A 72,089-nucleotide genomic window follows, 5' to 3' on the forward strand; every position below is an offset into this window, starting at 1 on the left:
AGAAAAACTTCAGAGAACTCCAGGCCCAACAGCAACTTCTGGTTTGGGCTGGAACAAGAAAGGATAGACCACAAGCCACGAGGGAGACTGGATGGCCGATCACCAGGAGTTCTGGAGCCTCTCTAGAAGAGAATCTGTGGTCTCTGTGGAGGGGCCAGGAGAACTTGGAAGGTCAAAGGGAAGTTTAGGAAGCAGCCGCCAAGTTTCCCCCACTTCCTGACAAGCTCTGTGTCTCCTACGCATGAGGGGAGAGGGTCAAGCCAGGCTAGCGTTATCTGGGCCACTTCTTGGCCAGAACCACAAAAGACCAATTTCCTCAGTGAGAGCTTTTATTTTCAGAAGAGGCTGCTTCTCATCCAGGGAGAAGCCATTGTCTCTGCAGAGGATTTTTAGATCAGCTGCTGGCATTTGGCGCCCTTCTCCTCTGAGTTCCCTCGTTCTTTTTGTGCTGTCCTGCTTTCCTGGACATAAACAACAAATGGTCCTATTCACCCTGGAGATAAGATTGTGCTTCTTCCAAAGTCACCGCTGTCCTCTCGCTGCTTCTGGAACTGTTTGAATAATGAGGCTCCTAGAGAATTTGTGTTGTTTTATCCTTTTCTTCTTGGAGACTGGAGATTCCCTAGGCAGGCATGGTTGGTGAGCAGTGCCTACTGGGGGTCACCTGGGAAAGGGGGAGAAGGGGGTTCACACAGGACAGCAGCCCAAGAGAGCTTTGTACTTGCTGCATTTGTCCAACCTCCATGGGGCTTTTTGAAAATGTTTATATATACTGTTTTTTTTTTCCTTTTACTTTTTTAAATTAGTTTTTTTTCTTGCCAAGGCAAACAATGGCTCTTATGCAAAGAATTCCCCTCCCTCCAGAAATGGTGGAAACCTTCGGCCTGTGATTTCTTTCCACCTCCTAGAAGCTGCTATGGCTCCAGCAGACTTGTGATGGGAACGGAAAGGATTTCTGCCAGGGTTAGCAGCCAACTTATTATTTCAAAGCACTTCTTCTTTTGGGATCCTGTCCTCACTGCCAATCCCTCTGGATTTAGAACTAGAAGAGCTACTTACTAAGACTGTGACATTAGGTGAGACGCTTTAATCCTCAAACTTCATTTTTCTCATCCCCTATAGTTGGTGGATGATTCTACCAACTTCATTTATTTACGATAAGACTCAAGTAACAATAATGGAGGTGAAAGTGCTTGGCGAACTGAAAAGTGAGATACAGATGTAAAGATGTTATGATCATTTTATTACCATAATCATCATAATCATTATAATTATTAGCATTATTACAATTATCTGTGGGTAGTCTGTAATGGTAAACAACCAGGTTTGTTTCTACACCTAGCTTTAAATTCTGGCCCTGCCATTTATTAGCTTTGTGACCTAGAGCAAATCATGAAATTTCTCTATGCCTTAATTTTCTCATTCGTGAAACATAGGGATAGCAGTAACACCTAATTCATAGGACTGTTGGGAAGTTTAAAAGAGATATATGTAAAGTGCTTGGTAATAGCAGGTTCTTAACAAAGCCGAAATTAAATATTAATTAGTTTCTTTAGGCATTCGCTCAATGTTTGTTAAATGCCTATTATATGCTAGACCTTGTGCCAAGTGCTAGGGATGGAAGAGATAAAGACTTGAGAAATGCACCATGTAGCTAGGGTGACAAAGGAGGAAACTGTCACAATTCACTGGGCAAATGATTTGTACAATGAACTTGGAGACTGTAGATTAATTCTGTCTGGGAACTCAGGTTGGCATTTGAACCAGGCCTTGAACATGTGCACAGGCTTTTGCCAGGCAGAGAAGGCAGGTGAGGGCATTGCAAGCAGAAGGAATTTGAACAGAAGGAATTTGCCACAGACGTCTTGGCAGGGGGTGAGAGGCAGCAGGGGCCAGATTAAGAGGAACCTCGCAAACTACTCAAAGGCATGGAACTTTATCCTAGAGGGTCAGAGAAACGCTCAAATGTAAGCAGAAAAGTGAGGTGAGTAGATTGATATTTTAGGAAGTCTGCCTTTAAGTGTGAAGAATGAAGGATGAAGGATGAATGAGTGGGAAGTCAAGAGCAGAATGCAAACAGAAGCAAGAAAACCAGTCAAGAAGGATGGAAATCACTCAGAAGACAGATGAAGCCCAAATCAGGGAATTGGTGGTGGAGAAGAAGAAGAGATCTTGGACCTGGTGGAAATGTTGTGGCAGGATGTAGAGGAGTAAGGGTTGGCTTAGCTGTGTGGGTCAGGAAAGGGGAGGCTAATAATACCATTACCTGCATAGGGAATCCCCAAGGAGAAGAAGTAAACTGGGCACAAAGGATGCCCAACTGTGCCTTCTTCAGAACATGCGGAAGAAGGGAACAGGCTTGGAACTGGCGCCAACAAGGGCTGCCCCTCTGGACAGGGATGAGACAACCCCCCCTGAGAGCTGATAGGATAAAGGCCCTTCATCCATTTCCAATTTATTTGTGTGTTTTGGAGTACCCTCAATAGGGGCCAGTGTAATTGTTTTGGACTTTATAAACTATATTATTCCATAACTATGACTGCTATATTACATGAAGAGGAATTATAAATGTTCTAGTGATTTTAACATTAATGAACCCATAGGTGAGTTTTATTTTGATCTTCTATCATAAACACATGTTATTTTATAATGATAAAAATAAACAGTTTTGAATAATCACTCTGTAGAGGAGGACATCCAAATATACAGTAAACATATGAAAAGGTGCCGAGCATCATTAGACATCAGGAAAATGTTATTTTTAATCATAAATCCATGCCCCATTCTACATGCAGCCAAATGGCAAAATGAAAAGAACAGAAAATGCCATACATTGACGTGCATGTGGATCCAATGGAACTCTCACACACTGCTAGTGGTAGAAGTTCACATAATCACTTTGCAAAACTTTTTGGCAGTATACGTTAATTGTATTGTTGTTGAACATATGCATACCCAGTGACCTAGCAATTACACTCCTAGGTCTATACTGAAGAGAAATTCATATGTACAAGGGTGTTCATAGTAGAACTGTACATAATTACACTGATCTGGAAATTACTCCAATGCCCATCAATAGTAGAATAGATAAATTATAGTATATTCACACAATGCAATGTCTAAGCTATGAGAAGGAGCACTCTGTAGTTCTATATGAACTAGATGTAACAATAGGAAAAACTCCCAAAAACATAATTTTGAGTGAAAGAAGACAAGCAAGCATTTATATAAAGGCAAAACCAATCTATGCTGTTTCACGTCTGGATGGTGGTTACCCCAGTGGGAGGCGTAATTATCAAGGAGCTTGAGGAGGGCCTCTGAGTGCTAGTGATGTTTTATTCCTTAATATAAATGCTGGCTATACAGGTGGGCTCACTTCCTAAGAATTCATTGAACTACACTTAGGACATGTATGCTTTTGTGTATGCATATTACACTTCAATAAAAAGGTAAAATAAATAACTACTACTCTAAAAGCAAACTAAAATAGAATTGCAGAAGTAAGAGATTCATACTATGAAAAGAGACTCCTTCTGTGTTTCCTAGCCTGGAATTGGTGTCTGCAAGTGATACTAGGGGGCCAGAAATAGGTGCTAGGAACAGTAACCCAGAGGTGGAAGGTATTTGCACCACTATTTCCATAGCCATTAAGTCTGAGGACCTGAAAAAAAATGCACCTCTTTTGATTAACAAAATGCTCCAGAGAAAATATTTTCATTGAAAGGAAAGACTAAGAGCTATGAGATTTATTTGTTTATTTATTTTAATTTTCTTTTTATTTATTTACTATTTTTGTATGGGCAGGCACCGGGAAATGAACCCGGGTCTCCGGTATAGCAGGTGAGAACTCTGCCACTGCACCACCATCACCCACCCGAGATTTATTTTTTTAGATGCTACTCCAAGATTAACTCTGGAGACTACTTAAACTCTTCCACTCCAGGAAACTATGAAAGCTTATTATTCAAGGGACTAGGAGAGGCTATGGGTGGTTAGTGAATAATTTTTTAAAAACTGAACTATTTTTTGCTTTTAAGATAAATGCCTAAAACATAAGGATACAGAAATGTTGACAGTAAAAGATGGGAAAACGATATAGCAGGCAGACAGAGGTGAAAAAATACATAAGTATCACGAAAAGTTGACTTTAAAACAAAAAAATTAGAGATAAAGAGGGACATGTCTTAATAAGATAAAGTTCAGTTCAACAAGAAGATTTAACAATTTCAAAATTCTAAGAACCTAATAATATTACCTCAGACTATATAAAGAAAAATGGATAGCAACACAACAACAACAACAAAAAAAACCCCAACAGATCCATAATCATAGTGGGAGATTTCAACAGTGATTAATAACACAGACAATATATTAGAATTGATATAGAACACTTAAACAACGTTAACAATTTGGCCAAATTGACATATACACAATACTGCAACCCAAAACTATACCTTCTTACAAAGCACATAGCGCATGTTTACAAAAAATGGCTTTATATTGAATTACAATGAAGGTCCCCATAAATTACAGGGGATTGAAATCCTACGAAGTATGTTCTCTAACCACAGTGCAATTGAGCTAGGAATAGATTTAAAAAAAAAAAAGATTTAACTAGAAAAACCCATACATTGGAAATTAAGAAGCTCATTTCTAAAAATTCCATGAGTCAATAAAGTAAAAACAATGAAAATTAGAAAATATTTATTGAATGATAAGAAAGATACTACAGATCAAAATTTGGACAGGGAATTCACAGCCTTGAATAAATAAATGTAAATATAAATATATATGACTGAAAAGAAATAAGGTAAAAATAAGTTTCGAAAGTTAGAAAACCAGCAAATTATATTCAAAGGAAGAGAAGAAATCATGTAATACAGATAAAAGCAATGAAATAGAAAACAAATGCACAACAGATCAGCAGAGTTGAAGTTGGCCTTTCAAATAGAGAAAATCATAGAGAAAAAGAGAAATTGAGATTGAAGAGACAACAAGTACCTAATATCAGGAATTGAGAAGTGTTATCAGTACAGATCCCACAGAACTAAAAAAAAGAATATGAGGCTATTATAAACAACTTTTTATCAATACATTTGAAATGATAGGTGAAATGGACATATTCCCAGAAAAATACAACTTACCAAAACTGTCACAAAGGGAAAAAAAATTTAATAATCCTACTTTTAATGGAGAAGTAATTTGTATGTTGAAAATGTTCACACACACACACAGAAATACACAAATACTTCCAGCCTAGATAGCTTCTGTAGGGAAATCTACCACATTTAAGGAAGAAATGACAATTTTACAAAAACTTTTTCCAGAGACTTCAAAAAGAGTGAACATACCCCAACTCATTTGAGGGGTTAGCAAACCTTGATACCAAAATCTGAATGGAATATTAACAAGAAGGGAAAAGTAGAAATCAATCTCACTCACAAACCTATATACAAAATTCCTAAACATGACATTAACATATTAACAAGCAGGAATATATAAAAAAGGAAACCGTAGAGATCAAGAAAAGTGTATTACAAATATGCAGGGGTGGTTTAATATTTGAAAACCAATGTAATTCACAATATTAAGAGATGAAGGAAACATATATGATCCTCTTAATAGAAGCAGGATAAACAGTAATAGTCAACAACTATTCATGACAAAAACTCTAAGCAAAATAGAAATATAAAGGGATTATTTAACAAGAAAAGCTAACACTATGAAAACAGCAAACATCATGGGAAATATTGAAAGTGTAAAGATGCACTTCTATTAAAAACTGTATTAGAGGTTCTAGCCAATGCAATAAGAAATAAAAAGGTGATTGTAAAGGGACACATAAAACTTTCAATATTTGCATATGATATCATTTTGTATGTAGAAGACCCAAAAGGATATACAGATAAATAATCAAAATTTTGAAATTATTTAGCAAGGTTTTTGGATACAAGGTCAATATACAAAAATCAAGGATATATCTATATAATAGCAACACAAAGTTAGAATATGAATTATTCTTCAGATTATTATAACCCATTTATAATAGCTTTAGAAAATACAAAACACCTGGTAAAAATTCTAATGAAAGATACACATACACATTAAAAAAAAGAAGCCTATGAAATAGTATTGGGAAAAAATAAAAGACCTAATGGTATTTGGATATATACCATTTTCAAATCTTAAAAATTAGCTATTTAAAGGTATCGATTATCTCCAAACTTATCTACAGATTCAATTCAATCTCAATCAAAATGTCAGCAAATTTATTTCTTCCTTGTTATCTTTATGAAATTGAAAAACTTATAAAACTTTTATGGATCTGCAAAGGGTCAAGAAGCCAAGACGTTGTTGAAGGAAAAAAAAAAAGGTAGATGGACACATATTGAGCCACAATAATTAACACAGTGTGATATTAGCACAATGATAGTGAAAGAGACCAATGGAAAAGAAGAGAGCCCAGAAAAGACCCATGCATAGATGGGCATTGATTTTTGACATTGCAGAATAGCAAGGCTAAGACAATCTTTTCAAAAAATGGCATTGAAACTCTCAGCAGTTCAAATGAAAAAATAAATACATAAAGCTTTACCTTTACACCGCAGAATGTACAAAAATCACCTAAAAATGAAAGGCAACATCCTAAAGCTTCTATATAATAAATAACATAAGACACAATCTCTATGACCCTGGGAGAAGAAAATGATCCTATAAAAGAACAAAATAGTTCTGGTTGTTGTTAAAGGGAAAAAAAAAAAACTGCACCTGGCAATGTTAAAGAAGCAAATAAGACTTTATTCATGGGGCAGAGAGAGTAGAACTCAACTCGTGGAAATAAAGGACAGCAAGCTTCTCCAGGGCTGGGAGTGGAAGGGAAAGCCTTGGGAGGCATAAGGGGGGTTGCTCACTGAGGTGGGTGAGGGGTTTACTGAGGTTGCGTTAAGAACTTTTCGGTCCAGAATGCTTTCCTTTGTGGCAATTTGGCCGCCCAGAGCCAGTAAGAGCCCAGAGCCAGTAAGAGCCGGGAGAGAGGAGGAAGGAAATGAGGTACTGCCTTTTAGGGGTGAGAGGGAGAGGGGTGGAGGAGGTTGGCGATTAGACTGACATTTAAAATAGTGAGGTTCTGAAGTTGTCTTTTTTTTGAAATTCTTCATTCCCTGTTTTTGTTTGTTTGTTTGTTGTTGTTTCTGCGAAATTAGTTTCAAGGTAGTTCAGATGGAGGAGGAAGCAGGTAAGGGCGCAAGAGAAGTGAGGCTGGCAGCTTGGTCAAGAGGGAGAAAAACAGTGTGGGTCACCTTGAAAGAAGAGATTGATAAATTGGGCTACATTAAGATCAGAAACATCTACTCATCAAGAGACACCGTTCAGAGAGGAGAGACAGACACAGACAGAGTCACAAAAGTCATTTGCAATCCATATAATCTGATAAAGAACCATATCCACAAAACAGAAAAACCTTTTACAAGACAGACAATCCAGTGGAGAAATGGGACAGAGAAGGTCTTCATAAAAGTATATTTCAATAACCAGTGAACATATGAAAATGCTCTCAACCTTATATTAATCATGTGATGGAAACTAAAACCATAGTGAAATACTACTACACACCCATCAGAATAGCTAAAATTAACAAGATTGGCAATAACAAGTACTGGCCAGGATATGAAGCTGCTCAAACTCTCAAACATTACTGGTGGGACTATGCATTGGTTCAATCACTTGGAAAAGAGTTTTGTATTAGCTACTAAAAATAAACTTTTACACATATTCTATGGCCCAGCAGTTTCAATCCCGGGTCTTTATATCCAGGAGAAACATACATATATGCATCAACAACAAAAAAACATGTATAAGGATGTTCATGACAACTTTATTCATAATAACCCAAAACTGGGAGCAATTCAAATTCTGCCAAAAGTAGGACGGATAAATGAATGTGTTGCATTTGTACAATGGAACATCATGCAGCAATGAAAATAAACAACAGCAACACGCAATAATATGGATGAATCACATATACAATATTGATCAAAATAAGTCAAACACAAAATAATACATATTGTTTGATTCCATTTCAATGAAGTCCAAAAATAAGTGTGACTAATTGTAGTCGGTTGAATTTTATCCCCCATCCCCCACAAAACATTTTCTTGGTCTCAGGCTGTAAGCCCACAGTTACTGGGACCTTGTGAAGATGTTTTAATAAGGGTGAGTCTTCCAGGGTTCCTGGAGTCCTTCATAAGCAGAAGAAATTCAGGGTTAGGGAGAAAAAAGCCACGGGAGCAGACGGAAGTTTGAAGTCAACAGGAACCTGGAAAAGAAGGGAGAGGACATCATCCTGTGATTAGAAAGCAAAGGAAAAAGGACTCCTGGCCAGCCAGCACCAGAGTGTCCCCGCTTTCAGAGAGAAAGCAAGACTCCTAGCCTCTGAAACTGGGAGACAGTGAATTCCCATTGTTTAACCCACCTCATGGTGTGGTATGTGTCTTAGCAGCCGGGAAACTGAGGCGGGGGAGGGATGGAACAGCGGCTAGGAGGGGGGACAAGGAGGGGCTTCCAGGTTGCTAGAAGTGTTTCATTTCCCAGTCTGGGCAATGGTTTCACAGGTGTTTGCTTTATGATAATTTACAGAGCTACATATAGTTTTACGTTTTGTGCATATTTCTGTATGAGTGTTATACTTCATTAAAAAATGTTTTTAAATAAAAATGAGGGTAAATGTCCATTCTCAACTAGGAATAGTTTAAGCACTGGGCTACTAGGCAGTTTGGGAAGGAAAGGTCAGTAGGACTATGTGAGGATAGGATGAATTGTAAAAAATACTGGGTTACTTCAAATAGCAAATTCCCAGAAAATGAAACTCCTTTGTACAAAGTCAGCACTCAGCCTCCTTTTATTTATCTATTTTTTTTTCAGTCTTCATAAATCATGCAAAGCAGGCTGCCTGTCTTGGCAATTCCATACTAAAATTACTCCACGCGCAGACACGTGTCCTCCCCCACTTGGAGGTAAACACGTCTCTGCCAAGGCAGAACTGTACAGTTTGTAGGGCATGTCTCTTGTTGCCAGCTTCTTCGGATAGCGTTGGTGCTTGCAGTCAGGGTCCTGGAAGGAGGTGAATGCTAGGGACCTGTCGTTTAGCAGTCCCTGGCCCTGTGAATGGCTGTTTAACATCTCTGAGCCTCAGTTTCTTCTTATCAACAATGGGGAGAAAATAAATCTTGCCTCCCAGAGTCAGGAGTAAAGCAACACAGAATTCACACACACACACACACACACACACACACACACACACACTCCTCAAACCTCAATGTGTTGTATACCTGGAACCGATTACCCTCTCCTCCCAGACAACCCCCATGTCAGGTGTTAATATCATCCTGTCCTTTTAACCTCCCTCCTTCTATCATACTAGGAAAGCATCTGATATCAGTAATTCATATTCCAAGGATGGATTGATTATTCCCCGACTGGCGCTCAGCCAGGTGTTGGCGTTTTATGCCTTTTATCCCTAATTGTGGCATGAAAGACTGTTCCCTTGTTGAAAGAATTTGAGACACCAGCAAGAACGTGGAGAGTTCCGGGGGCAGGGAGAGGAGGCGCGCTTGAAATCACATTGGCAGATTCTGCTGTTCTGAAGGTGAATCCGATTTAGTCCTTTGAAAGTGCCTTTTATTTTGCTGGGGATACAGTGTAGTAGTTTTCAGAGGACTGCCCCCCAACCCCCAACCCCCATCCCCTCCCGAAGTGGCCCTTGCTTCCCTGGATTGGTTAGGGGGCCAGGCAAACTCCCTCTGAGGCGGTTGAAATCCCAAGCCATGCATTGTAGAAGATTCATCTCTCAGATAGCAGTTTGACAAAGAAAGGGGTCAGTCTGCAGCCCCATCCTCCCACCCGCCCCCTAGAGTTCAAGGTCAGGTCTGCTCCCTTCTCCAGTTCTCCTGACCTTGAGCTGATCCCTGCTGCCCCAGCCCGGTCCCCAGATGCCATGATGCCTTTCACCTCCACTTCCTTTCACTTCTAAAGACTGTTTGTGCCTGTACCCCCTCATCTGGCATCCCAGCGCTCATCCCTCAGCCTTATTTCTTATTTCTGAGTCAGGCTATAAAGCTTCAAAAAACTCAGAAATAAGTTTCTGTAATGTTTCTTCTTGGTTAACAAAGACATTGCTCATCCGAATATGCTTTTTAAAAATGTAAGTTGAGAAAAATACAAGAATATCCGAAGAGAACCAGCAGGACGAATGGATGCAAATTGTGAAAACCACAAAGATATCTGAGAGAAGCAAACAGTCTGACTCAAAAACCCAGCTAGGGTGGAGAGAGGGGGAACTCCTAAGATCTTATCTAGACCAACAAAAAGTGCCTGAAGACATGACTTTGATAAATAGGCCGTGGGCTGAAACTAAGGTAAAACAGAATCGCTAAAATGGGATTCAGGGTGGCTGTGTGTGTGAGGGGTGGGGCACCGTTTTGACTCAGGACTAAAATGACTGAGCTACCTAGGGAAGGAGCTGACGCACAAACGTGAGAGCCTGGTTTCTGAGATAAGGCCACGCCCCTGAATGTGGTCCACCTGGATGCAGCCGACCCGGAAAGAACCTCTCAGTACAGTAACTTCCTTCTGCACTGGGGGTTGGCAAGGAAGACGGGAGCCTGCAGCCTCAAGGGCTGGGGCCAACAGGGAGGGGAAGTCTCATGCTCCGGCAGTAGATGAAAACCACTGAGAAAATATACAGCGAGCTTTCCACTCTGTTGTTGGGGGAAGGTGATAGCTGAAATAATGCAAATCTGTGCCTAATCTCTTCACCCCAGTAAGCATCCCTGGAAATTAGCCTTTCCTAGGTCCTCCTCCCTCTCGCAGACCTTCTTCCCCACTGAAATTACACCTGACCCCTCAGGCCCCACCTTCAGGTTCAGACCTCCGTGCGTTCCCTCCCCTTGAGGATACAGGAATTAGAGGCTGCTCTCTCAATTCATCATGTCGGAAGGAAATGGCTCCTAGCTGCATTCACACTAAAATTTGAAAATGGGGAAGAAAAAGAGAGCAGAGAGGGAGAAAAAAAAAGGTAGCTAAATTAGCAATGTTCACTCAGCGTGATTTTGCTTTAATCCAGGCCTGTGAATTTGACAGGGCTCAGAATAAAGGAAAGCAGATGTGTCCATCACACCAGCAGATACATTACTACTAATCCCTGACAAAACGGGAAAAACACATCACGCCTGTGTCCTCACACTGTTTCCGTCTTAATCCGCCTCTAATTGCGTTGGGCATGCCGCTTGCACACACCTCTGTCCTCTGGGAGGCAGTGCCCCGCGCCCCTCGGGCCTCCCGATCCGCCCTGGAAACGGCCAGCGGCAAAGTGGCTCTTTTTTGCGCGAGCGCGTGCTTACAGCAGGGAGGGGATCTGCAGAAGCGCGCCTCGCCTCGGAGAGGAGGAAGATGCAGGGAGCTAGGTAGAAGGACTCCGCCATACATCAAAGGTGGGGTGATGGTGTGCTCTGACACTTACTAGCTGGGTAGGATTAAATGAGATAATTTATGTGCAAGAACCAAGAATCTAACTCGACGCATCATAAGCTTAGTAAACGCTACCTTCTCTCAACAGTAGCCATCATTTACAGCCTGCCTGCTCTGTGCCATGTACGTTTTGCAATTAGAAAGTATTTCTAATGATACTTACTAGATGTTTTTTTAAAAAGTCCAGCAGCACAGAAATTCATAATTGAAGAAGTAAGGGTTCCCTGTTTTTTGTACTACCCCCACGAATAGCACTCCTCGTTGACCATCATTGTTAAAAGCTGATATGTGTGTGTGTGTGTACATGTGTGTTCATGCAATTGAAATATTACACATACTATTCTGCAGCTTTTAGAAAATTTAATATGCTGTTAATTTCTTTCTAAGCCAGTACACATAAATCTACTTCTAATGCATAGTATCTCATTGGATCATGTATCATAATTTGTCATTTTTAATTATAGAATTGGACTGTAAAGGGTTTGAATTTTGCTGGCACGTACTGAAGTATGCAAAAAAATAGTGACTTCCTTAATTTTCATAACTCTAATTTTATTTCGGCTCCTCATTTTGTCTAATGACAGAAAGCGTCAGCTTGTCACTTTGGGGTTTGCTCTGTCATTTGACGTTAAAGCTCAGTCAACTGGGAATTTCTTCCTTGGGGACCCATTTGCTAAAGTAGCATTTACATTCTGGAGACTCCCGTGGCAAGAGGCATTATAAGGCCTTTAGTCTGCAGCAGACTTCTGAACTACGGGACCCTCCGAAATGAGCCTCATCTCCCTGGGTGTTGACTGTGGACCTTTCGCCCACCCCTGTCGCTGAGGTCTCCACAGGCCTGTCCCGCTTCCTGCTGGTCTGGCTGTCAGCCCCTGCTCTCCCCTGCTGGCTGGGGCCTCAGGAGACACAGCGGCTCTCAGGCCCTCTCCCAGGCCCGGCCCAGTCCTGCTGCCATCGCCAGTCTCCTTGCCTGAATGGAAGTCCTGCTTGGGGCAGGTTCTGTCTTCTCAGAGATGCCTCCCAAGCCCAGAGGAGGTTTCTGCTGTTTACTCACCCCTCCAGGCGTAGTCTCCGGTGGAGCAGAGCTGTGTGAAGCTCACAACACCAGCTCCCTCCTGCTCTCCACGCTGCTGTTTTTTGGGGCTGCAGGAAGACCCAGAGCCCATCATAGGCCCTCTCTGAACTTCCCACTGAAAACTGCCCAACCAGTTCCCCCTTCCCTAGTTACTACTATGCCTTTAAATAATAAACTCAAAAATATTTTGAAAAAAAAATATTTTGATTGATCACATTTAAACAGTATCTATTACTCACCTTCTAATACGAAAGATAAGAAATGCATCACGTTTAAACCACCCCCATCACCTTTCCGCCTGTTTTTTGGCTAGATAGTGTTTTTTTCTTTCTGGCTGCCTTTGTAACTAAATAATATTATAAATCTCTCCTTTTTTATTTATTAGACATATGAAAGATGAGGATAATTCACTTACTCTTCCTTCTACTTTTTCTTCTCCCTCCACTTCACAAACGTTGTTAATTATATTATTATTTTTACATCAAGGTAACAATTACTATTCTGTAGTAAAACTTCATTTTTTATGCGATTATTTTATTTATTCTTTTATTAAATAGGTTGATTATAAAATTGAAAATAAGTAAATCATACAATACAATGAATTTATAAACATTATTTTAATAGAACCAAGTAAGATGACTGGGCCTGCAAAATAGGAAATATAATCATTAATTGATAGAAGTTCTTTATATATTCAGAATAGGAGTCTTCTGCTGGATATATGTATTTCAAATAACCCTCTTTCAACCTATGGCTTGTCTTTTCACTCTTTCAATGTTGTCTTTTGGTGAAAAGTTCTTAATTTTAATGAAGTTGAATATATTAATTTTTTCTTTTGAAGATTTATGTTTTTCGTATTCTGTTAAAAAAAAAATCTTTGGCTCCGGGTCCTGATGGAGAAAACTTGACTTTGGGTCGTGAACATATTCTTTATCTTTCCCCAAAGCTTGATTGTTTTCACTTCTACATTTAGGTCTGTAAATCATCACAAATTAGGTTTTGTATACATTGTGAGGTAAGGGTCAAGATTTATTTTTCTTTCTATGTGGATACCCAATTGGCCCAGCACCAGTCATTAAAAAGACCATTTTCTTCCCCATCTGAATTGTGGTGGAGGCTTTGTTATATAAATCAGATTACCAAATATGTCATACATGTGGGAATGGTTCTCCATTCTGGATTCTATTCCATTGATCTATTTATCTATATCTAGATCTAGATATATATGTAAATGCCGCATTGACTACTACACATTTATAGTAAGTCTTGATATCTAATAGTGTAAGTTCTTCAGTTTTTTTTTCCAATGTTGCATTGGATACGTTAGGTCCATATAAATTTTAGTATCAGCTTGTTGATTCCTACTGAAAAAAAATTGAAAACCTAGGGTTGCCCTGCATCTGTAGGTCAATTTGGACAGAACTGATAGCGTAACAATATTGATTCTTCCAGTCAATGGACATGTTATATTCTTCCATCTATTTAGAGCTACTTAAATTTCTCTTGGTAGCATGTTGTACATTTCAGTTTAGAGGGCTTCTACATCTTTCATTGGCTTTATATCTAGGTATTTGTTGTTTTTATGATGTTATCACAAGTATTTTTTATGTTTTATTTTCCACTTATTTTGCTAATGCATAGAAATGCAATTGAGTTTTGGGTATATACCTTGCATCCAACGAACTTGTTTAATTCATTTATTATATCTAATACTTTCTTTACAGATTCTTTGGGATTTGCTACTCACACAAAAATGTCATCAGTGAATAATGACAGGCTTATTTCTTCTTTTCCAATACTAATAGCTTTCATGCCTTATGGAAATAGATAGGGCCTCCACTACGATGTTAAATAAAAGCAGTGATTTGAATATCATTGTCTTTTCCCTAAATCAAGGGAAATTGTTTAACATTTCATCATTAAGGATGATGATAACTGTAGGTGCTTTGTAAATAATCCTTATTAGATTAAATTCCTTTCTATTACTGTCCCTTGTTGAGAGGTGATTTTATGGTGTGTATATCATGAATGGTACTGAGTATTATCAAATATTTTTATCTGCTATTATCTAAATGACCATATGAATTTTTTCTCTTTTTCTGAAGTGAGGTAATTTACATAGATTAATTTTGAATTTTAAACCAACTTTGCAGTCCTGGAATAAATTCCACTCACTCGTAGTATGTTATCATTTTCATATATTAATGGGGTTTATTGCCTATTTCTTTTTGGGTATTTGCTTCTGTGTTCTTGGTGTATAACTTTCCTTTCATGCAATGTCCTTGTCTGATTTTTGTATAAAAGTTACTAAAAAAATTAGAAGGGAAGTTTTCTCTTTTTCCCTATTGTCTGGAAAAGTTATGTAGTATTGGTCTTATTTTTCATTAACTGTTGAATAGCATTCCCTAGTGAAGGCATCTAGGTCTGGAGATTTCTCTGTACAAAGGTTTTCAATTACTGATTCAATTTCTTTAATAATTAAAACAATATTTATATTCCCCATTTCTTCTTATGTCTGTTTTGATAAGTTGTGTTTTTCAAGGAATTTGTCCATTTCATCTTAATTCTGCATAGTACTGTCATAAAAATGTTCATGATACCCCCTCATTATCATTTAAATGTTTCTGGGAGTATAATGACATTCTTTTTTTTATTCCTGATAGTGGTAATTTGGGTTTACTCTTTTTTGCTTTGTTAATATTTGCTGCGGCTTTATCAATTTTTCAAAGACTCAACTTTTTGGCTTTGTTGACTTTCTCTTTTTATGTCATTTTGTGTTGTGTTTTTTAAATTTCATTGACTCCTGTTCTTAAATGTATTATTTCATTTATTTTCCTGGAGTTTACTGTTATGCTTTTTTCCTAATTATTAAATTGGAAGCTTAGATACTTGATTTTTAAGTTTTCTGATTTTATACAATGCATTTAGAGCTATGAATATTCTTTGAAGTTCTATATGATGGTTAGGTTTATGTGTCAACTTAGCCAGATAATGTCGCCAAGTTGTTCAGTCAAGCAAGCACTGGCCAGTTACTACCAAGGATATTTCATGGATTTAAATCATCAGTAAGCTGATCTTACCTATAATTGATTACATCTACAGTCCGCTAAGGAGAGTGTCTTCAGCAATGAGAGATGTTTTATCCAATCAGTTGAAGGTTTTAAAGGAGAAGTCAGAAGAGAGAATCTTTCTCCCTACATTTCAGCAGCCAGCCTCTCCTGGGGAATCCATCAAAGACTTTCATCGAAATTGCCAGCTTGCGGCATGCCTTGCGGAATTTGGACTTGTGCATTCCCACAGTTGCATGAATAACTTTTATAAAATCTCATATTAACAGGTACCTCTAGTTGGTTCTGTGTCCCTAGAGAACCCTGACTAATATTCACTACTTTAGCTACATCGCACAAATTTTGATATATCATATTTATTTTTATTCAGTTCAAAATATTTTCCAATTTCCATTGTGATTTTTTAAAAAGAAATTGCTTAATTTTCAAGCATTTAGAAGTTTTGTTGTTATATATTTGTTGTTGATTTCTATTTGAATTCTCCAGTAGTTAGAGAATATACACTTATGCTCTCAACCCTTTGATTTGTTAAGACTTGCATTTAATCCCAAGGATATGGTCTATTTTTATTAAATGTCTCCAGTTGCTGGATAGTATGTTCTGTACTGTCACTTAGGTCATGTTTGGCTAATTATGTTTATCAAATCTTCTATATAACTTTAGGATAATCCACCTTTTCTATGAGTTATTGAGAGAGTTGTGTTAAACCTCTCACTATGATTTTCATACATTTATCTGTCCTTCTATTCTATCAACTTTTGCTTAATTTTGAAACTGTTATTAAATTCATACAAATTAAGGAATATTTTATATTACTGTTAAATTGAACTCTTTATTATTAAAAAATGGGCTTCTTTATCTTTTATAATATTTCTTGCCCTGAAGCACTTTACTTGGTAATATAGCTACACCAACCTTCTTTGGGTTTGAGTTTATGTAGTACACCGTTTTCTACTTTTTTATTGAAAATTGCAATGGTTTTTAATAGAGGTTATCATTTGCAGCTTACAGTTGAGATTTATTTGTTTATCTGGTCTGACAAACTTTGTCCATTAATTATAATATTTAAATGATTTACATTTGCTTTTAATTCTTACCTTTTTCTTGCTCTTTTTAATTAATCACATACATGTACTATTTCAATTTTCTCCTCTTTTTGCTTTTTTTAATTGTACTTGCTTTTATTGTTCTTTACTGGCTAAACTGGAAATTACAGTACTTATCCTTGATTTACTGCAGTGTATTTAAATTAATTCTTATACCACTTCACAAACAATGAAGGAAACTTAACAATTTAACCCCAATGAGTCTCATTCATGCTCTTTGTGCTATTGAACTATAGTTTACTTTTATATATATTTTAAATCTGAGAAGATATTTTAATTGCTGTAGTTTTTTAAAAGTCAATAGTCATTTATATTTACCCACTTATTTATACTTTCTAGTGTTATTTCTACCTTATATTTTGGACTTTCATTTGGATTATTTTCCTTCAATCTTTTATTTTATTTTTTCAGTATTTATTATAGTACATATCTACTGGAAATTAATTCTTTCAGTGTTTTTTCATTAAAACATCTTTATTTTGCCTATATTTTTGAAGGAATTTTAAACAGAATATAGAGTTCTAAGTTGTTCAGACAAAGTAGATTTCAGAGCAAGGAATTTTATAATGATAGAAGAGTCAATTTACCAAAAGTCATTACAACCCTTAATGTGCATGCACTTAATAAAAGAGTTTCAAAACTTAGAAAGCAAAAATTGACAGAACTGAAAAGGAAAATAGACAAATTCACTATAATAGTTGGAGACTGTAACCCTCATACCTCCATAGTTGATAGCAAAATACCTAGAGAACATAAGCATATAGAAAACATAAAAAAACTGTATCAACCAATTTGACATCATTGATCTTTACAAACACCGTAAAGCAATATGCACATTTATTTGACTGCATGTGAAACATTTACCAGGCTATACCCTATGCCAGTCATAAAACCATTCTCAGTAAATACAAAAGGATCAAAAACATACAGAGTATGTTCACTTACAAAACAAAATTCATTTAGAAATCAATAACATGACATTAATCAAGACATAGCACTTCAGATAAAGTAAGATTTGCAAGGGTAATTAGAAAATGTAATGCACTGAATGACAATGAAAACACAGATGTCAATATTAGTGAGATGTAACAAAAGTGATGCTAGATGAATAGATAAGAAATTGTGGTATGTCCATACAAAGGAATGCTACTCAGCAATGAAAAGGAACAAACTTCTAATACAAACAACATGTGTGATCTCAAAAATGTTATGCCAAGCAAAAGAAGCCAGACAGAAAAGGATAGAAACTACATAATTCCATTTAATATGAAATTTAAGAACAGGTAAAACTGATCTACATTCATGAAACATTTCAGCGGTTGCCTGGAACCAGAGAGCCTGCAGAAGACATTGCCTGCAAAGAGTCACAAAGGAAATTTGGGAGTAATGGAAAGTATCTGCAATAAAATATCAGAGTGGGAAACATTTGTCAAGACTCATAGAACCCTACAATTAAAATGAGTTGTAGGGCAGTGCAACGGTGGCTCAGTAGCAGAATTCTGACCTGCCATGCCAGCGACCTGGGTTCGATTCCCAAAGCCTGCCCATGTAAAAAAAAAAAAGACAATGAGTTGTAAAAAACGTCTTATTGCCTTTAGATTACACTTAAATAAAATCATTTTAAAAATTTAAAAAATCAAAATTAAAGAATCCTGGAAGATCCTTTTTGTCCTGGAGAGGCTTGGTTTTAGGATTAGTTTAGGCAGGTTTACTTAAGTTTTGTGCTACTCCTAGTATATAGCTAAGACTCCTAATGTTTGTTTAGGATACTTACCATAAGTCTTTGGATATTTACATAAGTCTTGACTGAAATCCTACAGGGTTCATCAAGATATCCACGTTTCACTATGTCAGAATTCCAAACTTTGTCTCCACAACCTGACAGCCTTGTTCTTCCAGGGTCTCTCCTTGTGCAAGCATAGTTTAGGTATGGTCCAACAGATACGGAAATATTATTTAGACTTTTGGGACTTTTCTTTAGCTCCTTCCTTGCCTGAAACCCAACTCCTCAATTTCCAGCTCTGTTTGCAGCCTTAAACTCTGGTTTATGTCTCCTCTGCCCACAAAGATCAGGACTCTCTGCTTGGGATCTCCGTACCTCAGTTTGGGAAATCAGGGAGAAAGCAAGTCTAAGTGTGGGGCTTACCTCATGTGCATTTCCTCTTCCCTGGATTGTATCTCTGTTCTGGTTGCTCTCCAATGTCTGCAAACAAAAGATTGTATAGATTTTTATCCAGCTTTTACATTTGTTTATGGCTAGGAATACAAGCCCAACACCAGCAACTTCACCATGATTAGAACAATAAATCCAGGTATGAGGTTTTTGAAATTTATTTTGCTCACATTTAAGGAATAGGCAGAACCAACCACAGAATAGAGATGATTAAGGGAACAGAAAATAAGAATAAGTTTTATCAGAAAAGGAACAATCAGAAAACGAAAGAGAAGAGAAATTGGAAATATAGACATTATTGCTGGTGTATGAGTTTCTTCAGCCTGGGAAATGTTCTAACATTATTCTTTGATTCTTCTCTTCCATTCACACTTGTTCCTTACAGGTACAGTTTCTGTGCTACCCTGATTTTACTCCTGAGGATCACTGAAACAGAGCTAAGAGTAGCTAAGAGTTGGGCAATAGTTGTCCAAAGCAATGATGAGAAGAAACAAGAACAGAACCTTTGCAGCTATTTTTGTATTTTACCTGCCTACAGCCTCACTTGACTCTATATCTTGATGTTTCCTTTTGTAATGCTTCTAGGTTGATTGACGTTGGGTAGAAGAAAGTATAAGGAATCCAGATACTTGGTCTACTTTAGCATCTTGGTTAGCCCAGAGCTGCTGCTCCTACTACTGCTTCTCCTCTCCTTCTTTCTCTTTAGTAAAAACGAAGGAGCGGGTTGATGTTTATTAATGCTGCTCATGACATTTTAATTTTGGGTTTGCAGTTGCAGACACTTCTTTTTATAAAGAAGCTGAGGGATTAAAGAACAATCATGCATGAAATATAGGATTATAATGCTGTGCTACCATCACCACCATCCATCCCTACTCCAGCATCTTCCCACATGTGGAAGCCAGTTGCTACCCCCCTGAGTTCTGAGTACATCTACATCAGCATACAGCCCTCCCAGATCCATGCACATGCGCACATGCACCGCCACCAAGACCCCCAACTCTGGGAAAGCACAGACCCTGCACATCCAGGCCACAACCACCCCCAGCCCAAGCAGATACATCTCTGGCCTGCTGTCCCTGAGCTCTGCACACACACACACCAGGGTCCCACCCCATATCCTCCACACTAGGCACCCATGTATCTGTGCATGGACCTCTTGACTCCTGCACCCCAACCCCCAGCCCCACACACCCTTGCCCCACCTCCCAGCACAAGTGCCCTGCTCCCACATGTGGCAGGTGCTCACATGTGAAAAACGACCCCTGCACACATGTACACCCCTGCCCCAACCCCCCCACATGTGCCACCTACCCAGCATCAGCCACCTCGAGCCAGGCCCCGCAACCTGTGTCCTGACACTACACATTCACACATTTGCATCCTGGGCCCCCTGGACCCCTCCCCATGCACAAGGACACACCTGTGCCCTGCTTTCTCTGTGTCCTGATCTCTGTGCCACCTACCCCACACCCTGAAACCCACTTACTTTCACGTTCCATGCACCCACCCACATCCTGCCTGAGCTCCAGTCCCATTGCATCCACTTAGCACCCCCTTCTGCCCCTTGCCGCGCCATACCTTTGTGTCCCCCATGCCGCCCTCTGCTCCTGTGCTCCAAGGCCTGTCTGAGCTGCACCCTACACCACGACCACTACACTGCACCTCCATAATGCTGCACCCCACATCCCTAGCTCACAGGTACCAGTGTAGCATCCCCGACCTGTGCCTATACCTGTACTGCAATCCATCACCTCACTGTTGTGCCCTGCATCCTGATCCACATCCATTCCACAAATACAAAGCTAGACTACTGAAGAAAATCAACTTACAAAGTAACCCTATCAAGATATTTACATGCCTTCAAGGCAACAGAAGACCACTAAGCATATCAAGATTCAGACAGATACAGTCCAGTCTAATAACCAAATAAAAACACCGGAGGCGACACAGAATTTGGAGCAACTAATCAAAGATGTTTATATAACCCTACTAAGTAAAATCAGTGGGATGGCTAATGACATAAAGGAGTTCAAGAAGACACTAGATGAGCATAAAGAGGAGTTTGAGGGACTAAATAGAAAAATAGAAGATATCACAGAGATTAAAGATGCTGTAGACGAAATAAAAAATATACTAGAGACACACAACGGCAGATTTGAAGAGACAGAAGAAAGAATAAGCAAACTAAAGGGCAGGGCAACTGATTTCAAACACACAAAAGAATAAATGGCAAAAAAGATGGAAAATTTTGAACTGAATCTCAGGAAAATGATGGACGAAACAAAGGACACAAATGTAAGAATCATTGGTGTCCCAGAAGAAGAGTAAAAGGCTAGGAAGATAAGTTGAGGACATAATGGGGTAAAATTCCTTAACACTTATAAAGGACATAAATATGCAAATCAAAGAAGGCCAATGAACTCCAAATAGAATAAATCCAAATAGGCCTTCTCCAAGACACGTACTAATTAGTCTGTCAAATGTTGATGAGAAGCAGAAAATCCTAAAAGTGATAAGAGAAAAACAATCTACTACATTCAAGGAGAACCACATAAAATTGAGTTCAGAATATTCAACTGGGACTATGGTAGCGAGTAGGCAATGATATGACATATTTAAGATCCCAAAAGAGAAAGACATCAAGCCAAGAATTCTGAACCCAGCAAATTGTCCTTCAAAACTGAGAGAGAGGTTAAAATTTTTAGACAAACAGAAGCTGAAAGAATTTGTCAACAAGAGACCAGCCCTACAAGAAATATTAAAGGGAGTTCTCCCAGCCAAAAGAAGAAGAAGAAGGAGGAGGAGGTCTGGAGGTGGGCACAGGATTGAAGAGCACCAGTAAGGGTGCTACGGTGGCTTGGGTGCGGAGTTCTCACCTGCCATACCTGAGACCTATGTTTGATTCCCAGTGCCTGCCCAACCAAAAAAAAAAGACACATCTGGGCCACATCTGCCCCTAGCCCACACAGAATGGATTAAGAATTATAATCCAGTTATATGCTGCTTACATGGGACTCATCTTAGACACAAGGCTAAAAAGAGATTGAAAGTGAAAAGATGGGAGAAGATGTTCTACACAAGCTGTAACAAAAAGGAAATAGGATGGGTGGGCCACGGTGGCTCAGCAGGCAGGGTTCTCACCTGCCATGCTGGAGACCAGGTTTCGATTCTCAATGCCTGTCCATGCAAAAAAAAACAGGATATTAATATCAGACAAAATAGACCTTACATGTAAAGACATCATAAGAGACAAAGAAGGACACTATATATTAATTAAAAGGACAATTCAGCAAGAAGATAGAAGAATCATAAATGTTTATGTTACCATTCAAGGAGCTCCAAGGAGACAAACATTGGCAAAACTGAAGAGAGCAATAGACGTTTCAACAATAATGGTAAGAGACTTCATTACACCACTCTTCTCTATAGATAGAGCAACCAGACAGAGAATCAGTATGAAAATAGAGAACTTAAACAATTTTATAAATAGAGAACTTAAACAATAAATTTTAGGAACTAGACCTAATAGACATATATAGGTTGTTACACCTCAAAGCACCAAGATATGTATTCTTCTCTAGTGCTCATGGAACATTCTCCAGGACAGATCATATGCTGGGACACAAAACAGGTCTTAATAAATTTAAAAACATTGAAATTATTCAAAGCACTTTCTCTGACCACAATGGGATGAAGTTGGAAATCAATAACCACCAAAGAACAAGAACTTTCACAAATATATGGAGATTAAACAGCACACTCTTAAACAACCAGTGGGTCAAAGAAGAAACTGCTAGAGAAATCAGTAGCTAGCTGGAGATGAATGAAAATGAAAATACAACATATCAGAACTTATGAGATGCAGCAAAGGCTATGTTGAGAGGGAAATGTATTGCCCTAAATGCCTATATTAAAAAAGAAGAAAGAGTAAAAATTGAGGACGTAAGAGCTCACCTGGAGGAATTTCAGCAAACTAACCCCAAAGCAAATAAAAAAAGAGAAATAACAAAGATCAAAGCAGAGTTAAATGAATAGAGAAGAAAAGAACAATAAAAAGAATCAATGAAACCAAAAGTTGGTTCCTTGAGAAAATCAATAAAATTGATGGGCCAGTAGTAAGGCTGACATAGGAAAAATGGGAGAGGATGCAAATAAATTTGAAATAGAGGGGAGTTGTTACCACAAACCCTGAAGAAATTTTTTAAAAATCATAAGAGGAACAACTATATGCAAACAAGCTAGATAACTTTGATGAAATGGATAAATTCCTGGAAACACAGGAACAGCTACACTGACTCAAGAAGAAATAGAAGATCTCAGCAAACTAATTGCAAGTAAGGAGATTCAGTCAGTCATCAAAAATCTTCCTACAAAAAAAAAAAGCCCAGGACCAGATGGCTTCACAGGGGAATTTTATCAAACATTCCAAAACGAACACCAATCCTACTCAAACTTTTCCAAAAAATTGAGGAAAAGGGAACACTACCTAAATCATTTATGAAGCTAACAGCACTTTAAAGCCAAGCCTGGGTAGAGATGCTATAAGAAAGGAAAACTACAAGCCAATCTCCCTAATGAACATAAATGGAAAAATTCTCAACAAAATATTAGCAAATCAAATCCAACAACACATTAAAAGAATTATACACCACAGCTAAGTGGGATTTATATCAGGAATTAAAGGATGATTCAACACAAGAAAATCAATTAATGTAATATACTACATTAACAAAAAAAAGAGGGGTAGTCACTTGATCATCTCGATTGATACTGGAAAAGCATTCAACAAAATTCAACATTCTTTTCTGATAAAAACACTCGAAAAGATTGGAATTGAAGGTAGCTTCTTCAATATGATGAAGGGTATATATGAAAAACCCATAGCCAACATGTTTTCAGAGAGAGACTTAAGGTCTTTCCCCTAAGATCAGGAACAAGACAAGGGTGTCCACTGTCACCACTATTCAGGATTGTACTAAAAGTTTTAGCTAGAGCAATCATGCAGGAAAAAGAAATAAAAGGCATCCAAATGGAAAAGAAAAAGTAAAACTTTCATTATTTGCAGATGGCATGATACTATACTTGGAAAATCCTGAGAAATCTACGACAAAGTTACTTGAGCTAATAAATTCATCAGGGTGGCAAGATATAAAATTAATGTGCAAAAATTAGTAATCTTTCTATACATAAGCAATGACCCAACTGAGGAATCAATTGAGGGAAAAAATCCATTCAAAATAGCAACTAAAAGAATCAAGTATCTAGGAATGAGCTTAACTAAGGACGTAAAGGACACAGAAAACTACATAACATTGCTAAAAGAAATCAAAGGAGATCTAAAAAAGTGGAAAGACATTCCCTGCTCATGGATAGAAAGGTTAAATATAGTTAAAATGTGAATTCTACTCAAATTGATCTACAGATTCAATGCAGTACCAATCAGGATTTCAACAATCTACTTTGAAGATTTGGAAAAGTTAGTTACCAAATTCATCTGGAAGGGAAAGAGACCGAGAATAGCTAAAAGCATATTTAAAAAGAAGAATGAGGTGGGAGGATTAACACTTCCTGATTGTAAAATTTACTGTAAAGCCACAGTGGTCCAAACAGCATGGTACTGACACAAAGATAGAAGAATTTTCCAATAGAATTGAATCAAGAGCACAGAAATAGACCACCAAGTGGTCTTCAACAAGTTGACCACTGAAATTGAACAAATCTACTGAACTTGAACAAAACAGTTTTTTCAATATATAAGCATGGGAGAACTGTATATCAATAGCCAAAATAATGAAAGATGACCCCTGTCATACACCCCACACAAAAATTAACTCAAAGTGGATCAAATACTTAAATATAAGAGCCAGTACCATAAAGCTCCTAGAAGAAAACATAGAGAAACATCTTCAAGACCTAATAATAGGAGGTAGCTTCCTAAACTTTACATCCAAAGCACAGGCAACAAAAGAAAAAAATAGATAAATGGGAACTCCTCAAAATCAGATGCTTTTGTGCCTCAAAAGACTTTGTCAAAAAGGTGAAGAAGCAGCCAACTCAATGGGAGAAAGTATTTGGAAATCACACCTTGGAAAAAAGTTTGATATCTTATAAACATAAAGAAATCATACAAATCAACAACCGAAGAACAAACAACCCATTTATAAAATGGGCTAAAGATATGAACAGGCATTTTTCTGAAGGGCAAATACAGATGGCAAAAAAAAGCACATGAAGAGATGATCATTCTCCTTAGCTATAAGGGAAATGCAAATCAAGACTACGATGAGAAACCTATAAGAATGGCTGCTATTAAACAAACAGGAACTTACAAATGTTGGAGAGGATGTGGAGAAACTGGGACACTCATGCATTGCTGGTGGGAATGTATAATGGTGCAGCCACTATGGAAGACAGTTTGGCGTTTCCTTAGGAAACTGAATATCAAGTTGCCCTATGACCCAGCAATCCACCCAGTATATAATCAGAAGAACTGAAAGCAGTGACACAAACAGATACTTGCACATCTATGTTCACATCAGCATTATTCACAAATCACCAAAAGATAGAAACAATACAAGTGTCCATCAACAGACGAGTGGATTAACAAAATGTGGTATATATATATGGCAGAATATTATGCAGCTATAAGATGAAATGACATCCTGAAGCACATGACAGGATGGATGAGCCTTGAGGACATAATTCTGAGTGGAATAAGCCAGACAAAAAAGGATACATACTGTACAATTTCACTTTTATGACCATGATAAGGATAAAATCAGAGGCTTATAATACAGAATATAGGGGACCCAAAAATACACGGAAGCTAGATTTCGGTGAACAGTTAGCTAATGAGGTTGAACTCAAATGCAAGGGAATAGATAGAAGAGAAGGTGGTTCACTACGGGGTCTATAAGTAATATTACTATACTGAAGGTGAACATGGTGGAAAGGGGTTCTATAGACCCATGTGTCCCACCAATTAACCCTACAAATGTAAATAAATTCTTTCATGAACTACTTAAAGGTATGACTCTTGTACAAAGAGTGCATAAGTTTGAGGTTTCGGGGGGAAACTGCTATGGCATGGGATATGTTTAACAGGAAAACTTCAACAGTACCACAGCAACACCAGGGGTAAATAATGGGGGAAGGGACAAGAATTAAGGGGAATTTTGGATTTCCTATTTGGTGAGGGTGTGTTTATTGGTTATCTTTCTCTTGGGAACAGTGAAATTATCTAAAATTGAGAGTACTGATGGACTGTTGACTTTGGACATTGTACATGATGCCCAATGAACGGAGGTGGCTGAAGGATGCACTGACTGAGAAGTAGATTGGCGAACAATGGTGTATTCCTATGATCAAATATTGTGCTGTTACGAAAAGGAATGAAGTTGTGAAGCATGCAACATTGTGAATGAACCTGTGGGACATTTGGTGAGGCAAAATAAGCCAGAAACAAAAGAGCAATTATTGTATGATCTCATTTAAGAAATGCTTATAAGAAAACCAGAGTCTAGATTGTAAGCTGTTATAACAATCCCATTTAACCCAGAGTGATAACTATTATTGCTGGATTTTGAAAAGCTGTTTTATATATGTATAACCATAATATTCTACCATATGTATATACCACAAAGCCAATCAGGTCGGGATTAAGGTAATTCAGAATACATGGGTAAGGAAGACAGTGGCTATATTTTAGAACCTCATCTACTGTTTGAGACCAAAGGATGAAAAGTTTATTTTGTCCAGAACTTAAATTTTCTGTAGCACATAATCTAACTCGACCTGTATGGATAGATTATTTCAACAATCCAAACACAGGGTGCCCAAAAGAATGAGGAACTTTAATCTTCTATAGCTTAATGTAATGCCTGGATACATCCCAGAGTATATTAAGCAGATAATCAAAAAGTATTGGCACTTCCGGAGAAGATGGCGGCTTAGTAAGACGCGCGGGTCTTAGTTCCTCCTCCAGAAAAGCAACTAAAGAAACAGAAACAATACAAAACAGCTCCCGGAGTCACGACAGAGACCAAAAAGACAGCGTACCCCATTCTGGAACAGCTGAATGGGCAGGGAGAATCTGCTGCGGTGAGATACTCAAGGGGCGCGCGTTTTCCCGGCCAGGGCGGCTGGCGACTGGGGTCCCCTCCACGCACGTGGCTCCCCGGTCTGACTGGGAATGTTGGATAGCGGGGCCCTCCCGTCACGCTTGGCGTTTCGGGTCAGCTGGGCAATTAGGACCGGCACTCTCCCAAGCCGCGACGGCCAGCGACCCCCGCCTCCACGCGCGGTTTCCCGGGCCGACTGCCGTGCAGACAGACGAGCGCCACGAGCGCCACCTACTGGGCAGGAAAAGAAAAACAGAGCCCAGAGATTTCACAGAAAAAGCTTTCAACCAGCTGGGTCCCACACCCAGGGAAATCTGATCAAATGCCCAGACACCAGCAGAAAATAATGGATGACGCTCGGAAAATTGAAGATATGGCCCAGTCAAAGGAACAAACCAATAGTTCAAACGAGATACAGGAGCTGAGACAACTAATGCTGAATATACGAACAGAAATGGAAGAACTCTTCAAAAACCAAATCAATAAATTGAGGGAGGACATGAAGAAGATATGGGCTGAACAAAAAGAAGGAATAGAAAATCTGAAAAAACAAATCACAGAACTTATGGGAGTGAAGGACAAAGAAGAAAAAATGGAAAAAACAATGGATACCTACAATGGTAGATCTAAAGAGACAGAAGCTACAATTAGTGAACTGGAGGATGGAACATCTGAATTCCAAAAAGAAACAGAAACTATAGGGAAAAGAATGGAAAAACTTGAGCAGGGGATCAGGGAACTGAATGACAATATGAAGCGCACAAATATACGTGTTGTGGGTGTCCCAGAAGGAGAAGAGAAGGGAAAAGGAGGAGAAAAACTAATGGAAGAAATTATCACTGAAAATTTCCCAACTCTTATGAAAGACCTAAATTTGCAGATCCAAGAAGTGCAGCGCACCCCAAAGAGAATAGACCCAAATAGGCGTTCTCCAAGACACTTACTAGTTAGAATGTCAGAGGTCAAAGAGAAAGAGAGGATCTTGAAAGCAGCAAGAGAAAAACAATCCGTCACATACAAGGGAAACCCAATAAGACTATGTGTAGATTTCTCAGCAGAAACCATGGAAGCTAGAAGACAGTGGGATGATATATTTAAATTACTAAAAGAGAAAAACTGCCAACCAAGACTCCTATATCCAGCAAAATTGTCCTTCAAAAATGAAAGAGAAATTAAAACATTTATAGACAAAAAGTCACTGAGAGAATTTGTGACCAAGAGACCAGCTCTGCAAGAAATACTAAAGGGAGCACTAAAGTCAGATACGAAAAGACAGAAAAGAGAGGTGTGGAGTAAAGTGTAGAAAGAAGGAAAATCAGATATGATATATAGAATACAAAAGCCAAAATGGTAGAGGAAAATATTATCCAAACAGTAATAATACTAAAAGTTAATGGACTGAATTTCCCAATCAAAAGACATAGACTGGCAGAATGGATTACGACCCAGCAATACCACTGCTAGGTATCTACTCAAAGGACTTAAGGGCAAAGACACAGACGGACATTTGCACACCAGTGTTTATAGCAGCATTATCTACAATTGCAAAGAGATGGAAACAGCCAAGATGTTCATCAACAGACGAGTGGCTAAACAAACTGTGGCGTATACCTACGATGGAATATTATGCAGCTTTAAGACAGACTAAACTTATGAAGCATGTAGTAACATGGATGGACCTAGAGAACATTATGCTGAGTGAGTCTAGCCCAAAACTAAAGGACAAATACTGTAAGGTCCCACTGATATGAACCGGCATTCGAGAATCAGCTTGGAATATATCATTGGTAACAGAGACCAGCAGGAGTTAGAAACAGGGTAAGATAATGGGTGATTGGAGCTGAAGGGATACAGACTATGCAACAGGACTAGATACAAAACTCAAAAATGGACAGCACAATAATACCTAAGTGTAATGTAACTAGGTTGGAACACTGAATGAAGCTGCACCTGAAATATGGTTTTTTGTTTGTGTGTTTGTATCTTTTGTTTTTGTTTTTTCTTTTTCCTTTTTATATATATATATATTTTATTAGTATTATTATTTTAATTCTCTTTTCTATATTAACATTCTATATCTTTTTCTGCTGTTTTGCTAGTTCTTTTCCTAAAGCGATGCAAATGTACTAAGAAATGATGATCATACATCTATGTGATGATACTAAGAATTACTGAGTGCATTTGTAGAATGGAATGATTTCTAAATGTTGTGTTAATTTCTTTTCTTTTTTTTGATTAATAAAAAAATTAAAAAAAAAAAAAAAAAAAGTATTGGCAAAGTCCCTTGTGGGATGGGAGAAAATATACGGAACTACTAAACTTTACCACTGGGGAAACCCCTGATACTGTGCCAAACATTCAAGACACCCAAATCAGTAGGCCTAATCCTTGATCTTGAGGCTCACTCTTATGAAGCTTATGTATATAGCAGAGAAGCTTGGCCTACCTATAACCTAAGAGTTACTCTGGAGGACCTCTTTTGTTGCTCACATATGATCTCTCTCTCTCTCTCTCTCTAAGTCCAACTCTGCAAGTGAAATCTTTGCCTTCCCCACTGCATGGGACATGACATCCAGAGGTGAAATTCTCCCTGGTAGCATGGGAGATGACTCCCAGTGATGAGTCTGGCTCTGGTACCATAAGATCAACATGCCATCCTGACCAAGAGGGGGAAAAGAAGTGTAACAAATAAGGTATCAGAGGCTGAGAGAGTTCAAATAGAGTCGAGAGGCTACTCTGGAGGTCACTCTTAGGCAAACTTCTGTTAAACATTGCTACTTACCATAACTTGCTAACCCCCAACCAAAAACCATTCCAGCCAATCCTAAAGAACACCTACGGTGTTATATAAGATTCTACAAAGATTTTACACACAAGGGTAACATTCCAGAAACTGATAACCTCCAGATGGGTCCCTGGACCAAATAAGTCCTTAAATGCAGAGGGACCAGCCTTTCCAGAACATCAACTAGTTCCATCCACCTATCAATATATTAGACAGCCACTTTCAACATGAAAAAGGTAGAATGGGCATAGCCCAAATGCCCCTAAAGAGGGGGACAAAAATCACAGGTGATGGTGGAGTTATGCAGAGGAGGTAGGGTTTAACAAATGAGTATGATTGCTGAATCATTATATTGATATTTCTTTAAGTCTCCAGTATCTTAGAGCAGCTGGAAGTAAAAACTTAAAATGGTGGGATTGTAACCCATACCAAATGCTGAACCTTATTCTAGAACTAATTGTTAATGTGTGCATTGAAATTTTTTGCTCTTTTGATATGTTATTTTTTGCAAAAAAAGAAAAAAAAATTCTTCTAGCCTCAGTGTTTCAGAATAGCTAAAAGGAAAAAATCTGAAATAGTGGAGTAGTAACCCATAACAAACTCTGAAATCTGTTCTATATCTACTTGTTGAAGTGTACTTTGAAAGTCGTTGCTTTTTCTTTCTTTTCCTTGTATATATGTTATATTTTAACAATAAAAATATTTTGTTTTGTTTTTTTAAAAAAAGCTGATTGCTGACTCTAATGCACTAGATTTTGTTTGACAGCCGGATGAGCTGAGTTCTGTGGTGTTGGGCTTGGGCTGGCATTGTAAGCAACCAGTACCACAAGGAGTGTGAGAAATAGCTTCAAGCTTAGAATAGTTTAGAATGTGGTTCCGGATTTGCAAAGTCAATGGAAAAATATCGTCACTAAATGCACATGGCCTAGAATTTGCATCCAGTTTGCTGTGTTTCAGGGGTGGGAAGTATTTGGTTTACCTCTCTACACCAAAGTCCACTCAACTATACAATGGAGATAGAGGGATTTGGAGTGTGGGAAGTTTAAACAATATGTTTCTTGATTCCTTGTGTCTTGGGGCATAAATCAGATTATAGGGTCAAAATACTTTTAGATCTTTACAAGTTGTTGTGAACAGTTCTCATTTTGATGTCTATCAAGCAACTTCTTTATTATTTTATGAGAAATCTCTCATTTTACTGTGCTTAGTCTCATTGTGAGGCTGGACTCTACCTCCCTCTCATGAGGGAAGCCAAAAGTGCCCAATTTCCCTCTTTCCTTTCCTTTGCAGCCACAGCACAGGCAGGTAAAGAAGCACAGTGAATCAAAGGCTCCTGTTCTGAACTTTTACATTTGAAGTGGCAACAAGATGATGGAGTAGTTAGAAATCTGTCATAGAGTCAGTGGAGCTTGCAGCAGTAGTGAAATAGGGATGATTGCAGCATCCTGGCCAGACTTTTTTCCCTACAGCATGGTTATGTACTTCCTTCTTTTAGGCCCGTTATAGGAATCTTGTTCCCATTTGTTATCTAGGACTGGTCTTCTTATTTGCTTCTGACATTTCTGATAGCCTTCTAATAAAACAGCACTTTGCTAAAATAGGGAAACTTAGTTTCTGTTACTTGCAAACAAAAATGTACCAACTGATAGAGAACTCATGTTCATATTGAGAGGCAGCACAACACACTCTGGAGCCAGGCTTGCTGGGTTTGAACCCCCAGCTTTGCCACTTAGAAGCTCTGCAGACTAGCCTCTATGTGTATCAGTTCCTCGTTTTTAAGTGTGGATAACAATACTGCCATTCTCATTGAACTATTCTAATGATTAAAGAGTTAATATAATATATGAAGACTGTACAGAGCAGTGCCTTGTAGGCACATTGTAATTAATAGCTCACCAATAAAATAAGGAAAAGCTGAGATTGGTTATACAGCCCAAATAAGGCAGAGAGTAATGAACGCTTCATTATTATTTCAGGATAGAAATCTGTCGTTTATGGCACATAGTAGCAAGAGTTAATTAAATTATTACCTTTGGTCATCTGAAATGAAGTGCCCACTGAGGGCAAAGCTTGAGAGACTCACTGCCAATTAAAGGACCACAGGATAAGATAGCTACTTATGTCAGCATTAGATAATTTTTAAAAAAGAAAATGCACAAACTTCTAAATTGTCAGGCTTTTTTATGAGCAGTATGAAAGGCTCTCTTTTCTGCTGCATTTTTAGGTTTGAGATAACTGAAAAACAAACTTACCAGAGGTTTTTCTTTCCCTGCAGATTGCCAAATTATGACATCTGTTGAATTAATAGACTTGTAATATCTCTTTTCTTGGGCCACTGTTCAGGAAAAAAAATAAGACATTGAGACTTTGGATTAGGAATATATGGCAGGATTTGGAGGGTTCTTGGTACCCAGGAATGCTGCCCTTCACTGAGACTTCCCTGCCCTTGGAAACAACCTTCCCGTGGCCAGGTCTGATGAAGCTCTTTCTTCATAATCTGAAGGCGTTAGCCTACGTCAACAAGCCAATTCTCCTTATGATCTGCTTTCTCTACCTCCGCCCCAAACCCTTCATCTCTCCAAATGTGTAATTACATTAGCTCCCAGCATATTTTAAGGATAAAACAAAAAGTCAAAGCAAGGAATAGAGGACATTATCCAAAAAGAATTGCAGGGCTTTGCAAGTTTATATCTACAAAAGTCTTTGAGATTTGTGTGGGAATTTAGAGGATCCGCATCAAATTAGAAGAAATGCAACTTTAGATTGAATTGAATATATTACTCTGGATGAACTTATCAGAGATCCCAATCAAGTAACTGGTATGCTCTGTGATAGTTTGTATGACTGGTTCCTGCAAGCCTGTGTTCAATGCTGACCCTCATTGAATAAAATCAAAATACCAGGAATATATTGGTATCATATAGATAAATTAATGTGAAATTTAAGATTTAGGAACTCTGGAGTGGATTGATAATGTGCTCCCTAAGTTGTAGGGGAGGGCCCCTAAAAGTCTTCCCTCACTAAAGCTTTGAGACAAATATTGGTAAAGGAAGAGCGTCTGTGAGAACACTTTGGTGGCTGTTTTGGTAGTTCAGAAATTTTGGTGGAAGGTGCTGAAGTTAAGAATGGTCTCCGTGAATTCAATGTGATGGAAGGGTTCCAGATGGAAAAAACAAGCAAAGACCCTTAACTAGGAGAGGCAGATTGAGCTTGGTTATCATAACAGGCAGAAGTATCATCACAGCAAATAGGCAAAGTCATCATTGGTGGTTGGTTGTTAATGGTCCTTTACCTGAAAGAATGGGTTACCCACTGAATTAGTAAGGATAGCCTCATTTATGTTGTTCTAATGAAATGACCCCCAGACCTGAGTGGCTAAGTACATAAAAGTTGATTTCTCATTCGCACAAAGTCTGTTATAGGTCTGAGTGACTCTCTAGGACTATTGATCACTCCGCAGTGACTTAGAGCCCTCGCCTGCTTCATTCTTGTGATCTGCTTCCGCAGTTGCTGCAGCAGGGAAGACAGCACATGGGCAACTCACACATGCTCTTCTAGGCTTCAATTCACAAGTGACACATGTTGCTCCTGCTCTCATCTCATTGGGCAGAACCAGTCATGTGGCACTGCTTAATTAAAGTGGGATGGGGAAATGGAAGGGGCACATGGAGTATTTGTGAACATCACTTTCTCTGCCTTACGGTCTAAAGTCCCACCTGATCATGAGACTGGGTAAGCAGAGACCTGACTTCAACCACCACCACGTTATGTGGTCACAGCCTCTCACTTGATTCCTAGGTCTAAGTTCAAAGACTCAGAGACCCTTGAATGAAGGGAAAGCTGGGTGCCCTTTAGGACGGATCCTACAAAGCTATCCAAGTGCATACTTTGAAATTTCCTCCTATCCCTCTCTGGATGGACCCGTGGTTATTTACTAGGGTAACTGTCTTTTGAGAAACATTAATATCTACCTTTTATGTCTATTGGACATGAGGACTGAACTGATGCTACTGCCTGTGTGTGTGCATAACACAAAAATGATCTAACAATCAGAATGGATGCTTGTGAGAGACAGGTGAAAATTGAATTCTCTACCTAAGTCACTTCATGGTGGTAGGTGCAATGAATTATAAACCTATGTCTTTATCAATGAAGGAAGTAATAGAATAAATATCCTCAAGTATCATCCTCACATAGTCCCCTTTTGATACTGGATGAAAGGATATCACAGAGGAAGCCTCTATTTTCTCTGCTTCTTATCAAATAATAAATCAAAATAGAAACCACATCCTTATGAGAATCATGGAAATCAATATCTTCCATCAAATACTTGGAAAAATGCAGGGGTGATGATTCCTATTCACAAGCTCAATACATTCTTTGGTTTAGTCACTGCCAAGGATAGATGAGCCTTGGAAAATGGCAGGGGATTATTCTGAGCTTAATAATGTATGACACTAATTGCAGGTGTTTTTCCTTTCATGGTCACCTTATTAGAACAAATCAGTACAGCTCCCAATATTGAGTATGGAGTTATTAATCTGACAAAAGCTTTTTCCTCCTCAATTTCCAGCAAATAGAGGACACCAGAAGCAATTTTATTTCACTTGATGGGAGAAGTGTATACTTTTATGACTTGCCTCAGGATGTCTTAATTTTCCTTTGACCAGTATATCTTTTTCCATTTTGCCTGGAAAGAGTGATGGCCTGAGTTAAGGATATAGATAGTTTTCAATAGATTAACCAACAGTTAGGGTGTTGGAACTAATCATCCAAAGGAGCTAAGGCTTAAAATGTGGAGTTTCTATTTGTGATGATGGAAACATTTTGGTAATGGATGGTGGTGATGGTAGGTAGCAACAACCCTGTGAATTAATTAACAGCACTGAATTATATAGTTGAATGTGATTAAAAGGGGACATTTTAGGTTGTATTTATGTTGCTAGAATAAAATTCTTTTCAAATCCATGGAACTGCCAACCAAACAATGAACCCTAAGTTAAACCATGGACCATAGTTAACAGTGTAATTATAAAAATGCACTTCCATCAATTGTAACAAATGTACCACACTAATACAAGGTGTTAGTAATAGGATGATATATGATAATCTTGTATTTATGCATTCTTATGGGTAATGGTTCTCTAACAGCAAGTAGTGTTCCTACTCCAGAGAGTCAGATGGACATGAATCAGCTTTCTTCTCCAGCCATTGCAGTGCTTGATTGTGGCAGGCAGAATAATGGCCCTCCAAAATGTCCATGCCCTAAATTTTGGAACCTCTGAGTTGTTGTATTGCATGGCAAAAGGGATTCTGCAGATGTGATTAAGGTTATGGACCTTGAGATGGGCAGATTATCCTGTATTATCCCGATAGGCCCAATTTAATCACATGAGCCCTTAAATGTAGAGAAACTTTTGTGGCAGAAGGGTCAGACAGATGTTACAGAAAAGATAGGATAAATTAAAAATAAGAAGGAGATACAACAGCCATTGCTAGCTTTAAAACAGCTGAAGGGGGATATAAGGAAAGCAGGAGGCCTCTTAAAGCTGAGAATAGCCCTCACCTGACATCCAGCAAGGGAATGGGACCTAAGTCCTACAATCACAAGGACCTGATTTATGCCAACAATTTGACAGAGCAAGGAAATGTCTTCTCTCCTAGAGCTTCTAGAAAAGAACCAGGCTTGATGACATCTTGATTTTAGCTTGGCAAGACATAAGCTGGGCTTCTACCCCACAGAACTCTGAGATACTAAATTCAAGGTTATTGTACAACACTAAGTTTATGGTAATTTGCTATGGCAGCAATAAAAAAATGTGAAACATTGCTCGATGTTCTCATGAACAAAGCATGATTGGTGTTGGGATTCTGCCCTTCGGAGTACAATTGGTATTGCTATTTCGCACATGGAATACCAGGTCCATGTAACCACAAAACCAAGAACCAATGGCTGGAGACAAAAAATAAGAACTTTCCCTCATCAATTTGTAGAAACAACAACCAACCCTAGGACTTAATATGACCTTATATTTCAAGACAACCAAACAAGCCTTCTGCTGGCTAGTTGGTTACATTGGACCCTTCCATTAAGAAGGGCAATGATACCTTCCCATGGAAGAGAAAGTTATTCTGAACTAAGATTTTCTTTCCTTGTCTGCCATAATCTTGTCACAGAACATCTGTGCCTTAAATTAATGCATTTTACATGATTATGATTGCCCACACATTATTTCTCATCAAGTAATTCACTTTTCAGACAATGAATTTATTGGTCTTATCATGTGCCACATCCAGGAGGATTGGGCCTTTTAAAAAAGTTGTGAGGTGGTCTTGTGAGATTGAAGTACATTGCACAGAGTAAATTGTATATTTTAAATAAACAAAAAAATACATGCAATTATTTCTCCACTATCAGAAGGCCTGTGTCCAGAAATGAAGATATGAAAGTATATGCACATGGGGGCATGGGAGGGGGGCGTTGTACAAATTCCAAAGTTATATCTAATTATCCTTTTGATTTTGTTTGTTTGTTTCCTGTCCTTGTAACTGTGTTCTGTTGTTCAGCACTTAGTGATAATAGCTAAATATTTAATGAACACTTATGCACCAGACACCTGTTTTATATGATTTAGATGTAATAGCTCATTTAATATTCATAACCCTATGAGTGAAGTACTATTATTGTCCACATTTTGCAGATTGGGAAACTGAGTTCAGAGAACTGGTAACCAATGGAGCTGGAACTTGAACCCAGGTAGTTTAAGTTGGGTTAAGATAACCATTATGCTATTTTCCCACACAAGGGAGGAATGTTCCTATCAAGAAAACAGAAAAGCAATTCCATTAAATTGGAAGTTATAATTGTCAACAAGATGACTTTGATTTCTCATATTCTTAGAGAATATGCAAAGAATGATTTTATGGTGTTAGCTGGGATGGTTGTTCTTAGTATCAAGATGAAATAAGATTACTGCTACACAAGGAGAGGAGGGAAGAGGAAAGAATAAACTAAGGGGAGTTTATTCTGGGGTACCTCTTGGTGGTATCATTTGCAGTGGTACAAGGTCATGAAAGTTTTTACAGGGAGGGTCATCAGCAGCTCAGTTCCCCAGGAAGAAAGGCATGGGTCTTACGTGCCATCTCATCCAGAAAAGAATCCCAATCACTTGAGGTACTACCTGCAGTCAAAGGAAACACATAATGGGTCATGGAGAAGGGAAGTCATGAAAATTAGCTTCAGTATGATAATCAGCTATAGAAACAACAACAACAAAAGGGTATAGCCTTTATGTGTATTTCTTTCCTTATGGTATAATAATTTCCCCTTCTGTATTTCTGTTTCCTTTTTGCCGTAATTTGAAACAGTGTATATTGGTAGCAATGAACTTCACAAATGGACTGCCTAATACTAGAACAACATCATCAGAAACGCTTTATCTGAATCTGAAGCAAAAACTGCAGGATCTTAGACAATCTCCCTTTGGTGAAAGAGGGAGTATGTTTTCAGTTGTAAAAGGGTAGTTGCCTCATACAACTTCCTTTCTTCTTTCCTTCCTTCCTTCCTTCTTTCCTTCTTTCCTTCCTTCCTTCTGTCCATCCATCAGTAAGTTTTAAGATTTAAAGAAGAATATATAGACATTGGTCAGACAAAGAGATGGACTGCAGTATAAACTTTCTTTTTCTTTTCCTCCGTACAACAACCAACTCCCTTTCCTATTGTATAAGAATCACTTATCATATAATATTACCTTCTACACTACTGAAACTGAAATATTGGTTTCATACTCTATCTCCTCTAATCAAGGCACAGGAAGAAGCCCTAGACATGGCCAATAAGTTGTATCTAATCTTAACCCACCCCAGACCTTAACTCTGGAGTGAGTGATGCAAAGATGAAGGGATGGGTAGAGTTCATCACTGAATTCTAATATTGATAACAATGTTCAGCCACTGTCTTTAATAATACCGCCTGAAACACATAAAGTTTTTTTAAAGAACAAGAATAACACCTATTTGCCATGAATAAGGGCAATGGGTAGAAGGGACCTATGTTTGGTCCAACTTAGGGAACTGTCATGGTTAGGGACAGGTGTCAACTTGGCCAAGTTGTGGTACCTGTTCATCTGATTGGGCAAGCGCTGGCCTGTCTGTTGCAATGAGGACATTTCATAGGATTAGGTCATGATCACGTCAGCTGCATCCACAGCTGATTCCATTTGTAATCAGCCAAAGGGGAGTGTCTTCTGCAATTAGTGATGCTAAATGCAATCATGGGAAGCCTTTTAAGGAGGACTCAGAGGAGACAGGTTGCATTCCTGCTTTGGCTGGTGAGCCTCTCCTGTGGAGTTCATCCAGGCCATCCATTGGAGTCATCGGCTTCGCAGCCTGCCCTGTGGATTTTGGCTCTGCGTTCCTACGGTCACGTGAGACACTTTCATAAATTTTATATTTGCAAGTGTTCCCTGTTGGTTCTGTTTCTCTAGAGAACCCTAACTAATACAGGAACCTTTTTGGGTGGAGTGAAGCATAAGCCAAAAATATCCATTTAGTGAGAGTGCTAACTGGTTGTTGGAGGGTTCCCTGCCAGACCTATTACTAAGGTCTTTTTATCTAACAAGATTGGGGATGAATTCATAGTCATAGATTATTTTCTCCTTATTCATTGATTTTTTTTTAAATAAGTGGTGACAGAAATGGAACAGTTATTTTTTTCTTTCCTGAATTGTTAAAAAATTAACAACTAAAAAAAAAAAAAAAGAATAAAGAAAAAAGTTAACAACTAACAAAACCAAACCAAAGACTCAAGGAAAATATCCCCAACAAAATTAGACATTACAGTGTCCTGATGGACACCCAAATATATAGGCACAACCACCAACAGGTGCAAGATATGTGGTAACGGTGTCTGTGCAGCAGGAAGGAAAAGAAGAGCATGAGACCCCACAATGCCAATAGGTATTCACTAGAAATTGTGGAGACCCAGTCTGACAATAGCAGCTGAAATGGGAAAAGGATATACAGGAACCACCTTGTGAATGAACGCAAGGGGACAATGATGCAGGAAGGACAAGTTAGGGTTCTGTATTAGTTAGGGTTCTCTAGAGAGACAGAATCAACAGGGAACACTCACAAATATAAAATTTATAAAAGTGTCTCAATGACCATGGGAACGCAGAGTCCAAAATCTGCAGGGCAGACTGTGAAGCCGACGATTCCGATGGAGGGTCTGGACAAACTCCACAGGAGAGGCTCGCCAGCCGAAGCAGGAAGAGCCTGTCTCTTCTGAATCCTCCTTAAAAGGCTTCCAGTGATCAGATTAAGCATCACTCATTGCAGAAGGCACTCCCCTTTGGCTGATCACAAATGGAATCAGCTGTGGATGCGTCTGACATGATCATGGTTTAATTCTATGAAATGTCCTCATCACAACAGACAGGCCAGCACTTGCCCAACCAGATAGGTACCACCACTTGGCCAGGTTGACACATGAACCTGACCATGACAAGTACTAAACCAGTTTGGATGTTAAAACCTGTTGAAACTAATAACCTAAAGATAAAGTTTCATACCAAGAGGAAACTTCTAGGAGTACTCCCCAAGTTGAACAGGAAAGCAATAATAAGAGCATAAGAAAGGGAAGTATCAGATAAAAGCAAAGGAGTCAGAAGAATCAGACCTCTGAAAGCCCAAGGCCATGTTTCTAATCAGACTGAGAAGCAATAGAAGCAGGATCTCTAGGATCTCTGAGGTTAAAAAGCCATCCTATCACCCCTTCCTAAAATGCCCTAGTTTATATTTAAACTGCAAAGTGCTGACAGTACGTGTGCTCATGGCCTCTTTGAGTTTACTCAGGAGTCTTATATGTCATGCTAAGGGATTAGAACTTCAAGCTGTAGGAAAGTAGGAGGTATTGAAAACTTTTATGCAAGGAAATGGCAGGAGTGGATTTTCAATTTTTAAATACAGCACGATGGGATGGATATTACACATATGGCTGAGAGATGCCCACATCCATTCCAAGATCTTTCTAGTGTGACTTCCTGGACTGTAGATGGTACTTTCCAAAGCTCTTTCACCTAAATCTGGAGATGTAGGTTCAGACAATCAGGTGTACTCATGCAAGATTTGGAAAGCAGTGGGTGGCACCCTCTTGCAGGCATCTGCTGCTTTCCACTGGCCAGCATGACCATGAGGCATGGGGGATTGTGCAACAGTATCTCAGAATCCAGTCACTAGCTTCTTAGATACCAAGATCCTTAGCATAGGACATCTACCTTCTTCCTCAGGTGTCTTATAGCTGGAATGATATTGCTCTGGAGATAGAGTTCTGGCGGAGTTAGAACCTGGATTTTACCTAAGATGATATGTCCCTTAAATGAACTTTTCCAGGGGCTTTTTCCAATTTTTTCATCTTTCTGGTTGAGCATAGGAAGAAGCTTTCCTGGGGGATGAGTTCTGCAGTGTTTTGTGACTTTCCTGGAAGCTCAGGAGGGGGCTTTTCTAGCCTCTCCAGCATTACCCTATTCCCCATGATGCACCCATTTGTTTTAAGAAAAATTTTGTAGTTTTTGTCTCCTGCAATTAATCCAAGATTTCTGGGAAACCAACAACTGGAGTATCAGAATATTCAAGAAGGACTTCATAGCATATAAAGGACTTGTACCACATCCTAGAAGATGGATAGTATTTGAATAGACTGAGAGGAAAATGAAGGGCATTTCAGATTAGAATGGCACTTTAAGAAAATGCTCAGAGAAAAAATTATTCATACTTCTGTGTGCGACAGGGAAACCAGACTAACCAGAATGGATTGAGACTAGTCTGTCCACCCCTCCCTCATAAGCCCTACTTTATATTTACACTGCAGGGGGCTTGTGGTATTTGTACCCATGCACTCCCCATGGCAGGGACCCTTATATGGCGTAGAAAATCTATGGGGTATTACATAGGCAGGAGGGGTGGTGAGACATCATAAGCCAAGTAGAGAATTTCATAGATTCTCTATGAATAGATAGAACAGCAATCAGAAAGGCAGTGGGGCCATGAGCCTGTTCAGAAAAGAAAACAGAAAGACATCAAGTTTTGAAATGTTGAGCAATCACTAGATATCTTAATAAAGCTAATTATTTTCTTTTTGCTTTTGTAGAAAGGTTAGAGACTGAAAGTTTTCCAAGCCACCACCCCATCATCCACACCAATGGGAAACATTTCTTATCAAATATGACCTTCTTTCTTGTTGAAACCAGACTGAGCCTCAGAATTTGTCTCACAAAGCTCCTGGCAGTCACAAACGATCAATAAGTCTCGGCATGAGCAATAAAATCTACTAGTTGTACCCAGTGTGGTGAATGTTGTTCTAGCAAATCCTAACAGATACAATAAAATATTAACATATTTTATTTATTTATTCACATATTTTATTGTAAACACAATTAACAACCTCATTCTTCTCAGATGCAACAATTTCAGAGATTGAACTCTTAAAAGAGCCATACATAGTTGTCCGTGACTAACTACAGGTTTCAGAAGAAATAAGCAGATTGTGTCAATAGTCTATTCCTGTGACAGACTTAGTGCCTGTAATTCTTATAAACATTTCTATGAGCTGCATTAAGTCTAAAATAATTGACATGTTTAGCATTACATGTTGTGAAAATTCTAAGATTAATTTCAAAATGATCAGATAAACAAACACTCAGAGATACATGTAATTCTCATAAGCATTTCATCCTTGTCCCCTGTCAGTGTCAACATTTATAAATGAACCAACTAGTGACTGGAAAGTTCATTGGCTATACTGATACCATAAAAACCAGGCCCAACCAAACTTGGGAAAATATACCTCACCATTTAAAAATGGCAGGTCCGGCATCCTGCCTATTTAAATTCTTTGGATACTATATGATAAGATGGTTTAAAACTGCATGTTTGGGAAGCAGATTGACCTGATTCCCAAGGAGAAGAGGGTTGGTGGATCATATGGGGGATAATAAGCCCAGAAATGGCAAGTTTAATCTTCTCGAGGAATATATCAGGACAGGAATACATACCGCAGATACTCAGGTATGCGAGGGACTTCCACTAATTGAAAGTGCAGCAATATTTCCCTACAAAATATCCTGGAGGAAATTGAATATAGGGGACTGTTATGATTTGAATTGTGTCCTGTGAAAAAAAAAACACTTTCAAGTCCTTAATCCCGGTCCTGTGAATGTCAACTAATTTGGAAATAAGGTCTTTGAAGATGTGATCAGTTAAGATGGGGGCAGAGTGGAGTAGGGTGGGGCTAATCCAGTATGACTGGTGCCCTTATAAGAACAGGAAACCTAGACACAGATGCAGGGGAGAAAGCCATTTGAGTAAGGAGGAGACAGAGATTGGAGTGGTGCACCTACCAGTTAAGAAACAATGGGGGACTTCCGGAGAAGATGGCGGCTTAGTAAGACACGTGGGTCTTAGTTTGTCCTCCAGAACAGCAACTAAAGAAACAAACAGTACAAAACAGCTCCCTGAGCCATGACAGAGACCAAAAAGACAGCGTACCCTATTCTGGAACGGCTGAACGGGCAGGGAGAATCCGCTGCGGTGAGATACCCGAGGGGCACGCGTTTTCCCGGTCGGGGCGGCTGGCGACTGGGGTCCCCTCCACGCATGTGGCTCCCTGGTCTGACTGGGAACGTTGGATAGCGGGGCCCTCCATTTCGGGCCAGCTGGGCAATTTGGACCGGCACTCCCCCAAGCCGCGGCAGCCGGCGACCCCCACTCCATGCGTGGTTTCCCAGGCCAACTGCGAGATTCGGATTGGCAAGTTAAAGGAGCCACAGCATCTTTTACTGGTGGAACCCGCAGACAGACGAGCACCACGAGCGCCACCTACTGGGCAGGAAAAGAAAAACAGAGCCCAGAGATTTCACAGAAAAACCTTTCAACCAGCTGGGTCCCACACCCAGGGAAATCTGATCAAATGCCCAGCAGACACCAGCAGAAAATAATGGATGACGCTCAGAAAACTGAAGATATGGCCCAGTCAAAGGAACAAACCAATAGTTCAAATGAGATACAGGAGCTGAGACAACTAATGCTGAATATACGAACAGAAATGGAAAAACTCTTCAAAAACCAAATCAATAAATTGAGGGAGGACATGAAGAAGACATGGGCTGAACAAAAAGAAGAAATAGAAAATCTGAAAAAACAAATCACAGAACTTATGGGAGTGAAGGACAAAGAAGAAAAAATGGAAAAAACAATGGATACCTACAATGGTAGATCTAAAGAGACAGAAGCTACAATTAGTGAACTGGAGGATGGAACATCTGAATTCCAAAAAGAAACAGAAACTATAGGGAAAAGAATGGAAAAACTTGAGCAGGGAATCAGGGAACTGAATGACAATATGAAGCGCACAAATATACGTGTTGTGGGTGTCCCAGAAGGAGAAGAGAAGGGAAAAGGAGGAGAAAAACTAATGGAAGAAATTATCACTGAAAATTTCCCAACTCTTATGAAAGACCTAAATTTACAGATCCAAGAAGTGCAGCGCACCCCAAAGAGAATAGACCCAAATAGGCGTTCTCCAAGACACTTACTAGTTAGAATGTCAGAGGTCAAAGAGAAAGAGAGGATCTTGAAAGCAGCAAGAGAAAAACAATCTGTCACATACAAAGGAAACCCAATAAGACTATGTGTAGATTTCTCAGCAGAAACCATGGAAGCTAGAAGACAGTGGGATGATATATTTAAATTACTAAAAGAGAAAAACTGCCAACCAAGACTTCTATATCCAGCAAAATTGTCCTTCAAAAATGAAGGAGAAATTAAAACATTTATAGACAAAAAGTCACTGAGAGAATTTGTGACCAAGAGACCAGCTCTGCAAGAAATACTAAAGGGAGCACTAGAGTCAGATACGAAAAGACAGAAGAGAGATGTATGGAGTAAAGTATAGAAAGAAGGAAAATCAGATATGATATATATAATACAAAAGCCAAAATGGTAGAGGAAAATATTATCCAAACAGTAATAATACTAAAAGTTAATGAACTGAATTTCCCAATCAAAAGACATAGACTGGCAGAATGGATTACGACCCAGCAATACCACTGCTAGGTATCTACTCAAAGGACTTAAGGGCAAAGACACAGACAGACATTTGCACACCAGTGTTTATAGCAGCATTATCTACAATTGCAAAGAGATGGAAACAGCCAAAATGTCCATCAACAGACGAGTGGCTAAACAAACTGTGGCGTATACCTACGATGGAATATTATGCAGCTTCAAGACAGACTAAATTTATGAAGCATGTAATAACATGGATGGACCTAGAGAACATTATGCTGAGTGAGTCTAGCCAAAAACTAAAGGACAAATACTGTATGGTCCCACTGATGTGAACCGACATTCGAGAATAAACTTGGAATATGTCATTGGTAACAGAGTCCAGCAGGAGTTAGAAACAGGGTAAGATAATGGGTAATTGGAGCTGAAGGGATACAGACTGTACAACAGGACTAGATACAAAAACTCAAAAATGGACAGCACAATAATACCTAAGTGTAATGTAACTATGTTGGAACACTGAATGAAGCTGCACCTGAAATATAGTTTTTTGTTTGTTTGTTTGTATCTTTTGTTTTTGTTTTTTCTTTTTCCTTTTTATATATATATATATATATTTTTATTAGTATTATTATTTTAATTCTCTTCTCTATATTAACATTCTATATCTTTTTCTGCTGTTTTGCTAGTTCTTTTCCTAAATCGATGCAAATGTGCTAAGAAATGATGATCATACAACTAGGTGATGATACTAAGAATTACTGAGTGCATGTGTAGAATGGAATGATTTCTAAATGTTGTGTTAATTTCTTTTCTTTTTTTTTTGATTAATAAAAAAAATTAAAAAAAAAAAAAAAGAAACAATGGGAATTGCCAGCAAACACCACAATCTGGAAGAGGCAAGGAAAGCATCTCCGCTACAGATAAGATGCCAGCGTAGACCTGCTGAACCCTTGATTTTTGTAATTCTGGCCTCCAGAACTGTGAGACAATACAATTCTGTTGTTTTAAGCCCCTGGGTGTGTGGGTCTTTATTACAGTAGCCCTAGGAAATTAATATAGAGAGGTAGAGTTCTACAGAGTGCCAATACATGGATCTGGGCATCTTCTTTGTGGAAGTTACATGTAAAACCTCATCACCAAGTGCTCTAAGAAAGATATTTGCAAACGGTGTGGAGCCTTTGGGGATCAGTGACTGTAACCTCCTTTCCACCTCTAGCACTATGACTCTAGGCCAGGTCACCACCATCTCTCCCCTGGTTCGCTGCAGTAGCCTCCTAGTTGGTTTCCCTCTCTCCACTCTTGCTCCCTACGAAGTATTCCCAACGCGGAAGTGCAGAACGTAAATCATACCATGCAATTCCTCTGCTCAAGGCCCTCCGGTGGTTTCCTTATTGTTCAGAGCAGTGTTTAATGTGATCAGTATCACCTAGAGGCAGTGCTTGCCCAAACATAGGTCACCAGCCCCACTTCTAGGGTGTCTAATTAAGTAGGTATGGGCTAGGGCCTGAGAATTTGTTTCTAGAAGGTTCCCAGAGGATGCTGATGTTGCTGGTTGGGACCATACCTTGAGACCACTGATTTAGAGTGAAAGCAATAGCCTTGCAATGGCCCACCAGGCTCTCCCAGGAGGATCTGGCCTCATTACCTGTCACCATCTCCTATTGCTCTTTCCTTCACCTTGTTCCAATTGTGTCGACACCCTTGAAAGTCCTTAAACAGGACAGGTACCCATCTTTCTTGAGTCCTTTCTCTTGCTCACCCCGCTTTTCTGAGCCCTCTCTCCCCAGATAGTCATTTGTTGCTCATATGAGCACGTGGTGGATTCCCTTAATTTTTCTACTAAAAACTGTGTATGCTGGGTGCATGGGTGGTTCAGTAGTAGAATGCTCACCTTACATACAGGAGACCCAGTTGATTTCCTGACCATGCACCCCCAGGAAAAAAAACAACAACAAAAAAACAAAACTGTGCCTATCTTTTCCCAGCATTCTTTTTCTTTGATTTATTTATTTTTCTTAATATCTAGGACCAACTGTCACAATTATTTATTTGCACATTTTGTCTTCTCACCCCACGAAGTAGCCCTAAACTGTAAGTCCTGACAGGACAGGGGGCTTATCTATTTGTAAAGATCTGTTCTGTTCACTTCTGTATCCTACTATCTAAACAGTTCCTGTCATATAAAATATGCTCAGTATTTGTTCAATGAACGAATCAATAAAAAGTTAGAGAGATAGAAGGAAAATTTAAGTAAGTTTAAGTGCTATAGCTATAGAAGGGAAGCTAGAACATAATTTCAAAATGAGGTTTCCATATAAATAACCATAAGTGCTACCCATTTTGACATAGATTGAAAATCAAGGAAAAGTAGGTGATAGCTAGTTCTTTGAAAACAGGCAAAAAAAAAAAACAAACCCACACAAGCCTTTTATTTTGAAATAATTCCAAACTTATAAGACAAATGCAAAAATAACACAAACCCATAGGGAGAAGACCAACATACCCTTTCCCACTCCAGATACCTAGATCCACCAACTTTAACATTTTGCCACATTTGCCATATCATCCTATCTATCTACCTATCTACAGCTAGAATTCTTCATATTCTATTTAAGAAATCCTTCCCTATCTTAGGGTCATGATACTCTCCTATTTTATGTCTGAAAGTGATATAATGTTTTTCAAACTTTTTATTTTGAAATAACTGTAGAGTCACAGGAAGGTATTAATAAATGTATGAGGCATCCAGGGGTGAGAGTCTCCCTGGCAATGTGGGATATGATTCCCAGGGATGAGCCTGGCCCTGGCTCCATGGGATGGGCAATGCCTTTCTGACCAAAAGGGGGAAAAGAACTTTAACAAATAAGGTATCAGTGGCTGAGAGAGTTCAAATAGAGTTGGGATGCTACTCTGGAGACTACTCTTAAGCAAGTTCCACTAGACATTGCTATGTATCATGGTTTGCCAAATAAACAAATCAAATCAAAACCATTCCTACAGACCCTAAAGAACACCAAGGGCTTTATCTGAGATTCTACAAAGGTTCCATGCACTATGATTACTTTTCAGAAACCTACAACCTCCTGATGGATCCCTGGGCCAGATAAGTCCTGAAACCCAGAGGGGTCAGCCTCTCCAGAACATCAACTAGTTCCATGCCCCTATCCCATATTATCAGCAGCCCTTTCCAACATGAAAAAGTCAAATACCCCTAAAGATTGGTAGAAAGTTCAAAAGAGAAGGTGGAGTTATAACACAGAAGATAGGATTTAACAAATAAGTATGACTCCTGAATGATTCTATTGATATTTCTTTTAGTCTCCAGTGTCTTGGAGCAGCCAGAAAGAAAAATCTAAAGTTGTGGAGCTGTAACCCATACCAAACTCTGAAATCTGTTCTGTATTAATTGTTTAGGTGTGCTTTGAAATTTATTGCTTTTTTGTATATATGTACTTTTTCACAATTAAAAATTTTTTAAAAAAGTGCATGAGGAGGTACTGCTTTAAAACTGTTATGTTATCCCACAAAAGGCATGTTCTTCTAATCCAGTCTTGTGGAGGCAAACTTGTTATGAGTGAGATCTTTTGATTAAATTGTTTCCGTGGAGATGTGTTCCACCCAATTGTGAGTGGAACCTTTTGCTTAGACTGTTTCCATGGAGATATGACCCACTCAGTTGTGAGTGGAACATTTTGATTAGATTGTTTCCATGGAGATGTAGCCCTGCCCATTCAAGGTGGGTGTTAATTAATTTACTGGAGTCCTTAAAGGAGCTCACAGAGAAATTGCTCAGAGTGAACACAGAGAGCAGAGACATGAAACCGAGACACAGATGTTTGGAGATACAGAAGGAGGATACCCCAGGAGATGTCAGAAGCTGAGAGCACTGTTTACAACCAGAAGCTGGGAGAGAAGGACAGCAGTCATCACCATGTGCCTTTCCATGTGACAGAGAAACCCTGAACACAACCGGCCTTTCTGGAGTGACAGTATCCTCTTGCAGTTGCCTTGATTTGAACATTTTCATGGCCTTAGAACTGTAAATTTGTAACCTAATAAATCCCATTTGTAAAAGCCAATCCATTTCTGGTATATTGCATTCTAGCAGCTTTAGCAAACCAAAACACAAGACATCCTGTCACATTAACGCAGCCTCCCTCAAAGTTAGCATCTTGCATAACTACAATACAATAGTATATCATAAAATAACATTGGTATAATCCAGAGTTTATTCAGATGTCACATTTGTGTGCGTGTGTATTTGCATAGCTCTATGAGCTTTATCACATGTTGGGTCATGTGATACCAGCACAATTAACACACTTAATTGTACCATCAACAGAGTCCCTTTGCTGCCTTTCATAGCCCCCACCTCCTCCCATGCTTAGCCCCTCATCTGTTTCCCATCCCAAGAAAGTTATTTCATGAATATTATTTTGTTTCTGCTTTGTCTTTTTTTGTTTTCATGAATATTATTATATAAATGGAATCATGCAGTATGTATCCCTTTGGCATTGGCTTTTTTAACTCAGTGTAATTTCCTTGAGACTCATCCAAGTTGTTGTGTGATCAACAGTTCATTCCTTATTGTTGCTGAGTAGTCTCTCACGGTAGGATCTACCACAGCTTGTTTAACCTTTCCCCACTGACGGACATTGGGATAGATTCCAGTTTTTTTCTATTACAAGTAAACCTACTAGGAACATTTTTATACACCCTCTATGTGAAAATAGGTTTTTATTTCTCTGGGATATATACCTAAGAGTGCAATTGGTGGGTCATATAGCAAGTCCATTCTTAGTTTTAAAAGGACTATTTTCCAGAGTGGCTGTACCATGTTACGTTCTCATTAGTAATGTATGAGTGATATATTTTAGTTTGTTAAGCTGCCAATGCACTATACCAGAAGCAGAACGACTTTTCAAAAGGGAATTTATTAACCTGCAAGTTTACAGTTCTAAGGCCATGAAAATGTCCAAACTAAGACATTCAGAGAGAGATACCTTAATTCTGAAGAAATAGTCAATGAGGTTCAGGGTTTCTTTTTCAGCTGGGAAGGCACGTGGTGACATCGGCTAGCTTTCTCCCTTCATTTCATAAGGCTCTACCAGGGGCGTTTTCCTTCTGCGTCTCCAAGGATCTCTGGCTGTGTGGGCTCTGTCGGCTTTAAAGCTGTTTCCAAAATGGTTCCCTCTTAAAGGGTCCAGTAAGCAACCTCACCTTGAATGGGTGGGTCACCTCCATGGAAACAATAAAAAATAAAATCTCATCCAGCAATAACGAATAAGGATTAAAGAACATGGCTTTTCTGGGGTATACAACAAACTGGCACACCACGCTAATATCAAGACCTTGTAATAGTGATGTAAGTTTGTTCTCATTCATGTAAAATTTTTCTTATATTTATACAATTAACCATCATCATTTCCACTCTAGGTTTCGCTACATTATATGTTCCCAGATTTTATCCTCTAGCTTTCGTTCTGGTGACACTCTAAGCCTTCCTCTTTCAACCTACACTCATACTCAGCTTTGCTAATCGTACTTACAGTATTGTGCTACCCTCATACAGTATTGTGCTATCCTTTTCTGAACCTTTACAATGAACTTTATTGAACATTCCATACTCCTTAAGCATCGGTTGCCCAATCTCTGCCAGTTTTCTATCTCTTGCTAACCTATGCTTTTGATTTTAAATCTCAGAGTTTGCTCATTATAGTTAGTTCATATTAGTGAGAACACTAATCTGTCCTTTCATTTCTGGCTTATTTCGCTCAACAGAATGTCCTCAAGGTTCATTTACATCATTGCATACCTCATGACTTCACTCCTTCCTGCAACTGCACAATATTCCATCATGTGCATAGACTACAGTTGGCCCTTCCACTCATCAGCTTCTGAACACTTGGGCAGCCTCCATCCATTGGCAGTAGTGAATGATGCCACCATATACATCAGTGTGCAATGTCTGTTCATGTCCCTGTCTTCAGTTCTTGCAAGTACATACCTAGTCACATGATTGCTAGATAGTATGGCAATTCTATATTTAGCTTCTTGAGGAACCACCACACTGCCCTCCAGAGGGGCTGTACATTCTACTTCTACTTCTCTACCAACAATGAATAAGTATACCTCTCTCATCACATCTCCTCCAGTACTTGTAGTTTTCTATTTATTTTTTTAAAACATTTTTATTCACAACATCATACAATCATTCTAAGTGTACAATCAATGGCTCCTGACATAATCACATAGTTATGCCTTCACCATCACAGTCTATATGAGAACATTCCCATTATTTCAAAAAGAGAGAGAGAGAAAAAAATTCCATATCCCTCTCTTATATTCTCCTCTTATTAACATTTAGCTTTGTTATATTGCTTTTGTTACAATTAATGAAGAATATTACAGTGTTGTTGTTAGCTATAGATCTTATTTTGCATTAACTGTATTTTTCCACATACCATTCCATTTTTAATACTTTGTAATAGTGACATTCATTTGTTTTCATTCATGTAAAAATTTGTACAATTAACCACCATCAATTGTCCACTCTAGGTTTTACTAAGTTATACAGTCTCAATGTTTATCCTCTGGCTTTCCTTCTGATGACATATGTGAATCTAGCCTTCCCTTTTCAACCATACTCACACTCACCTTTGTTAATTACACTTACAATATTGTGCTACCCTCACACAGTACTGTGCTATCCATTTCTGAACCTTTATAATTAATCTTATTGAATAGTCTGTACTCCTTAAGCATCAATTGCCAAATCTCTGCCCTCTTTCTATCTCCTGATAACCTGTGCTTTCTAATTTAACTCTCAGAGTTTGGTCTTTATAGTTAGTTCATATTATGCAGTATTTGTCCTTTTGTTTCTGGCTTATTTCACTCAACATAGTGCCCCAAGATTCATCCACATTGTTTCATACAGCATGACTTAGTCTGTCTTATAGCAGTATTATATTCCATCATAAGTATATACAATTTGCTTACCCACTCATCAGTTGATAGACATTGGGGCTGTTTCCATCTATTGACAATCATGAATAATGCTGCTATAAACATGTGCAAATGTCTGCTTGTGTCCCTGCTTTTGTTCTTCTGAGTATGTACCTTGTAATGGGATTGCTGAATCATGTGGCAATTCTATACTCAGCTTCCTGAAGAACTGCCAAACAAACTGCTCTGTATTCCAGAGCAGCTGCACCATTCTACATTCCTACCAACAGTGACTATGTGTACCTATTTCTCCATGAACTCTCCAGCACTTGTAGTTTTCTGTTTGTTTTTGTTTTTTTTTATAATGGCCATTCTAGTAGGTGTGAGATGGTATCTCACCATGGTTTTGATTTGCATTTTCCTGATAGTGAAGTTGAGTATCTTTCATATGCTTTTGAGCCATTTATATTTCCTCTCTAGAAAGGTATCTATCCATCTTTCTTTTCTTTTTTTTTTTGCCCATTTTTTATTTGGGTTGGTCATCTTTTTGTGGTTGAGTTGTAGGATCTCTTTAATATTCCAGATGCTAAACCCTTATCAGATATGCAGTTTCTGAATATTGTCTCCCATTGTGTAGGCTACCTTTTTTACTTTCTTGACAAAATCATTTAAGCCACAAAAGTATTCAATTTTGAGGAGATTCCCTTTATCTATGTCTTCTTTCATTACTTGCACTTTGGGTGTAAGGTCTAGGAAACCACCTCCTATCGTGAGATCCTTATGATTCTTCCCTACATTTTTCTCTAAGGGTTTTATGGTCTTAACTCTAATGTTTAGATTTTTGACCCATTTTGAGTTGATTTTTGTATAAGGTATAAGATAAGGGTCCTCCTTCATATTTTTGTATATGGATATCCAGTTCTCCAAGTACCATTTGTTAAACAGGATGCTCTGTTACAATTGAGTAGACTTGGTGACCTTGTCAAAAATAAATTGCCCAAGAGAACAGGGTCTATTTCTGAACTTCAGTTCTATTCTTTTGGTCAATATATCTATCTTTATGCCATTACCATGCTGTTTTGACCACTGTAGCTTTGTTATATGCTTTAAAGTCAGGTAATGTGAGACTGCCAACTCCATTTTTCTTTCTCAACATGTTTTTAGCTATTCAAGCCACCCTGCACTTCCAAATAAATCTGATTATTAGTTTTTCTATTTATGCAAAGTAAGTTGTTGAGATATTTTATTGGTATGGCATCAAATCTATAAATTATTTTGGATAGAACTGACATCTTAACTATATTTAGTCTTCCAATCCATGAACATGATATGTCCTTCCATTTATTCCTTGATTTCTTCTAGAAATGTTTTGTAGTTTTCTTTGTATAGTCCTTTATATCCTTGGTTAAATTTATTCCTAGATATTTAATTCTTTTCATGGCTATTGTAAATGGAATTTTTCCCTTATTTCCTCCTCAGATTGCTCATTAGTGTACAGAAACACTACTGATTTTTGCATGTTGAACTTGTATCCTGCCACTTTGCTGAACTTGTTTATTAGCTCTAGTAGCTTTGTTTTAGATAGCTGTACATGTTTTGCAGACACTGTTTATGATATTGAGGAAGTTCCCCTGTATTTCTAGCGAAATGAGTATTTTTTTAAATTCATGAATGGGTATTGAATTTTGTAAAATGCTTTTTATGCATCACTTGGCATAATTAATTGATTCTTCTCCTTTAACCTATGGATATTGTAGATTACATAGATTTTTAATATTAAACCAGCCTTTCATATCTGGAATAAACCTCACTTGCTTGTAATGCATTGTTCTTTTTATTCATTGTTGGAGTTGATTTGCTAGAATGTTGTTGAGGATTTTTTAATCTAAATTAGTATGTAGATTTATTTTTCTGTACTAAATCTACATCTACATCTACATCTAAATTAGTATGTAGATTTATTTTTCTGTACTGCCTTTTTCTGGTTTTGGTATCAGGGTAATACTAGCTATATGAAATTGGGTGGGAAGTGTACCTCCTCTTCTATTTTCTAGACCATTGCTCAGGTTTGGTAAGTTTACTTGAATGCAATATGCCAGAAATGGATTGGCTTTTACAATGGGGATTTGTTAACTTACAGTTTACAGTTCTAAGGTCATGAAAACATCTTAATTAAGGCATTAATAAGAGGATACCTGGACTCTGAAGACAGGCCACTGGCATCCTGGACACTTCTGTCACTTGGGAAGGTGCAGGGAGATGTCCACTGGCCCTTCTCTCCCGGATTTCATTGTTTCTAGCTTCTGACTTTGGTGGCTACTTTTCAGCTTCTCTGGGTCTCCTTTGAGCTCTCTGGGCTTTTCTTCCACGTGTCTTTTATCCTCTCATAAAGAACTCCAATAAAAGGATTAAGACCGGCCTTGAATGGGGTGGGGCACATTTCAATCGAAATAACCTAACTGAAAGGTCCCACCTACAATAGATCTGCACCCATAAGAAGGGATTAAAAGAACATTGACTTTTCTGGGGTACATGACAACATCAAACCACCACAAAGAGGTTATGTAAAATCAGCATTAATTTATTTAATTTTTGGTAAAATTCTCCAATGAAACTATCTGTGTTTGGAGATTTCTTTTTTGAGAGCTTTTTAGTTACAAGTTCAGGTTCCTTAATAATCATAGGGTTATTCAGTTATGTTTCATCTTGGCCGCGGTTTGGTAGTTTGTGTATTTTTGAAGAATTGGTCTATTTCTTCTCGGTTGTCAAATTCATGAGCATAAAAGTTGTTTACAGTATTCCCTTATTATTCTTTTAACAGCTGCAGGATACCTTGGAATATACTCTGTTTTCATTCCTAATACTGGTGATTTGTATTTTCTCTCTTTTTATCTTTGTCAGTCTTACTAAAGCTTTACCAATTTTAATGATTTGTTTTGAAGCACTAGCTTTTTGTTTCATTAATCTCCTCTATTGTTTTCTTATTTTCAGTTGCATTTATTTCTGCTCTTATTTTTACTACTTTCTTCCTTCTGCTTGCTTTGGTTTTATTTTGCTCTTTATCTAGCTTTTTTTATTTTTAACTTTTTTAATTATATTGTATAACATATATACAAAGCAAATTAATAAAAAAGCAATAGTTTTCTAGGCACTCTTCAACAAGTAGTTACAGGACATAGCCCAGATTTTGTCATGGGCTACCATATGATTCTTTCATATTTTTCCTTCTAGCTGCTCCAGATATAGGAGGCTATAGAGATTAAATATATTTTTATCATCACAACCAACTTTTTTCCTTCTTTTTTTGTGAAAAATAACATATATACAAAAAAGCTATAAATTTCAAAGCACAGTACCACAATTAGTTGTAGAACATATTTCAGAGTTTGACGTAGGTTACAATTCCACAATTTTAGATTTTTACTTCTAGCTGCTCTGAAATACTGGAGACTAAAAGAGATATCAATTTAATAATTCAGCATTCATATTCATTTGTTAAAGCCTATCTTCTCTGTATAACTCTACCATCACCTTTGATCTTTCCATTCTTCTCTTTAGGGTTGTTTGGGCTACGGTAATTCTAAATTTTTCATGTTGGAAGGGTCTGTCACTAATATGGGAAAGAGAAATTATACTATCTAATGTTCTGGAGAGGCTGGCCTGGGTTTGAGGACTTATCTGGACCAGGGACCCATCTGGAGGTTGTAAGAGTCTGGAAAGTTATTCTAGTGCATGGAACCCTTGTGGAATCTTACAAATTGCCCTAGATATCCTTTAGGATTGGCTAGAATGGTCCTGGTTGGGGGTTGGCAGGTTGTGACAGGTAGCAAGGTCTAACTGAAGCTTGTGTAAGAGCAACCTCCAGTGCAGTCTCTTGACTGTATTTGAACTCTCTCTGTCACTGATACTTTTATTAATTACACTCCTTTTCCTCTTTTTGGTCAGGATGTAATTGTTGACCCTTCAGTGCCAGGTCTAGATTCATCCTTGGGAGTCATCTCCCACATCACCAGGGAGACTTTAACCCCTGAATGTCATGTCCCATGTAGCAGGAAGGGCAATGATTTCACTTGCAGAGTTGGACTTAGAAAGAGTGAGGCCACATCTGAATAACAAAAGAGATCCTCCAGAAGTAGTTCTTAGGCATACCTATATGTAGTCTAAGCTCCGAAGCTACATAAGCTTCACAAGAATCTGTCTCATGATCGAGGGCATGGCTTATTGATTTTGGTGTCCCTTAAGTTTGATACAGTATCAGTAGATTCCCTGATGGTAAGGTTCAATAGTTCCATATTCTTTCTCCATCTTTCAGGGGACTTTGCCATACTTTTTGATTATCTATTTAATATGCTGTAGGATATATCCAGAAAGTACCTCTTTCTTATTCTGCGTTCCCTGTGTTTCAGTTGTTCAAAGAAGCTATAGATTGAACTAGATTATACACTACAGAAAATTTCAGTTCCAGATAGATTCAGTTCCATATAGATAGATTGAACTAGATTATACACTACAGAAAATTTCAGTTCCAGACCAAATAAACCTTTCTTCCATTGGTCTCAAAGAGTATGTGTGGTTCTAAAAGATAGACACTGTCTTTCTTACCCCTATGTTCTGAATTACTTTAACCCCAACCTGTTTGGCTTCATTCTTATCTCTAAATATCAGGTTATAAATATAAAACAACCTCTCAAAAATCAGAAATAATAATCACCACTCTGGATTTAATGTGTCTGTTCTAAAAGTTTACAATCTAAGCCCCTGTTTTCTTATAAGCATTTCCTAGAAGTGACCATAGCATTCTTGTTCTTTTGTTTCTGGCTTATTTTTTCTCACCAAATGTCCCACATGTTTATTCACATCGTTGCATGCCTCATGACATTGTTCCTTTTTGTAGCAGCACAACCTTCATTCATAAGTATACACCATTGTTCACCAATCTATTTCTCCATCAGTGCCTTCTTCAGTGACCTGCATTCACTGGGCATCATGTAGAGGGCCCAAAGTCCACAGTCCATCAATATTCCCAATTTTAGATCATTTCATTGTTCCCAAAAGAAAGAAAACCAATAAACACACCCTCACCAAACAGGAAATCTAAACCTCCTCTTAACTCTTTTCACTCCTCCCATCATTTACCTCTGCTGCTGCTGTGGTAGTGCTGATGTTTTCCTTTTGAACATAGCTCTTAGCATGCAATAGCAGTTTTCCTCCAGTACCCTGGACTTACACACTCTTTTTACAAGAATCATACCTTTGAAGTAATTCTTGCAAGGACTAATTCATATTTCTAGTGTTAATCAGTGGGACATGTAGGTCTACACAACCCTTTTCAATCCTGTTCATCCTCAATATGGGAATATTACTTACAGACCCAATAGAGAACCACCTTCACTCCTATCTATTCCTTTACATTGGAGTTCATCCTCATTAGCTAATGGCTCACCCATGTTTAGCTTCTATGTATCTCTAAGTCCCCTATATTCTGTATTATAAGCCTCTGATTATATCTTTATGGTGGTCATAAAAGTAGAATAATACAGTATCTATTCTTTGTGTCTGGCTAATTTCACTCAGCATTATGTCCTCAAGCCTCATCCATCTTGTCATGTGCTTCAGGATGTCATTTTGTCTTACTGATGCATAACATTCCATTGTATGTATACACCATATTTTGTTGATCCACTCGTCTGTTGATAGGCATTTGGTTTGTTTCCATATTTTGGCGATTGTGAATAATGCTGCTATGAACATCAGTGTGCAAATGTCTGTTTGTGTCATTACTTTCAGCTCTTCTGCATATATACCAAGTAGTGCTATTGCTGGGTCATAAGGCAACTCCATATTTAATTTTCCTAAGGAACCATCAAACGGTCTTCCATAGTGGCTGTGCCATTATACATTCCCACCAACACCGCATAAGTGTCCCAGGTTCTCCACATCCTCTCCAACATTTATAGTTTCCTGTTTGTTTAATAGCAGCCATTCTTATAGGTGTGAAGTGGTATCTCATGGTAGTCTTCATATGCATTTCCCTTATAGCCAATGAAAATGAGCATGTTTTCATGTGCTTTTGAGCCATCTGCACTGGCTCTTCAGAAAAATGCTTATTCATATCTTTAGCCCATTTTATAATTGGGTTGTTTGTTCTTTTGTTGTTGAGTTGTATAGTTTCTTTGTATGTACAGGAAATCAAACCTTTATCTGACATGTGACTTCCAAATATTTTCTCCCATTGAGTTGGCTGACTCTTCACCTTTTTTTTTTTAACTTTTTTTATTAATTAAAAAAATTAACAAACAAAACATTAAGAGATCATCCCATTCTACATATACAATCAGTAATTCTTAATATCATCACATAGTTGCATATTCATCATTTCTTAGAACATTTGCATCAATTTAGAAAAAGAAATAAAAAGACAACAGAAAAAGAAATAAAATGATAACAGAGAAAAAAAATTATACATGCCATACCCCTTACCCCTTGCTTTCATTTACCACTGGCATTTAAAACTAAATTTATTTTAACATTTGTTCCCCCTATTATTTATTTTTATTCCATGTGTTCTACTCTTCTGCTGATATAGTAGCTAAAAGGAGCATCAGACACAAGGTTTTTACATTCGCAGAGTCTCATTGTGAAAGCTATATCATTGTTCAATCATCATCAAGAAACATGGCTACTGGAACACAGCTCTACATTTTCAGACAGTTCCCTCCAGCCTCTCCACTACATCTTGAACAACAAGGTGATATCTACTTAATGCATAAGAATAATCTCCAGGATAACCTCTCAACTCTGTTTGGAATCTCTCAGCCATTGACACTTAGTCTCATTTCACTCTTCCCCCTTTGGTCGAGAAGGTTCTCTCAATCCCTTGATGTTAATTCTCAGCTCATTCTAGGGTTTTTCTCAGTCCCTTGATGCTGAGTCTCAGCTCATTCCAGGATCTCTGTCCCACGTTGCCAGGAAGGTCCACACGCCTGAGAGTCATGTCCCACGCAGAGAGGGAAAGGGTGGTGAGGCTGCTCGTTGTGTTGGCTGGAGAGAGAGGCCACATCTGAGCAACAAAAGAGGCTCTCTTGGGGGTGACTCTTAGGCCTAAATTTTAAGTAGACTTGACATATCCTTTATGGGGTTAAGTTTCATGTGAACAAACCCCAAGCCTGGGGGCTCAGCCTAGAGCTTTGGTTGTCCACACTGCTTGTGAGAATATCAAGAATTCAACTTGGGGAAGTTGAATTTCTCCCCACTCTCACCATTCCCTGAAGGGGGCTTGCAAATACTTTTCCAGTCCCTGATCAAATCACTCTGGGATTCATCGGGGCATCACTCTGGACAAACCAACAAAATCTCATGTGCTACCTGAGATTCCAAGTACTTATGACATTCAATCAAACTATCTACATGAGTTATATTAGGAAATGCTCTAGTCAAAATATAAATTTTATAACAAATAAAGATTTTTTGCTTTAGTCTCACACATAAGGTGACATTTTAAGGTATTAATTATCATCTATTTTCAACACCCTGCAATAATGACATTCCTTTGTTCATACTCAGGCAAAAACATTTCTTAAATTTGTACATTGTACATTTCACTATTATTATACACTCTAGGCATTCCTAGATTATACCATCTCGATCTTTACCATCTATCTTTCTTTCTGATTTCATTTATGTCCCCAGTCCTCCTCCCTCTATCATTCGCACATGCAGGTTCATTCAGTGTTTTAACATAATTACATTACAGTTAGGTAGTATTGTGCTGTCCATATCCGAGATTTTATATTCAGTCCTGTTGCACAATCTGTATCCCTTCAGCTCCAATCACCCAATATCTCACCCTATTTCTATCTCCTGATGGTCTCTGTTACCAAGGAAATATTTTAAGTTTATTCACTAACGTCAGTTCATGTCAGTGAGACCATACAGTATTTGTCCTTTTGTTTCTGGCTAATCACACTCAGCATAATGTCCTTAAGGTCCATTCATGTTGTTACATACTTCATAACTTTATTCTGTCTTACAGCTGCATAATATTCCATCTTATGTAAATGCCACAGTTTGTTTAGTCAACTGTCTGTTGATGGACATTTTGGCTGTTTCCATCACTTGGTAATTGTTAATAATGCTGCTATAAACATGTAAATGTCCATTTGTGTCTTTGGCCTCATGACCTTTGAGTAGAGACAGCATATACATGGGTCCTGTTTTTTAAACCATTCTGCCAGACTATGTCTTTTGATTGGAGAGTTTAATCCATTAACATTCAATGTTATTACTGTATGGGTAGTACTTTCTTCTACTATTTTGCCTTCTGGATTTTATACGTCATATCTAATTTTCCTTCCCTTTACCTTTACTCATAGTCTTCTTTTCTACACTCTTCTCCACACCTCTCTCTTCTGTCTTCATATCTGTCTCTAGTGTTCCCTTTAGTATTTCTTGCAGAGCTGGTCTCTTGGTCACAAATTCTCTCAGTGATTTTTTGTCTGAAAATGTTTTCATTTCTCCCTCATTTTTGAAGGACAATTTTGCAGGATATAGAATTCTTGGTTGGCAGTTTTTCTCTTTTAATAATTTAAATATATTATCCCACTGTCTTCTCACCTCCATGGTTTCTGCTGAGAGATCTGCGCATAGTCTTATTGGGCTTCCCTTGTATGTGATGGATTGCTTTTCTCTTGCTGCTTTCAAGATCCTCTCTTTCTCTTTGACCTTGGACATTCTGATTATTAAATGTCTTGGAGTATGTCTATTTGGATCTGTTCTCTTTGGGGTACGCTGCACTTCTTGGATCTGTAATTTTAAGTCTTTCATAAGAGTTGGGAAATTTTCAGTGATAATTTCCTCCATTAGTTTTTCTCCTCCTTTTCCATTCTCTTCTCCTTCTGGGACACCCACAACACGTATATTCATGCGCTTCATATTGTCTTTCAATTCCCTGAGTCCCTGCTCATATTTTTCCATTTTTTTTCCTATAGTTTCTGTTTCTTGTTGGATTTCAGATGTTCTGTCCTCCAGTTCATTAATCCGATGTTCTGCCTCTCAAAATCTACCAGTGTAGGTTTCCATTGTTTTTTTCATCTCTTCTACTGTGTCTTTCATTCCCATAAGTTCTGTGATTTGTTTTTTCAGACTTTCAGTTTCTTCTTTTTGTTCCTTCCTTGTCTTTTTTATATCCTCCCTCAATTCATTGATTTGGTTTTTGATGAGGTTTTCCATGTCTGTTCGTACATTCTGAATTAGTTGTTTCAGCTCCTGCATGTCATTTGAATTGTTGGTTTGTTCCTTTGACTGGGCCATATCTTCAATTTCCTTAGTGTGATTTGTTATTTTTTGCTGGCGTCTAGGCATTTAATTACCTTAATTAGTTTATTCTGGAGATTGTTTTCACTTCTTTTATCTAGGGTTTTCTTGCTGGATGAATTTGTTGTCTATCTGTTCTTTGACATTCTGTTCAGCTTTATCTGAACCTTTAGCTTAAGTTTTGTTTAACAGAGGAGAATTTTTCAGTTCTTGTTTTCTTGTTTCTTGCCCTGCTTGTGTGGTACCTTTCCCCCACACACACTTAGGAGGGTCTGCTTAGATATTATAGACCCCAGCCAGATTTTCCCAGACCAAACTGGCCTCCTATCAGGAGGAAAGAGTCACCTGCGTCAGTTTTCCCTGAGCATGAGACCCAGCAGGTTGAAAGACTTTCCTGTGAAGTCTCTGGACTTTGTTTTTCTTATCTTGCCCAGTATGTGGCGCTTGTCTGACTGCAGGTCCCACCAGCATAAGATGATGCGGTACCTTTAACTTTGGCTGGGGGTTTGTTGGAGACAGAGGAGAGGTTGTAGGCTGGTTTTAATGGCTTCAAATTACCAAGCACTGGTGTCTGAATTTCTTGATGGAGGGATTCCACCTGGGTGGGCCTTCACCCCTCCCCTGGGGAAGGCACAGGCTCCAGATAAGCCCCCAAAAGAGCTCACTTCTGCCTATGCCTGGGACAGTTGCAGCCTGAAAAGTCCTGCCGCTGTATCCAGAGGTGGTCAAGCCTTTGTAGATACACAGCCACAAAAACCTGTTTCCTTCTTTCCCCCTCCCCCCCTTTTTCTGTCAGTCCTGCCCCCTTGGTGCCGGGGCAAAAATGAGCAACTTCTGCTTTGATCGGGTTCACCTAAGCTGGGGGCCTATTTTTAGTCAGAATTTGTTAATTAGTTCCACAATTGGCATTTGATTGTGCCCAGTCCCTGCTGCTGGTAAAGTCCTTTCCTTTCCCCTCTGGGAAGCGGCCTGTGGAGGAGGGGCACTGGCCGCCACAGCTTTGGGAACTCACAGTTTTGGGGGGTGCTCGCAGCTGGTCCAGCTGGTCCAGACTGGGGTACGCTGTGTGTCTGGTCACTGACGTGGCCCCAGGAGCTGTTCTGTACTGTTTCTGGTTATTTAGCAGTTGTTCTGGAGGACGAACTAAAACGTGCATGTTGTTAAGCCGCCATCTTGACCCTCTTCACCTTTTTGACAAAGTCTTTTGAGGTGCATAAGCATTTGATTTTAAGGCGTTCCCATTAATCTATCTTTTGTTGCTTCTACTTTGGGTGTAAAGTTTAGGAAGCTACCTCCTATTATTAGGTCTTGAAGTTGTTTCCCTATATTTTCTTTAGAATCCTCATGATGCTAGTTCTTATATTTAGATGCTTGATCCACTTTGAGTTCATTTTTGTGTAGGGTGTATGGTAGGGGTCCTCTTTCCTTCTTTTGGCTATTGAAATCCAGTTCATCCATGCCCAATTATTGAAAAGACTATTTTGTCACAGTTCTGAGGATTTGGGGGCCTTGTCAAAAATCAGTTGACCATAGATTTGGTGGTCTATTGCTGCAATCTCAATTCGATTCCATTGGTCAATGCTTCTATCTTTGTGCCAGTACCATCCTGTTTTGACCATTGTGGCTTTATAATAGGTTTTGAAGTCAGGGAGTGTTAATCCTCCCACTTCGTTCTTCTAGTTTAGGATGCTTTTCACTATTCAAGGTCTCTTCTCCTTTCAGATGAATTTGGTAATTAGCTTTTCCAAATCTTCAAAGTAGGTTGTTGGAATTTTCATTGGTACTGTGTAGAATTTGTAGATCAATTTGGGGAGAATCGAAATCTTAACTACATTAAACCTTCCTAACCATGAGCACGGAATGCCTTTCCACCTATTTAGATCTCCTTTGATTTCTTTTAACAATGTTATGCAGTTTTCTGTGTACAAGTCCTTTATGTCCTTAGTTAAATTCATTCCTAAGTACTTGATTCTTTTAGTTGTTATTTTAAATAGATTTTTTTCCTTAACTAACTCTTCAGCTAGGTCATTGGTTGTGTAGAAATGTTACTGATTTTTGCACATTAATTTTATATCCTGCCACCTTGCTGAATTTGTTTATTAGCTCAAGTAACTTTGCTGTAGATTTCTCAGGATCTTCCAAGTATAGTATCATATCATCTACAAATAATGAGAGTTTTACTTCTTCCTTTCCAATTCAGATGCTTATTATTTCTTTGTCCTGCCTGATTACTCTCGCTAGCACTTCTAGCACAATGTTGAATGATAGTGGTGACAGTGGCCATCCTTGTCTTGTCCCTGATCTTAGGGGAAAAGCTTTCAGTCTCTCTCCATTGTGTACAATGTTGGCTATGGGTTTTTCATGTATTCCCTTTATCATATTGAAGAAGTTACCTTTGATTCCTATCTTTTGGAGTGCTTTAATCAGAAAAGGATGCTGAAGTTTGTCAAATGCTTTTTTAGCATCAATCAAGATGATCATATGCTTATTCCTTTTTGATTTGTTAATGCGCTGTATGTCATTAATTGATTTTCTTGTGCTGAACTATCCTTGCATTCCTGGTATAAACCCACTTGGTCATGGTGTATAATTCATGTAATGTGTTGTTGGATTTGATTTGCTAATATTTTATTGAGAATTTTTGCATCTATATTAATTAGGGAGATTGGTGTGTAGTTTTCCTTTCTTATAGCCTCTTTACCCAGTTTTGGTATTAAAAAGATATTAGCTTCATAAAATGAGTTAGGTAGAGTTTCTTTTTCCTCAATTTTTTGGAAAAGTTTGAGCAGAATTGGTGTTATCCCAATCTTACGGGAATGTTTGATAAAATTCCCCTGTGAAGCTTCTGGCCCTTGGCTTTTTTTTATAGGAAGATTTTTGATAACTGTTTGAATCTCTTTACTTGTGATTGGTATGCAGAGATCTTCTATTTCTTCCTGAGTCAGTGTAGCTTGTTTGTGTGTCTCTAGGAGTTTGTCCATATCATCTAAGTTGTCTAGTTTGTTGGCGTATAGTTGTTCATAGTATCCTCTTATGATTTCTTTTATTTCTTCAGGGTCAGTGGTAACACACCCCTTCTCATTTCTGATTTTGTCTATTTGTATCCTCTCTCTTTTTTTCTTTGTCAGTCTTGCTAGTGGCCCATCAATTTTATTGATTTTCTCAAAAAACCAACTTTTGATTTTATTGATTCTTTCTGTTGTTCTCCCATTCATTTATCTCTGCTTTAATGTTTGTTATTTCTCTTCTTCTATTTGCTTTGGGGTTAGTTTGCTATTCTTTCTCAAGTTCCTCCAGGTCTGCTGTTAAATCCTTGATTTTTCACTCTTTCTTGTTTTTATTATAGGTATTTAGGGCAATAAATTTCCCTCTTAGCACAACCTATAAGTTCTGATAAGTTGTATTCTCATTTTCACTCATCTCCAGATAGCTACTGATTTCTCTAGCAATTTCTTCCTTGACCCACTGATTGTTTAAGAGTGTGTTATTTAACCTCCATATATCTGTGAATGTTCCCATTCTTTGTTATTGAGATCCAGTTTCATTCCATTGTGATCCAAGAAAGTGTTTTGAATAATTTCAATGTCCTTAAATTTATAAAGACTTGTTTTGTGCCCCCACGTATCCTGGAGAGTGTTCCATGAGCACTAGAGAAGAATGTATATCCTTGTGCTTTGGGGTGCAATGACCTATATATGCCTGTTAGGTCTAATTCATTTATCAAGTTATTTAACTTCTCTATTTCCTTATTGATCCTCTGCCTGGTTGCTCTATCTATAGAGAGAGGCATGTTGAAGTCTCCTACTATGATTGTTGAAACATCTATTGCTCCCTTCAGTTTTGCCAATGTCTGTCTCATGTGCTTTGGAGCTCCTTGATTGGGAGCATAAGCATTTATGATTGTTGTATCTTGTTGGTGAATTAACCCTTTAACTGGTATATAGTGTCCATCTTTGTCTTTTATGATGTCTTTATTTTTAGTCTATTTCATCTGATATTAGTATAGCTACTCTTGCTTTCTTTTGGTTACAACTTGCATGAAAAATATTTTCTGCCAATCTGTATCTTTTAATTGGTAAGTTTAGTCCATTAACATTCAAAGTTATTACTGAAAAGGCATTTCTTGAATCCACCATCTTATTTTTTTTTTTTTTGTCAGATCTATATATTCTTTTCCCTTTTATCATTGTATTCTTTAAATTACCCTTAGTGGTACTCTTCCATTTTGTGCCCTTCTCCAGACCTCCCTCTTCTGTCTTTTTTTTTTTTTTCCAGCAGAACTCCTTTAAGTATTTTTTGTAAGGCCAGTCTCTTGTTGACAAATTCTTTCAGGACTTCTTTGTCTGTGAAAACTTTAATCTCTCCTTCAATTTTGAAGAACAATTTGGCTGGGTACAGAATTCTTGTTTCTCTTTCAGGATCTGGAATACATCCTACCACTGCCTTCTCACCTCCAGGGTGCTAGTTGAATATTTTGAACTCAATCTTATCTGGTTTCCCTTGTAGGCAGTAGATTGTTTTTCTCTTACTGATTTCAGGATTTTCTGCTTCTCTTCAACATTTGAAAAACTGATTAGTATGTGCCTTGGGGAAGGCCTATTTGGATTTATTCTGTTTGGAGTTCTTTGGGCTTCTTGGACTTGTATATTTATGTCCTTTTTGAGGGTTGGGAAGTTTTCCCCCATTGTATTCTCAACTACTCTTCCTAGCCCTTTACTCCTCTTTTCTTTTTCTGGGACACCAATGATTGTTATATTTGTGCACTTTGTTTGTCTGTCATTTCCCTGAGATCCAATTAGAATTTTTCCATCTTTTTTACCATTTGTGTTTTAAGTCTTCAAAGTCAGTTATACTGTCCTCTACATCACTTATTGTTTCTTCTGTCTCTTCAAATCTGGTGTTGTGTGCCTCTAGTATGTTTTTTTATTTCATCAACAGAGTCTTTAATGTTTGTGATATCTGCTGTTTTTCTATTTATTCTTTCAAATTCCTCTTTATGCTCTTTTACTGTCTTCTTGATCTCCTTTATGTCATTTGCTACCCCACTTATTTTATTAAGTAGAGTTGTATGAACATCTTTGATCAGTAGTTCCAATATCTGTGTCTCCTCTGGTATTTTAATTTGGTCATTAGGCAGGACTATATCTTTCTGCATTGTGATATGCTTAGTGATCTTCTGCTGTCTTTGTGGCATGTAAATATCTTGACTGATTTACTTGGGGAGTTGATTTCTTTCAGTACTCTAAGGCCTTGTGTTTGCAGGATGGTTGTACAGCAGGGAGCAGGATATGGGATGGGGCAGTCAGTGCGGTGATTTGTCTCAGGGCAGGTATAGGCACAGGTTGGGAATGTTACACTGATCCTTGTGAATGTGGCGCCCAGCGGCCAGGGAAGGTCTAGCTGTGCAGATGCACTGGTGTGGGAGGTTGTAACCCTGGTGTGTGCTGGTCTAAGGCGTGATGCCCTTTGTGTGCATGTATAGAGCTGTGGCAGCAGGTCAGCATTATGCCTTTGTGGATTCAGTGCAGACATGACCCAGCTGTGCCAGTCAGCACTTTATCAGAGCTGGGAAGTGTGGTTGGGGGCCATGCACATGCACAGTTCTAGGACTGTTGTAAACTGATGTTCCCAGACCTGAATGACATGATTGGGGGCCATGCACATATATGGGCCTAGGAATGCCATAAATTGGATGTGCAGAGCTCAGTGGGGGTGGGGGAGTGGGGGAGGTGAGGCTGTATGACACTATGGGCAGGGGGCAGGAGTAGTCTGAGTATGGAGGTTAGTGCCTGCAGTTTTCATGTGCTGGCAACAGCTTGTAAGGAATAGGCAAGAGGAGGTAGTGCTCTTCAGGGGTGCAGGAGAGGTGGATTGAACTGCAGTTGGGGTGGGGGTGTGGGGCAGGTACATGCGCTGGGGCCTCGTGGGGTGGGGGCACCTGGAGCACAGGGAATGGGAGTGGGTGACAGGGTTGAGTGAGGTGTGGAGTGAGTTACAGATTATGGGACAGTGCTACTGAGGATAGCACGCCCAAGGTACACAGCCTGGCTTACTTCTTAGTCCCTGGCTCTTGTCCATGCACTCCCATGGGCTCCGCACCTCTGTGCCATGCTCCAGCTTTCTGTTTCTCAGTTCCTTGGACTCTGCAACTTGGGCTGCCCTATGTGGTGCAGAAGGCTCTCCCCAGTCAGCCACACTCTCATATCACCACTCCACTTGCTCTCCTCTCCATTCTTTAACTTTTCCATGGAGCAGGGCTAATCTCAAGCCATCTTCCTCTTTATCTAGCTTTTTAGGGAGCAACTTACATTATTGACTTGAGATATTTCCTCATCTCTAATCTAAGCATTTAGTGCTATAAATTTCCCTATCAGCACTGCTTTAGCTGGGTTCCACAAATTTTGATTTATTCAAAATTTCATTTTCATTCAATTCTATCTATTTTTAAAATGTCCTTCATATTTTCTCTTTGACGCATGCATTTTTTAGAAATGCATTGCTTGATTTTCAAATGGTTGGAGATTTTTTTATCTTTCTGTTTTTGATTTCTAGTTTGATCCCATTGTAGTTAGAGAATACACTTTGCATGATTTCATTTCTTCTAAATTTGTTAAGACTAGTTTTATTTCCCAGATTATGGCCTACCTATGTGAATGTTCCAATGAACCTGAAAATAATGTGTATTTTGCTGTAATTGAATCACATGTTCCATAAATGTAATTATATCTTGTTGGTTGAAATGTTGTTCAGTTTTTCTATATCCTTGCTGATTTTCTGTGTAGTAGTTCTTTCAATTGCTGAGATGGGAGTATTGTAGTCCCCAAACAATAATTGTGGATTTTTCTATTTCTCTTTAAATTCTGTCAGTTTTGCTTCATTTATTTTGAAGGCTTGTGTTTGGTTCACACACTTTCAGGGTGTGCTATCTTCTTGGTGGATTGGTCACAAAATTATTGTGGAATGTCCCTGTTTGTCCCTAGTCATTTTCTGTGCTTAGAGGTCTACTTTGTCTAACATTAATACAGCCTCTCCTGCTTTTTCTGATTAACATTTGAACTATATATCTTTTTCCATTCTTTGAAGTGAGTTTTTAGATAGCATATGGGTCATGTTTTTTTAGCCACTCTGTCACTCTGTCTTTTAGTAGGTATATTTAGATCATTTACATTAAAGTAGGTATGTTGGGATTTCAGTCTACCATTTTGTTTTATTTTGTTTTGTTTCTCAGTTTCTCTCTCCTGTGTCTTTTTTTCTATCCCTTTTTTTTTTTTGCTTTCCTGAGAGCTACTTGAACATTTCAGTGTTACATTTTTTTTTATTTTTTTTTATTAACGGAAAGAAAAAAAAAAAGAAATTAACACAACATTTAGAAATCATACCATTCTACATATGCACTCAGTAATTCTTAACATCATCACATAGATGCATGATCATTGTTTCTTAGTACATTTGCATCGGTTTAGAGGAACTAGCAACACAACAGAAAAAGATATAAAATGTTAATATAAAGAAAAGAAATAAAAGTAGTAGTAATAGTAAAAAACAACAACAACAAACAAACCAACAAGCAAACAAAAACAAAAAAAAACCCTATAGCTCAGATGCAGCTTCATTCAGTATTTTAACATGATTACTTTACAATTAGGTATTATTGTGCTGTCCATTTTTGAGTTTTTGTATCTAGTCCTGTTGCACAGTCTGTATCCCTTCAGCTTCAATTACCCATTGTCTTACCCTGTTTCTAACTCCTGCTGAACTCTGTTACCAATGACATATTTCAAGTTTATTCTCGAATGTCCGTTCACATCAGTGGGACCATACAGTATTTGTCCTTTAGTTTTTGGCTGGATTCACTCAGCATAATATTCTCTAGGTCCATCCATGTTATTACATGGTTCATAAGTTTATCTTGTCTTAAAGCTGCATAATATTCCATCGTATGTATATACCACAGTTTGTTTAGCCACTCTTCTGTTGATGGAGATTTTGGCTGTTTCCATCTCTTTGCAATTGTAAATAACGCTGCTATAAACATTGGTGTGCAAATGTCCGCTTGTGTCTTTGCCCTTAAGTCCTTTGAGTAGATACCTAGCAATGGTATTGCTGGGTCGTATGGCAATTCTATATTCAGCTTTTTGAGGAACTGCCAAACTGCCTTCCACAGTGGTTGCACCCTTTGACATTCCCACCAACAGTGGATAAGTGTGCCTCTTTCTCCGCATCCTCTCCAGCACTTGTCATTTTCTGTTTTGTTGATAATGGCCATTCTGGTGGGTGTGAGATGATATCTCATTGTGGTTTTGATTTGCATTTCTCTAATGGCCAGGGACATTGAGCATCTCTTCATGTGCCTCTTGGCCATCCGTATTTCTTCTTCTGGTAGGTGTCTGTTTAAGTCTTTTTCCCATTTTGTAATTGGGTTGGCTGTCTTTTTGTTGTTGAGTTGAATAATCTCTTTATAAATTCTGGATACTAGACCTTTATCTGATATGTCGTTTCCAAATATTGTCTCCCATTGTGTAGGCTGTCTTTCTACTTTCTTGATGAAGTTCTCTGATGCACAAAAGTGTTTAATTTTGAGGAGCTCCCATTTATTTATTTCCTTCTTCAGTGTTCTTCCTTTAGGTTTAAGGTCCATAAAACCACCTCCAGTTGTAAGATCCATAAGATATCTCCCAACATTTTCCTCTATCTGTTTTATGGTCTTAGACCTAATGTTTAGATCTTTGATCCATTTTGAGTTAACTTTTGTATAGGGTGTGAGAGATGGGTCTTTTTTCATTCTTTTGCATATGGATATCCAGTTCTCTAGGCACCATTTATTGAAGAGACTGCTCTGTCCCAGGTGAGTTGGCTTGACTGCCTTATCAAAGATCAAATGTCCATAGATGAGAGGGTCTATATCTGAGCACTCTATTCGATTCCATTGGTCGATATATCTATCTTTATGCCAATACCATGCTGTTTTGACCACTGTGGCTTCATAATATGCCTTAAAGTCAGGCAGCGCGAGACCTCCAGCTTCGTTTTTTTTCCTCAAGATGTTTTTAGCAATTCGGGGCACCCTGCCCTTCCAGATAAATTTGCTTATTGGTTTTTCTATTTCTGAAAAATAAGTTGTTGGGATTTTGATTGGTATTGCATTGAATCTGTAAATCAATTTAGGTAGGATTGACATCTTAACTATATTTAGTCTTCCAATCCATGAACACGGTATGCCCTTCCATCTATTTAGGTCTTCTGTGATTTCTTTTAACAGTTTTTTGTAGTTTTCTTTATATAGGTTTTTTGTCTCTTTGGTTAAATTTATTCCTAGGTATTTTATTCTTTTAGTTGCGATTGTAAATGGGATTCGTTTCTTGATTTCCGCCTCAGCTTGTTCATTACTAGTGTATAGAAAAGCTACAGATTTTTGAATGTTGATCTTGTAGCCTGCTACTTTGCTGTACTCATTTATTAGCTCTAGTAATTTTGTTGTGGATTTTTCTGGGTTTTCTACATATAGTATCATATCATCTGCAAACAGTGATAGTTTTACTTCTTCTTTTCCAATTTTGATGCCTTGTATTTCTTTTTCTTGCCTAATTGCTCTGGCTAGAACTTCCAACACAATGTTGAATAATAGTGGTGATAGTGGACATTCTTGTCTTGCTCCTGATCTTAGGGGGAAAGTTTTCAATTTTTCCCCATTGAGGATGATATTAGCTGTGGGTTTTTCATATATTCCCTCTATCATTTTAAGGAAGTTCCCTTGTATTCCTATCTTTTGAAGTGTTTTCAGCAGGAAAGGATGTTGAATCTTGTCAAATGCCTTCTCTGCATCAATTGAGATGATCATGTGATTTTTCTGCTTTGATTTGTTGATATGGTGTATTACATTAATTGATTTTCTTATGTTGAACCATCCTTGCATACCTGGGATGAATCCTACTTGGTCATGATGTATAATTCTTTTAATGTGTTGTTGGATACGATTTGCTAGAATTTTATTGAGGATTTTTGCATCTGTATTCATTAGAGAGATTGGTCTGTAGTTTTCTTTTTTTGTAATATCTTTGCCTGGTTTTGGTATGAGGGTGATGTTGGCTTCATAGAATGAATTAGGTAGTTTTCCCTCCACTTCGATTATGTTGAAGAGTTTGAGGAGAGTAGGTACTAATTCTTTCTGGAATGTTTGATAGAATTCACATGTGAAGCCGTCTGGTCCTGGACTTTTCTTTTTAGGGAGCTTTTGAATAACTAATTCAATCTCTTTACTTGTGATTGGTTTGTTGAGGTCGTCTATTTCTTCTTGAGTCAAAGTTGGTTGTTCATGTCTTTCCAGGAACCTGTCCATTTCTTCTAAATTGTTGTATTTATTAGCGTAAAGTTGTTCATAGTATCCTGTTATTACCTCCTTTATTTCTGTGAGGTCAGTAGTTATGTCTCCTCTTTCATTTCTAATCTTATTTATTTGCATCCTCTCTCTTCTTCTTTTTGTCAATCTTGCTAAGGGCCCATCAATCTTGTTGATTTTCTCATAGAACCAACTTCTGGTCTTATTGATTTTCTCTATTGTTTTCATGTTTTCAATTTCATTTATTTCTGCTCTAATCTTTGTTATTTCTTTCCTTTTGCTTGCTTTGGGATTAGTTTGCTGTTCTTTCTCCAGTTCTTCCAAGTGGACAGTTAATTCCTGCATTTTTGCCTTTTCTTCTTTTCTGATAAAGGCATCTAGGGCAATAAATTTCCCTCTTAGCACTGCCTTTGCTGCGTCCCATAAGTTTTGATATGTTGTGTCTTCATTTTCATTTGCCTCTAGGTATTTACTAATTTCTCTTGCAATTTCTTCTTTGACCCACTTGTTTAAGAGTGTGTTGTTGAGCCTCCATGTATTTATGAATTTTCTGGCCCTCCGCCTATTGTTGATTTCCAACTTTATTCCTTTATGATCCGAGAAAGTGTTGTGTATGATTTCAATATTTTTAAATTTGTTAAGACTTGCTTTGTGACCCAGCATATGGTCTATCTTTGAGAATGATCCATGAGCACTTGAAAAAAAGGTGTATCCTGCTGTTGTGGGATGTAATGTCCTATAAATGTCTGTTAAGTCAAGTTCATTTATAGTAATATTCAGGTTCTCTATTTCTTTATTGATCCTCTGTGTAGATGTTCTGTCCATTGATGGGAGTGGTGAATTGAAGTCTCCAACTATTATGGTATATGTGTCTATTTCCCTCTTCAGTGTTTGCAGTGTATTCCTCACGTATTTTGGGGCATTCTGGTTCGGTGCGTAAATATTTATGATTGTTATGTCTTCTTGCTTAATTGTTCCTTTTAATAGTATATAGTGTCCTTCTTTGTCTCTTTTAACTGTTTTACATTTGAAGTCTAATTTGTTGGATATTAGTATAGCCACTCCTGCTCTTTTCTGGTTGTTGTTTGCATGAAATATCTTTTCCCAACCTTTCACTTTCAACCTATATTTATCTTTGGGTCTAAGATGTGTTTCCTGTAGACAGCATATAGAAGGATCCTGTTTTTTAATCCATTCTGCCAGTCTATGTCTTTTAATTGGGGAATTCAGTCCATTGACATTTAGAGTTATTACTGTTTGGATAATATTTTCCTCTACCATTTTGCCTTTTGTATTATATATATCATATCTGACTTTCCTTCTTTCTACACTTTTCTCCATGTCTCTCTCTTCTGTCTTTTTGTATCTGACTCTAGTGCTTCCTTTAGTATTTCTTGCAGAGCTGGTCTCTTGGTCACAAATTCTCTTAGTGACTTTTTGTCTGAGAATGTTTTAATTTCTCCCTCATTTTTGAAGGACAATTTTGCTGGATATAGGAGTCTTGGCTGGCAGTTTTTCTGTTTTAGTAACTTAAATATATCATCCCACTGTCTTCTAGCTTCCATGGTTTCTGCTG

At 38.3% G+C, this 72,089-nt stretch overlaps 1 long non-coding RNA gene across 1 annotated transcript; it reads right to left on the reverse strand.

The window, feature by feature from the left end:
* Positions 1-8,075: 8,075 nt before the first annotated feature.
* LOC143644196 (uncharacterized) lies at positions 8,076-32,190 on the reverse strand. The gene is made up of 3 exons (XR_013156547.1): positions 32,106-32,190; positions 18,919-18,975; positions 8,076-8,314 (listed from the first exon to the last, which is right to left on the reverse strand). It is a non-coding gene; the product is annotated as an uncharacterized LOC143644196 (long non-coding RNA).
* Between the last annotated feature and the right edge of the window lie 39,899 nt (positions 32,191-72,089).

This window comes from Tamandua tetradactyla, chromosome 8 (genome assembly GCF_023851605.1).
Source record: "Tamandua tetradactyla isolate mTamTet1 chromosome 8, mTamTet1.pri, whole genome shotgun sequence".
NCBI lineage: Eukaryota > Metazoa > Chordata > Mammalia > Pilosa > Myrmecophagidae > Tamandua > Tamandua tetradactyla.